Source organism: Pelodiscus sinensis, chromosome 8, assembly GCF_052426305.1.
Source record: "Pelodiscus sinensis isolate ZL-2025 chromosome 8, ASM5242630v1, whole genome shotgun sequence".
NCBI lineage: Eukaryota > Metazoa > Chordata > Testudines > Trionychidae > Pelodiscus > Pelodiscus sinensis.
The window spans coordinates 15,644,201-15,716,289 of record NC_143059.1 but is presented as its reverse complement, the minus strand read 5'-3'; the positions used below and the strand labels follow the sequence as shown (position 1 = coordinate 15,716,289).

Below are 72,089 nucleotides of genomic sequence, written 5' to 3'. Positions count from 1 at the left end.
GCCAGGAATATTATCCCAGGCTGGACTGGTTAAGAATTTAATCTCTTAGCGGTAGATATTGTCAATGGCTATTTTATTTTTAAATTTAATTCTAATTCATAGTATTTCCTGTAGCTTTGAAAAGATCCATAAAAATTATTTATATTCATAATTCCATTGTCCCTCTAGTTGGGCAATGATATTTTCTGCTTTGAAGTTTATTTGTAGGATTGACCCATCGGATAATATTTTCACAGATAAATTAATTTAATAATGGTTCCCAAGCTTGTGTATTTTTATCATAAGAATTGGGGGGAGGAGGTTGCCTCAGATATTAGCAGATGTTTATTGCTCTCTTCCATAAAACAAAATCCCTAAAACTTTGACCTCTTTATATTCTGACAATACTGGGATATAAAGATATGTTTGCAGTATTTGATCCTACTCATCACAATTAACACCAGTAAGTACATTTGCAATTGCATTAGTAAGGATTAAAACAAAATAAAACCTTTGGAAGAGATGTGGATCTTTATACTTCATATTTGGTGAAGAAAAGGTGTTGATAGATCTAAATGCAGATAGCACTACCAATGACTCAGAAGGAAGGCTGAAGTAGTCACTAGGGCTGGAATGTTTTCCTAATGCACATGGAACTCATGGTTAGAAAAAAATTCTTGAAAAAATAAGGAATATTGCTAAAATAATGAAAATGTTGCTCCATATCCTTCTAGAAGGTACTTATGCTATATGGGAACAATATCATGCTGAATAAATATATTTATTTTATAAATCCCTTGTGCTGTGGGAACATTACACTGAATTAATTAATAATTACCTAATTTCCAAAGCAATTTTTCTTGTTTTTCTAACTTTACAAGAGAATAAACAGCACACCCTGGTGCTGTAAAATAGTCAGTATTTAATCATAGCTGAACAAGGTAATATGTATTAGGATCTGATCTAAGTAATTTCAGATTAAAGGTCCGTAACCGTTTGCTCCCTGTTTTGTGTTTACATTGTTCATGGTTTGCTGCTTGTGAAACAAGGGCTGAAATTATAATCATGGAGGGTGTGTCTACACTTCAATAGAACACCAAAGGAGAGTCTGTGTCAGATGATGGGATCATAGGTCTTGGGTTGTGTGGCTCTAAAACCAGCCACAAGTGTTATATTGCAGTGCTGTCATACTTGGAGAGGGAATTTTCTCCTTAGCCACAGGACAGGGTCAGCACTTGCAATAGCAGGTCTTGCTTCCTCACAAGCCTGGGTAGCAAACAGATTTAGGAGAAAGAAAGTGAGTCATGTGCTCTGATTCATGTGACATTTTTGGCTTTCACCGAGGGTTGTGTTAGTGGCTGTTGTGACTGAGGCTATGTCTAGATTGCAGAGCTTTTCCAGGATACCTCACAGACATGTTCTTTTGGAATCCCTGCCGAAAAGCAGGACGTGTTCTTTCGGCACCCCTATATTCCTTTCAGTGAGAGGAATAAGGGATGTTCCAAAAGAGGAGTTTTTTTCTGAAATTTGGCCCTGTGTAGATGGGCCAAATTTCGGAAAAGCCTCTTTTGGAGAAAAAGCCGAAAATGATACGCAAATTGCGGTTTGCAATTGGGTATCTTTTTCTGACTTTTCTCGGCAGTGTAGACAAACAACACATTTCATACAGGACAAACAGCCTTCATCTGGCAATCACTTTGGGTCTCTGCTGACCTTATGTTTGGAGAGGTGACTTAAAGGTACTGGGTTCTCTCTTTTCTAGTCATAGACTGAACAGGTGTTTCCCTGTTCTGCATGAGTCTTTGAAGCAAACTGTCTGTGAGTTATTCCTTAATTAATCATTATGTTTGCTTATACAAGTGTATAAAGATAATACCACCCACCTGAGTATTTAATACTTCAACTATCCGTAGGTGTGTACCTGTGCCCAAATGTGTTTAAGAAATTAGAGCTAGCCTTAAAGTTTTCAGATATAAAAATGATGGTGATGGGCTAGTTCACAAGCCACGCTGTTGGATTCAAGCACAGTGTTGAACTGTGGCCAGACTTGTCCCCTGGGAGAGTCTGTGAAGCCTCATACAATAATGGGCCAGACCACACCGGTCATGAACACTTAATTGGTACAACCTTGTCGGTGCACTCGTGTAGTTGTTTGCATTTAATTACAGACTCTATTTGGTTTTCTGCTTACTATAGTAATATATGTAAATATAAATACTGACAATATCTTTTTTTTCCCCCCAGGGAACTCTTGATGCTGAATTTACGAGGGTCAATTAGTGGTACACATACACTTGAATGAAGACGATTTGATGAGAGCCATTGGTTATTTGGTGTCTCACTACACACATAAGGGACGGTGGTTTGCTGACAGACTCTCTTAAAATGCCTTCTTTGCAAACTTCTGCAGTCACCACATGTTTAGCTCAGCATCAATAAATAAAACGATAAGAGGTTTTGATTTTCCTGCTTATAAAGGTGGTGCTGGCCAATCTCTCCCATTGGTGAACATGGACCAGGATATAGAATTTGGGTCAGCTGCATGCTACACAGTGTCTTCAAGAGGCTGGCATATAATGTTTTATGGACTGTTCATAACAGACAAGGCACACTAAATTACAGTCAGCACAATAACTGGGGCTTCAAAAGAGGCATTCTAAAGAGGTGAAAGATGCCATGGCATTGACTTTCCTATGGCAGCCTCTGTTTACAAAAGAGCTAAGGCCTTGTCTACAATTTGGAATAACCCCACCTCAGCACTTAAGGATCAACAATCAAAGCTATTCACCCCTAAGGGCAGAGAACAAGGTTTGATTTGTACAATTGAGCTAAAGAGAATTTGCTTTCATTGGAAACAGGGATAATCCTTGATTGGTTCAAAGTAACTTGCCCAGATGAGCCAGCACTGGTGCAGCGAGGCTAATTAAGGAACACTGACCGCAGAATCTGGGATATTGAGGAGAGCAGGCAAGGTTTAAGATGGAGTGAAAAACAACTATATGGCTGCTTGATGTATGTGTGTGAAGCTGTTGCTGTCCCTGTACCCGGGAGAACTGAGGAAACTAGCATTACAGAAAAATGCTGAATCCCCCTCTTCTCAGATGCATGGGTAGCCCAAAGCAGCAGGAACACTGTAGTTCCTCTGTGCATGAGTTGGGTCATACGGGCAGAGATGCGCAAGGTACAGTTTTAATTGCCTGGTGATGTTAGAGCAGGAGAATGTCCAGTCAACCTCCAATGTCCAGAGGCACAGGCATGGGCATCCGGTATCTTAGACGGGGGAAGACACAGTCTTCCCAAACCGCCAGCCTAACCCCCCTACACTCCGTCCCCAGAACACCTATTCTAGGTGTTCTGGGGGCAGAGTGTTGTTGCCCTCAGCATCTGCCCTCCCCGTCCTCCGGGGCTGGGGAGGCTGGACTTGCGGTGCCCTCCTCCCTCCTCATGCTCCAGGCTGGGGAGGGTGGGGCTGCCTGCCCTCCCCATGTCCTGGCTGGGGAGAGTGGGATGTGCACCACCCACCTTCCCTGGTGTTCCGGGGCCAGGAAGGCTGGGGCTGCCCATCCTCCCCATGTTTCAGGGCTGGGGAAGCTGGGGACATGCATCCCCTGCCTTCCCTGTGCTCCAGGGTCAGGGAGGTTGAGGTTGAGTGCTCTCGTCCCTCCCTGGGATCTGTTGTCCACCCACCCGCCTCCCCTTGGCAGATGGTCAGGGAGGTGGCTTGGCTCCTGTGTGAGCGGTGCTTCAGCTGGAAGGCCTTACCTTCACCCACTGTCCATGGCCACAGGCCTTTGCCATGCTTTAAACAAATGCACAGGAGCCCTACGTGCTACTATTGCTCAAATAGATATCCAGAGTGGTCCAGCCAGGGGTGCCGACAGTCACACTGAGCTGCTGGGCAAGGTGTGTGTGTGCTGGGGGGAGGTTCCACACTTCCAGAAGGGGTGGGGCCTCAGGTGAAAAAGGTGGGGCCAAAGGCAGCCGGCCCCCAGTATCACCTGGACCACAGCACCCCACCTCCTGGAGCACAGTGCCCTTCCCCCAGTACTGCCTGGAGCATACTGTGCAGTACCCCCACCTATCCAAGCAGCCCTAAGAGCCAACCAGAACTCCACCATGCTCTGAATGCCACAGCCTGGAACACTGGACCCCTTTGAATCACTTGGCCCCAGGGCAATTTCTTCCTTTGGCTTCCTCACCCCCCATCAGTGGGCTTGGGCTCAGCAAGCTGGGTGTGTGTCTGCCCCCCACGCCCGGCTTGAAGGGATTTCTATTTTATATGTATATATGGAATTATACATACAGAGAGAACGTTTACAGTTTGGTTTAATGGCTTCCAGCATCCCCACTATAAAAATTGTAAGGACAATATGAAACATGGGTCACTTTTACACTAAAACCCGTCTTCAGCATCAGCAATGAGAATATGGTCAGGACTGGTGGCATTTGACTGGGTTGCTGGAACAAACATATGTCTCATGTTACAAAACAAAACTTTCACAATTGAAATCTTCCTTTGGGATTTCTATACACACACAGCAGGCTTAGCCTGGCCTGATCTGTTTCATGCAGTACTTTAGGTTGAAGAGAAAATGAACAGACTTGGGACTGGACTGTCGTTTTCTTCCTGGTTCCTGCCTTTTTGCCTTGAGACAGAAGCAACTCCAGCATGGTCCTCAGACATTTTCTATATCTGCACGGGTTTTTTTTGTCATTAACAAAGTAGCGATTATCCCACCATAGTCCCATATCCCCCTCTCCCTTCTTTAAAGTGCAGAGCAAAGATAAGCTGCATAGCCTTTTCCTGCTAGGATGTCTGCACAGTTCTCCCCCTCTCCTCTCCGTAGTTGGTGCTAGTGGACATGTTAGCTGGCAAATATACCTTGCAGAAAAGGAACATATTCTATGGCTCCCATTCTGGTGTAGTGGAAAATCCAACAATCAAGATTTTTGGTTTGTACTTCTTCATGATATCGGTTAATTTTGACTATGCTGCGTCTTGCAAATTCCAGACACAAAGAGGAATTACTTCCATGGCTACTGAAAAGCATCTGCTTCCAAGGAGCACTGAAGATGCTACTGACCAGCCCAGCAATTCAAGAACTGGGATTGGCAATCATAGGCCTGGAAGAGACCTCAAGAAGTCCTCTAGTCTAGTTCCCTTCACCGATAAGAGCACTAGTTTTTATCTAGACCATTGCTAACAAGTGTTTGTTTGACCTGTTCTTGTCTAACCTGTCAAGAGTTTCCAATGACAGAGATTCCACAGACTCCCTAGGCAATTTATTCCAGTGGTTAGTGAGCCAGACAGTTAGGACGATTTTCCTAATGGCCAGCCTAAACCTCTCTTGCTGCAATTTAAGACAATTGCTTCCTGTCCTATCCTCAGAGATTAATGACAACAATTATTCTCCCTCCTCCTTGTAACAACCTTTTATGTACTTGAAAGCTGTTATCATGTCCCCTCTCAGTCTTCTCTTCTTCAAACTAAACAAACCCAGTTCCAATTTGTGCACCTATTTCCTAAAACGTGGCACCCAGAACCAGACAATAATCTAGTTGAGACCTAATCATCACAGAGTAGAGTGGAAGAATTATTTTTCATGTCTTGCGTATAACACTCCTGTTAATATGTCTCAGAATGATGTTTGCTTGTTTGTTTCTTTTTTGCAATGATGTTACACTGATTACTTATATTTAATTTGTGGTCCACTATAACCCTCATATCCCTTTCTGCAGAACTCCTTCAAGCAGTCATTTCCCATCTTGTAGGTTTGCAACTGATTGTTCCTTCCCGAGTGGAGTGCTTTGTGTTTGTCCATATTGAATTTCTATATGACCATTTCTTCAAACCATTTGACCAGATCATTTTGAATTTTAATATTATGTCCAAAACACTTGCCACTCCTCTCAACTTGGAATCAGCTGCAAACTTAATGTGTGATGAAGATATTGAACAGCACAAGACCCAGAACTGATCCCTGCATGACCTCACCCAATAGGCCTTTCCAGCATGACTGTGAACCATTGGTAACTGGTTGGAAAATTGTTCTCAGTAAGTAGTAATGCACCCATCTTAGGTTTTCTTTCCCTAGTTTGTTTATGGGACAATCACGCAATACAGTATCAAAAGCCTTACTAAAGTCAAAATGTTCCACATCTACTGCTTCCCCTCTGTCTGTCAAAGAAAGTTATCAGGTTTGCTTGACATGAGTTGTTCTTGACAAATCCATGCTGACTATTGCTTATCACTTTATTATCATCTAGGTGCATCTACACTGCACCTGGAGCTCGAAATAAGCTATGCAATTTGAGTTACGCAAATTGCATATTTTATTACGAGTTAATTTCAATATAGCTTATTTTGAAATTTGGCGCTGTCACACAGAACTTATTTCCAAATAAATCTCTGTTCCAAAATGTCCCTTACTCCTTATGGAATGAGGTTTACAGGGACATCGAAATAGCGAGCCTGTTATATTTCAAAATAACGGGCATGCTGAAAAGACACGGAATATCTACTTCAGGATACCTCCTGTATAATTCTCTGGTTTGTCCTTATTTCCCTTTTTGAAGATGGACACTCTATTTGCTTTGTTCCAGTCTTCTGGAATCTCTCCCATCTCCCATGATTTTTCAAAGATAATTGCTACCACATCAGAATTGACATGGGGTTGGGGAAGTCATAAATGACAGAATGCAATTATCCAAATTGGAATTTTGCTAGGACAAAAGAACTAACACACTCTAGAAAGAACACCATTTACTATTAATGATGGGTGAAAATAATGTGTTTCAGAGAGTTAACTTTGTTGTCAATGAGATGGTTTTTTTTTTAAATGAGCTTGTTAATTGGACTGTATATATCTTTCCTGAGAGGATAAGATAGCACTGCAGCAATGTTTGAGAGGTTCTGATCACTCTTTAAAATGGATTTTAATGTTAAAATGTCATTATCTATGCAAATCTAGGCTATTTAATTTACTCTCTACAGTAATTGGTGTTTTGCTAAATCACAAATTACTGAATTAGCAAATAGGATTGCCTTAAATCAGATTGCCATGAGAGTTAAACTTGAAGAGCGGAAATTTCAGAATTCTGTTGATACGAACAATAGGCTGGTGTGGTGATTTTAGTCGTCTGGTTTGGACTGAACAATTGGGTTCACTACTTGAGATCAGAGCCACACGGGCAGTTCTCTGAGTCTATGCAGAGCCTTATAAGACTTCTCTGGGCTTACATAAGGTGTAAAATTGCACCTGAACAAATCTAATTGCAAAATCTGACCCTTATAATTCCTCCTGTTGTTATTAACAGGTAACATTTATACATAGAAGCCTTGATGTACGTTGTGCTACAAAAAGAGATTAGAGAGTTCCTGCCCCAAGGAAGTTAACAGCTAAATATCCCATATTATGCTTTCCTTATAACATGCTAGAGTGATGTTATTATATGTGATGTAACAGTTGCTCAACCTCCATCCCACTATAAGGGCTGCAAAATATCTACTGCCATAACCTGTTGTTTTCATATGCTCAGAACTTTCTGAAACTTAAATCTTGCCGCTAAAACTGACTATGGGTAGGCTCTGACCAAAGACTGATTTATTTGCTAGGAAGTATCTTTTTGGTCATCAGTTTATAAAGGTTATAGTCCTGCAGTGCTCTGTCAGGCAAAATTCCCAGTGAAATCAATAAGGATTCAGTGAACGACTCCAGGGGAGTTGGATCTTCCTATGTACTATGTGTTGTGTTTTTTCTCTTTACATAACATATGCAATATGAAAGAAACAGTAAACAGTTATTTGTGTCCTGTCTAACATATATGACACACATGGTTTGGATTCATAGGAGAAAATGGGTATGTGCTGGTTAGAACTCTAGCCCTGGATTTGAGAGACTGAGGATCATGTCCCTGCTCTGCTACAGATTTCCTGTTACCTTTGGCAAGTCACTTAATCTCTCTGTGCCTCAGTTACCCATCTGTAAAACAGGAAACAGAAGAACTTCCTACCTCATAAGGATGGAGTTGAATAAATACATTAGGGTATGTCTACACTAGCCTAGCCTAGTTCGGACTAGGGTGGCTAATGTAGTCATTCAAACTTGCAAATGAAGCCCAGGATTTAAATATCCCGGGCTTCATTTGCATGTTCCCGGGTGCCGCCATTTTTAAATGCCCGGTAGTTCGAACTACCTGCCCACGGCTACACGCAGCACGGGCCAGGCAGTTTGAACTAAAGCTCCTAATTTGAACTACCGTTACTCCTCATCGCAAGTTCGAATGACTACATTAGCCACCTTAGTCTGAACTAGGGTGGCTAGTGTAGACATACACTCAGAAATTATGAGGTGTTCCAATATTGTAATAATGGAGGCTAGATAAATACCATTAAAACCTATCAGTATATACACTCTGCTGCTCTGACCGGGCTCTTGTGACTTCAGAAAGAGGGCCACTAACAGTCTCACAAAACATGCTACTGTAGTATATTGGAGTCAGGTAATGGATATATAATTAACTGCATGACTGAACCTATGGTGACATGAAATGGAGTTCTTGTAGCTTGGCTCTATACAGATTTTGTTGGAAAAGTTTAGGACTCACGTGTAAACAGAAATAATTTTCCCATCTTCTGTACTCACATTATCTTATCTCTATGTCACTGAAATGCAATAATTCCACTATCAAAACTGTATTATACTGTCAGAGAGCTAAGAGACAAAAATAAACAGTCTCAGAAGAATATTCTTTCTACAAAAGCAATTTGTTCAGCATATTATTAATACATGGGGAGCTCTTTTTCCTCAGCAGTGTAAAAATCTGCCTTTCGGAGGCCACATGATGCTGTCTGTAAAATGCTAAGAGCAAATACTAAGAGTTACAATAAATAAAACACTTGTCATATTATCCCTAAGTGCAGAGGTCTTTCTGCTTCATTATACTCTGGTAATGGGCATAGTGATTTTATTTGCATAAAGCGCAGATCCCCTTTGATGTAGCTTTTTGTTAAGTTGTTCAAATTATATCAGTTTCTTGAACCATGTGCAGAGCTGGGGGGTTTGTTTTTCTTTACAAATGTTTGAATTTTTTAACCCAGATATAATCTATATTCATATTAGATATAGAGTAAGTTCCTCCCACACACATACACGGAGCAGAAGATTGAGAGAGTGTAAGAATATTTTTGAAAATAAAATATTAAAAGGATGGTTCAATTGACAACCAAAGTAAAGGTAAATAGAACTGGAGTGTCTGATGCCAGCTAGGAAAGTAAGGGTATATCTACACAGCGGCCTTATTTCAGCTATTTGTAACTTCCCCATCTCTCTTCTTTCCTAACATCCATCACAACACAAAAAGATCTTATTCATGAGGAGTGTCTGATGGTTAATGTGTTTTTGCATTTGTTATATTATTTTCTCTCTAAAAATATAAATATCAGTGTTTTTGGAGACTGGTAGGTCTACGTAGCAGCATTATTTTGGAATAATTGATGTTATTCCAAAATAACATAGTGCACATCTACACTACAAGCCTTTATTTGGAAATAATGTTGAGCTGGAGGACTTTTTACTCTGACTTGTTGTAACCCTCATTTCACAATGAGTAAGGGAAGTCGAAAGAAGAGTGTACTTACTTCAACTTCCTGCTGTGTAGACAGTGCCAAAAGGTGAGTTAAACTATTTCAACTTAAGCTATGCAATTGACTTAAGCTATGCAATATCTTAATTAAACTGCTGTGTAGACATATCCCAAGTGTTTCCATTGATAATGGGAAGTGCTGGTAAGACTGACAGTAGAAGTAATATTTCTCCAACTCTATGGGAAACCAAAATTAGTCACTTTCAGAATAGGGGGGGGGGGGGAGGATCACATTAAAAAGAAGCCAGTGTAAATAAGACAGCCATCTTAAAAAACCTCAACCCCATCTTCTTACTGATGACCATTTTAGGCTGGTGCTGGCCCTGTGAAGATTCACTGTAGGGAGAGGAGACAGTGCTCCTGTGTCTCCCCCTAGTCCTCCCATACAGGATATAGCTATATTTTGGCTACAAATGCTGGGGAGCAGAATTGGGGAGTAGTGGAGACTAAGTCTAGGTCTACACTGCAATGGTAAGTCGAAAAAAATATCTTTTTCCACTTTACTGTCAAAAGAGGCTTTTCCAAAATCTGGTGCATCTATATGGTGTTAAATTTTGGAAAAAAGTGTTCTTTTGACACATCCCTTATTCCTCATAAAACAATGCTTGCAGGGATGGCGAAACAGCACATCTACTTTTCTGAATTTTTTTTTGAAAAAGTGGATGCATTCCTTGGACGTGACATTGCTTTGAAAAGCAATGCCGTCTAGATGTAGCTTAAGGCTGCTGCAAGTACTGATTACTTGCTAGATAATTGCTGCCTACATAAGACCATGGGATGACCAGGGTCCCCTGTCTTCAGTACCATCAATCTCCAGCAGGACTGTGTTGGAGTAAGAATATTATATTTGTATTTTAGGTTTAATAATGTAGTAATGTATGACTTAATTTCATCCTGGACAGACCTTTAGTTAAATATACATTTCTTTTAAAGTTTAGTAAGGAAAGAGACAGGATTTTGATATTGTGTCTATGTTAATGAGATTAGAAATATTGAAGGCCCGGGCCTTCAGTGTGAACTGTTTTGATTACAAGATTCAGGGTATGTCTACACTACCCCCCTAGTTCGAACTAGGGGGGTAATGTATACATACCGAACTTGCTAATGAAGCCCAGGATTTGAATTTCCCGGGCTTCATTAGCATAAAGTCGGCGTCGCCATTTTTAAAAGCCGGCTAGTGCGAACCCCGTGCCGCACGGCTACACGCGGCACGGGCTAGATAGTTCGGACTAACAAGCCATTCCGAACTATCTGTACACCTCGTTCCACGAGGCGTACAGATAGTTGGGAATAGCTTGCTAGTCCGAACTATCTAGCCCGTGCCGCGTGTAGCCGTGTGGCACGGGGTTCGCACTAGCCGGCTTTTAAAAATGGCGACGCCGGCTTTATGCTAATGAAGCCCGGGAAATTCAAATCCCGGGCTTCATTAGCAAGTTCGGTATGCATACATTACCCCCTTAGTTTGAACTAGGAGGGTAGTGTAGACATACCCTTAGTAAGGCAATTTACAATGCTGTTTACTTTTGTTCAATATAAAACTCTGCTGTTCGTATCTCTGTGAAAGACTGTTTGTGTGAATGAGATAAGGTGTGAAGGTCGTCATCGTTAAAGCCAGATGGTCAAGAGAGAAAGGGGAGAATGCGGGGTGAAGGCAGACTGTGAAAGACAGAGTTATCATCATCAGAAAAATCATTAGCATGCATCATGATTAAGGAAGGGGCAAGATTGACGGCTCAAAAGGTGAAGGCATCCCTAAAAACAACTGATTAACAATCCAGGACAGGATGACCTCTTGGAGATGATTGGAATGTCAACATCAAAAGATAACAGTAACTGGTCACAGACTCACACAGCGAAATCCACAGACTTCAACAGAGGAAGGAGGATTATAAAAGCAGCGTGCCTTGCCACGGAACTTTGGGTTCATCTTGCCACCAACTCCAGGAGAGCACCAGATCGCTACCAACAAAGCTTGGCTCCCCCTCTGTGATCGATCTGTCTGGCCACTAGATTGATCCAGACTCTGGACTGGTAACTATAACATCATCTGGCGGGACTGTATGTATGGTGTATGTGTGTGTGAGTGACTGAAAAGCATATGCTACTGATGTATTCTCAATAAATGCAACATACTGCTTTTTCCCCTATAAAAGATCTTGCGTGCTTCGTTTAAGCATAACAACTGTGTTTAAGGAATGGAGGTTAATTTTTGTAAAGGTCTAAAAAATGCTTTTACTCACCACCATCCCTAAAAGCTCATGCAAATTAAGAAAGGCCAGAAACAGTCCAACTTGGTATACCTTGATATATGTCATTTAAGACACCCTCTTGAGTCAGACTTCATTAGAGTCATAGGGGCTAATGCAGAGGTGACATGCACCGTCAACCTCTTACACTCTCTCAGACAAGCTTACGCTGACATTAGAGTCTATGTCAGTGTATATATCTTTCAAACAGAGGCTGCAAAAAGGTTTGAGGCACAAAATAACATAGCCTTCACCCCACTTTAACTTGCACATTCTTAAATCTTTTCCAGCTCCTCCACAGGAATCCCTCACATAGCAATACATCACCATAGCAGCTCCTACACCAAACTCCATCTTGGTTTCCAGTGTACAGATTGTGGACAGAGCTTTCTTAATCACTGCTCTAGGCAAATGGCAGCTGCAGCACATTAGAGATGTGTGTGTGAGGGGGGAAGAGAGGTCAGCGCAGCACACTGATAAGGCCCATAAGGCGGAAATAAACCTTTAAAACCATCACTGTACCACCCTCTTCCACAGAGCCTCATCTGTAGCAGTGCTGAGTATTCCTGAGCTAATCTGAGATTCTGGCCAGGTATCTGAATTCAGATTAGTCCCACTCTCTACACCGTATAGTTGCTCCCCACTTCTTTTCCTGAGGCAAAATATGGGTCTCAGCATATTATATTTAATTTAGCAGCACACAGTAGCAAAATTGTGACACTGATATTCTGTGCCTTGGCTATCCCAGTATTCTACTTTATGGCCTTCTATGCATTTTTCTTACTGTTAGATCTGAAGAGCAATACAGCTCTTGGATAGCAAGCTAGATCCTATTCTGACTTTTGCATCATCAACAAGATTTTTAGCCACAAGAAGTGCCGATTGCAGAATCTTTGTTAATGCAGATGTAAAAGGCAGAGAGAACAGTTTACAAGTCTCAGAATGCTTTCTCCAGTATCAGCACTAAAGATATGGAAGTGATTAAGAGAATAAATTTGGAACTTAATTTTTATGGGCAGGGTGCAACTGTTCCTTCAAAATACTACAAGAAATCAATTATAGGCTGAATGAAGGCATCAGGATGTTAGGTCACTTGAGCTTGTTATGGCTGAGAATATTAAGGACCCAGGCCTTTAGTTCAAATTCAGTGTAGATTAGTAATAAATTTAATGGAACCATTTTAAACAGGTTTTTGGAGTCTGAACTGAGATTACTGGGATAATTTCACATAAATTCCCAATGAGCTGATACTCAACAGACACGCAAAGAAGTACATGACAATGGACACTACTCAAAATACTTGTTGGCAGACTCCTCCATGAGCCCAAGGTCAGAATAAGAATAGACACTGAATTACTTTTTCACCCCCACAAATGGTCAGTCTCTGGATTATGGCTCAGAGTACATTAGTGGGACATCATGGGAAAGCTTACATTGTCTCTGTGCTTTTGGTGTGGATGAATCAAGAGCGTCATCTTCGAAGACTATTGCTAAAATTGACAAACAGAAAATGAATCCAGCACCTCCCCTAATTTGGATTATTTTCCTTCCCTCCTGTTGTATTAAGTTAGATACAATGGAGGAGCCCAAAGAGTCAAAGACATGACAGCAATCTGTTACATGCCAATATTAAATACAGTTAAAGAAGGTTGAGGGTTTGGTAGAAAGACCTCAGCCTGCTTAGTACCAGGGCATAAAACACCTACTACAAATCTCTTTAAGAACTGTATCAGAATCTTTAAGATAAGAAGGGAATTCCCCCAACCCCGAAACAGTTAAGATATTTGAAATGTAAGGTCATACATAAAGCTTTCATATTAAAAATCCCTTGTTCCCTTTCCATTTAGTTGTGGAGGCATTCTAGAAGGAGACTCCCTGTCTGACAGTCTTTTAGGAGTTAGGAATTTTTTTGAGAAAAGAGGAATGGGTTGGAGCTGTTAGTGCTGAATCTTCTCTCTTTTCCAAGAAGGCAGAAGCTGGCAAACACACCTAGAAATGGAGAGAAAAGAAAACCCAGGTTTGAAAATACAGCTTCTGTTTCAGATGTTGAGTCTCACTTGCCATCTCACTGCCAGAGAAATACAGCCACAGCCGAAAGTCATATTAGACATCGAGACTCGTGTCAGCATTGGGCTAACAGGGCATTGCTCTGAGCTGCCTTTCTGGTCACAGTCTCCCAACAGTGTTGCAAATACACACTTTTGGCTGACTAAGCCAGACTAACTAACTGGGGGATAGCTCAGTGGTTTGATCATTGGCCTGCTAAACCCAGGATTGTGAACTCAATCCTTGAGGGGAGTCATTTAGGAAACTGGGGCAAATCTGTCAGGGATAGTACTTGGTTCTGCTGTGAGGGCAGGGGACTAGACTTGATGATGTCTCCAGGTCCATTCCAGCTCTGTGAGATCAATAGTTATATCTCCATATATTTTAACTCAAGAGAAGGCAAAGAAGAGGGATAGGAAAGAATACAAATATGGTAGGGAAGGAAAAGGACACAAGAGGTGCATGTGAAAGTCTCACATCAAATTTGGATTTGGGATTTAGCTAGATGATCAGGGCTGTAAATACAATTTTAAAAGTTAACCATTTAAACAATTAAAAATATCATTTAAATGGTTAACTCTGACTAAATAGCTGGGGCCACTCCAGCTGCCTGTAGTTAGCAGTTAAGGTAGTTAACCAGAAAGACTAATGTTGCCCATTAATCAGTTAATCTTTTACATACAGGCAGTCCCCGGGTTACGTACAAGATAGGGACTGTAGGTTTGTTCTTAAGTTGAATTTGTATGTAAGTCGGAACTGGTACATATTGTAGGGGAAACTCTAGCCAAACATTTCTCCAGAGCTCAGTTTTATTCTCCCACACCTCACTTCCCTCAGTCCTTTATTCTCAAGCTGAGGTGTCTGCTGAGAAAAGCCGCTCCGTGTCTCCCTGATCTGCTGGGGGGGAAGAGGGGGCCGCTAGCTTCGCGTCTTCCTGGTCTGCTGGGGAGAAGCAGCTAGTGCAAGGTTGCCTCACCCCGTTTGTAAGTAGGGATCCGATGTAAGTCGGATCCATGTAACCCAGGACTGCCTGTATTTGATAGACATGGTGGTTGTTATCTAGGTCTTCCCCACTGACGTGGCCTGGTCAGGACTCCTCTCAGGATTAGGATAAAGAAAGTCCAAATCTGATATAGTGGATCCTGGGGTCCCAGGAAATAGGGGTTGTGAGAGCCCTTGTGAGAAATCACACTCCTTCTTGTTCTGTCTTTCAGTCAACCAGTATTGCCTCTGTCAATCAGTTTTGCCTCCCCTTGTCTCTTGTTAAAAACACCACAAGGGAGCAGTGGGTGGAATAGTGTATCCCCTTTTCATTTAGGCCTAGTCATTACGCACCAATTTCTGGTCTACACATCTCTTGGTTTAGAGATGGATATGGGCACTCCTTGGATTGTATCAGTAGGCCTTGCAGTGAAGACTAATTCAGCCAGTGTTCTTTTTGTACCTTTTCCCATCAGTATTTATAGATTATTGTAGTACTTTATAAGATTTCCCACAGGCTCACAATTGAGGTAATTTTGCAGATTCAATTGTTACAACACCCCCTAAAATCCCTGCTTTACTTGTATCCTATTATATTTAAAACAGCTGTGCTGGTTGAATTGTTTGTGGCAGCCACAGAAGTTCTATTTCCAGATATCTTTCTATACATAAAACCTAGAGCCCCAGAGATGAAATAGTAAATGAACAAATGAATGATAAGCAATAGGTTTTTTCCCTTGTACAAGATACATAAGAAAACATAGTCCTTGCCCCAAGAATTTTGTAACCTAAGGCCCCAACCCTGCCATCGCTTCACCCATTGATATAAATTGGGCATAAATTTCTGTAAGCATGGACAAGTCTGCAGGATCATGGCCTAAATAAACAGCCAGCATTAGTCAGACACTGGCATTAAGAGAACCAAAGAAAGGTTCCATATTAGGATATTCTGTCAATATAAAAGTTTTAGGGATGCCATTTTCAAATGCAATGTAGGCCAAATTCCCAGTGAAAATCAAAGGCATTTGGAACCTCAAGCCACATATATCCCATTTTCAAAAGTGACTTAGGAGCCAATGTGCTATGGAAAATTTTAGCCGAAAACCTTATTTCAGCCATTTGTCATTACTAAGAACAGCTTCTCTCCCATGTCCCTTGCCAAGAACTATTAAAATGAAGACTCAATTCTCCGGTGTTTTCCTGGGCAGATTGATAGCAACACAGTACTTAATATGAGTATCTAACCACTGAAATGTTAAATTCTTGAGATTTTACTCTTCATTTTATTTTTCTTTTAAAGCTGAATAAAAAAGGAATTACATCATACATTTATAGGTCATGAAAGAATTCAATTTTTAATGCATTCCAATTATCCACATTTACTCTGTGATAACAGAGACGAGCATTACTGGTTTATCAGCCTCTTCCTCGTAATTTTACCTCGTGGGATTATTATATTGCTTAAGTACCCACAGGATAATTATTTTTCTGTTCAAATCTTTAATCCTAGTTATTTATTTTATTAAACTTCAAGAGCTCAGACATGAATCTATGTTATAAAATGCCTTATTTTTGTGGGTGCTCAATGCCAGACAAAGTGAAGGAACATTTAATGCATATAAATTCTATGTTCTGGTGTTGAACCAAGAGAAAGCAAGCAATTGTAAAAGCTCACATTTCCCCTAAAATACTGTCTCCCAATACAACTCCAAGTGTACAGGTTGATTTTTGCCACATCTGCCATGGAGCCCTGGATTACATGGTGTCGACCAGGGATATGTGTTTGTTTGTATAACTGTTATTGTTAATTATCTAACCCTGGTGACACTTGGGTATTTTTGTGCATGACTGGGTGGCTGGCTATGATGCTAAACAACTGTAAAGTTCAACTGAAAAGATGAGCATTGGAGACTAATGGGGCAGGTCTGCAAGTTGGCATAAATGATCACAGCACCATGGAAGCAGGTACTAAGCAGTAAAATTGCAGGAATAGAAAGATGCCCACCAGGGAATTTCCAGTTGTTGTAATTCCCTAAGTGTTGGTGAAAGTCTCCCGACGCTCAATGTTAAATTAAAGTGGGGAAGGGAGATAAAATTGCTTTGAATACCATTCAGAACCTGTGAATGTGGATTTTCAATTATATTTTCATGGCTTTAGTGGTCTTTGCCATGAATCCTTAAATCTGCCATATAGAAAAAAATCATCTAGGAGTGATGGATAAGGGAGCAGGACCCAAAATATTATAGAACACCTATGCTACACATGGGAAAATGCTGTAAAAGCATTTGTAAATAGTCACTTAAATTACTCAGTGAATTAATTTCAGCCAAGTTAGTGAGTCCCTTTTTCATAGAATCATAGGGTGGAGAGACCTCAGGAGGTCATCATGTCCAACACCCTGCCCAAAGCAGGACCAATCCCAATTAAATCACCCCAACCTGGGCTTTGTCATGACAGGCTGAAAACCTCTCGGGATGGAGATTCCACCCCCTCCCTAGGTAACCCATTCCATTGTCTCACCACCCTCCTAGTAAAATAGTTTTTCCTAATATCCAACCTACACCTCCCCCACTGCAACTTGAAACCATTGCTCCTTGTTCTGCCATCTGTCACTACTGAAAATAGCCTCTCTCCATCTTCTTTGGAACCTCCCTTCAGGAAGTTGAAGGCTGCTATCAAATCCCCCCTCACTCTTCTCTTCTCTAGACTAAATAAGCCCAAATCCTCAGCCTCTCTTTGTAAGCCAAGTGCTCCAGCCCTCTAATCATTTTGGTTATATTCCACTGGACTTTCTCCAATGCGTCCACTTCCTTTCCCTAATGGGAGCCTCAGAATTGGATGCAATACTCCAGATGTGCTGGCAGTGCTCATCCTAATGCAGTCTAATGTGCAGTCAGCATTCTTGGCTACAAAAGCACTTTGACTCATATCCAGCTTCTGATCCACTATTATCCCAAAGTCCTTTTGTGCCAAACTGCTGCTTAGCCAGTCCATCCCCAGCCTGTAGCAGTGCTTGGGATTCTTCCTTCCTAAGTGCAGGATCCTGCATTTGTCCTTCTTGAACTTCATCAAAGTTCTTTTGGCCCAACCCTCCAATCTGTCTAGGTGTATTTACCTCTCCCCCTAACTTAGTTTCATCTGCAAACTTGCTGAGGGTGGAACCTAAGGTTACCAGAGGCTTTCAAAAAAATACCGCAAAACACTTGATCTAAGATGGAGTGGAGCGGAGCGTACCGGCTGGGAGGGGAACTGGGCAGACCGGGAGGAGGTTGGGGGCAGCAGGGCTGGCCAGGGGAGATTGGGAGAAGGGAACTGGACGGCGGGGAGTGGGGCTGGCCAGGAGGAGGTTGGGGGGGAGTGGGGCTGGCTGGGGGAGATCGGTGGGGGAACTGGCTGGTGGGAATCAGGGCTGGCCGGGAGGTGGTTGGGAGGAGTGAGGATGGCCAGGGGGGAACCGGCTGGCAGGGAGTGGGGCTGGCCTGGGTGCACACAGATCCTAGGGTGCTGCCTGTCCCACGCACAGCCCTGGCGGGGGTTCACGGGCGAGTCTGGCCCATCCCCTCATCCAGGTCATTAATAAAGATGTTGAACAAAACAGGTCCCAGTACTGACTCACTGATGCCTGACATTGAGCCATTGATTCCTACCCATTGATCCCGACAATCTAGCCATCTTTCTATCCACCTTCTAGTCCATTTAGCTAATCCATACATTTAGCTAATCCGGGACCACAAGATGCAGACACCCGCCTGGTCTAGTGCGGACATCGTGGACCTCGTCCACGACCTCCGCACTAGGCACAGGAAAGCGGCCGTCTAGGGCAGGAGAGCTGCCAGCCTGGCCACCCAGGAGCAGGTGTGCATGAAAATCAAGGTGGTCCACTGAGACCCCCGACCCTGAGCCCTGAGCTTACAATGGCCGTACTGGGTCAGACCAAAGGTCAGACCAAAGGTCCATCTAGCCCAGTAGCCTGTCTGCCGACAGCGGCCAACCATAGGGACCCTGGAGGGGATGGACCGAAGACAGTGACCAAGCCATTTGTCTCATGCCATCCCTCTCCAGCATTCCATAAACTTTGGGCAGGACACCACTCCTACCCCCTGGCTAATACTACTCCATGGACCCAACCTCCATCACTTTATCTCACTTCTCTTTAAACTCTGTTCTAGTTGTAGCCTTCACAGCCTCCTGCAGCAAGGAGTTCCACAGGTTGACTCTTTGCTTTGTGAAGAAGAACTTTCTGTTATTAGTTTGAAGCCTGCTACCCATTCCTTTCCTTGGGTGTCCTCTAGTCCTTCTATTATGGGAAGTAATGAAGAACTTTTCTGTATGCACCCTCTCCACCCCACTCGTGCTTTTATAGACCTCTATCATATCCCCCCTCCGTCTCCTCTTTTCTAAGCTGAAAAGTCCCAGTCTCTTTAGCCTCTCTTCTTATGGGACTTGTTCCAAACCCCTCATCGTTGTAGTTGCCCTCCCCTCTCCCACCCTCTCTCTTCCCCTCTCCCACCTCCTTTTCCCAGTCTCCCCCAGTTTTGTTCAATAAAGAGAGATTCTATTTTTGAACACAATTGTTCTTTATTTTGTACATCAGGAAGGGGGGCTAGGGAGGGGTAAGTGAAAGGAGGTGAGGGAGGAATGGGGTATGAGCCCCCAATGGGGAGGACTGGGCTGGCTCTGCGGGCTTCTGGAGGTGGAACCTCTCCTGAAGAACCCCCAATTGTCCGCTCTCCCCAGATGGCAGCCTGCAGCAAGTGCAGCCGGTCTGATGGCCGAGTGCTGTGATGTGCCCAGTGTGGGTACTCCGGGCAATCCAAGCCAGGAATGCTTTGCAAGCGGGGCACCCCTGAGAACTGTCTGACTGGGGTGGGGGTTGGGTCCCTTTAAGCACAGCCCTCGGCTAGCCTGAGACAGCAGCTCCACGCTCTAAGTCCTCATCTGATGCCCTACCGGCACTGCTTCCAGCCATCCTTAACCTCAGTTCAGGGTCCACTTAATGTGGACATGCTAGTTTGAATTAGCAAAATGCTAATTCGAACTAGTTTTTTAGTCTGGATCCGTTAGTTCGAATTAGCTTAGTTCGAATTAGCGCTGTAGTGTAGACATACCCACAGAGACACAATCCTGAAAGTGCAGAGAACTATAGTGATGAACCATCCACAGGGTTAAAAAAAAAAAAGAAAAAAAGAGAAACCCCACCATTGATTTCTTTCAAATAATGAAGCAATTATTCTAGGATTTCATGATTTGCTAATAGTTATTCCATGTGTGGAGAAAAACAAAATTGAATGACTAAATTTTTCATTCCTAGGTGCAAAGTCAGCTATAGTGTACACTAACTGCATGTTGGAGATGTGTAACAGTTTTATCACCATGGGTTTGACTAGACCACAGAACTTTTCTGGGATACGGCGGTATCCAGGAAATGCTCTGCCATGTCCAAGGAACATGTCTGCTTTTCTGAAAAAAATGTCAGTACAGCAGATGCTTTTTTTTGGCATCCCTGTAAACCTCATATAATGAGGAAGAAGGGATAATAGAATCACAGAATCATAGAGCAGAGTGCTGCAGGTTTCAGTTGGCTATATCCTGAAGACAACTAAGTGTTTTCAACATTGGGGAGGCCTAGGAAATATAAAGTATCCCACTGGTAAAAAAAAATTAAATTTGTAGGCTCATCTTACTGACTCAAATTCATTCAGGAATAATAATGAAAAGGCAAAATGTATAGTTTTCAAATACTTTATTTTCCATGATACCAATGACAAAGGTTAAGGTATAATCCTTTTCCATCTGGGCTTTGTAATAGAAACCCTAGCCAATCACTCATTATAGCTGCTCTTTGGATGGGGACTCATTGAAGTATGACCATGCTTCCAGGCACCTCTACCGTAATGAGAAACAAGAATGGATTTTCTGTGAATGAGATTATAAGCATGAAAACTAGATGCTGTATCAAACTGCAAAGTATTGTTTGTCACAAAACTAATCACCTTTTGAAATGTGCAGTTTTGTACAATGTACATGTTTGCAAAAGTAGATGATAGCAACTGGATGCCTGTCAGAACTGGAAAACCAAGCTCCAATATCCATTTCTCATGGCACTTTCTGGAAAAATTTATTATAGTTCAACACTTTCCAGGCTGCAAGGAATTTCCTCTCCCCTTGACCCGTTTCTCCTCTAAGAAGTGCTATCTAACTCCATGTGGTCTCTTCTACTTTGCATGGTCTACTATGGCACTATCCAAGTAAGAAAGGAAGAGCTGGAAAGGAATACACATGGGGTTGTAAAGATTCTATCCTCACGGCAGTTTCAATGACATGGACCCTCAAATCCAATGTGAGTCCGAATCCAAATTTTACCAGAGTTTCTGTGTGTTCAGATTTGTTCTGCTTATCTAATAAAACAGAGCTTGATCCAGACGTTAAGTTAAGATCTGAATGTTGAGGTAAACTTCTTCCAGTATTTGAGTTCATTTCACATTCCAACATATTTACCACTATATAATGAAACAAAGAAATATATTTACATTGGAAAACACATTCAAGTTGGAAGATATTTCCCCTCTGCCAGGGATAAGAGCCATTAAATTTCCTCTCAACACAAGAAGACACTTTGAAAATATTTAAGTGTTTAAAGGGGGATTGAGTCTTAAATGCTAAGGTGCAAATCTCTCCTATAAATGTGCATCACCTGTGAGTTCGTTTTTATTGAAATCAATAGAACAATGTCAATTTTCACCAGCTGAGAATCTGATTCTCTGTTCTCTACTGCAAGGTTAATCATTCAGACAGACCATAGCTCGTAATGGTAAGAGAGGCCTTACAGCCCTTCAGAATGTATTGGCTGTTTCTGCTGAATTTTCTCATGATAAAATATAAAACTGGGATTAGAGGGATTCAGCTGCTTAGATTTTGATATTGTGGAGGAACAGTGGGAGATTTGTGAGAGCTTGGTACAACCCACTTGGAAAACCAACATCCTCTTCTTTTTAAAGTTCACAAAGCATCTATAAGGGGGGGGCATTATTAAGATTAAAACAATGAAATGCTATAGTGGTACATTCGCAAAAGTACATCTAAAGCCACATGGAAGTTTTCACTTGGAGGATGTCTTTGAAACTTAAAAAGCCAAGTTCTAGCTTCAGTTATTTCTCTTAAAAATCCTACAGATTTAAATGAATGTGACTTTTTAAAATATTAACATAAAGAACAAATGTTTATTTATACTCCTCGGCTGTGTCTAGACTGGCAAGTTTTTCCACAAAATCAGATGATTTTGCGGAAAAACTTGCCAGCTGTCTACACTGGCCACTTGAATTTCCGGAAGAGCACTGACGATCTCATGTAAGATCGTCAGTGCTTTTCCGGAAATACTATGCTGCTCCCGTTTGGGCAAAAGTCTTTTTCCGAAAGACGTTTGCCCAAAAGGGCCAGTGTAAACAGCACAGTAGTGTTTTCCGCAAAAAAGCCCCGATCGCGAAAATGGCGGAAAACTTTTTTGCGGAAAACCACGTCTAGATTGGCCATGGACGCTTTTCCGCAAAAAGTGCTTTTGCAGAAAAGCATCCTGCCAATCTAGACGTGCTTTTCCGAAAATGCTTTTATCGGAAATTCATGCCAGTGTAGACGTAGCCCTCCAGTCAGTTTTTACAGATTGAACTGATTTTAAGTTATTAAAGCAATGTAGATTGTAACAATCCTACTCAACAGAACTTAATTATCTCATATTTTAGATGAAGAAAGTAGCTACTGAGCATTGATGGACAATGTCTTCCAAGAGAAATGTATTACACAATTTCTATGCACAGCAGGCAGCCCAAAATACATATTGGAAAAAACTTTATAAAAACCTTATAAAGTATTAAAATATTACTTTATAAAGTATTAAAAAGAGATTTAACTGCAGGAAACTGGACAGACATTTTTAAAAAGCTGCCTGCTCACATTTATGACATATCAATGGCTCAAAATGAGCCTTTAAGATAAATAATGGAGATTTTAACAATAATTTATATAAAACCATGATGTAATCTATCTATCTATCTATCTAGAGTGTGTCTGTCTGTGAGTCTGTTCAAGAACTCTTTCTAAACGTTAAAAGCTAGGGCCACTAAATTTGGTATGTAGTTTCCTTTTCTAACTTAAAGCAAGGTCAGGGTTTGGATGTGCCTGGTTTGGACAATTGGAAGCCCCATAGAAAAGGACTGTTTTCCATAACATGCAAGGGGAGGGGCTGCTGTTTGGAGGGACCTGATCTGAGAGTGACCACTGAGGGCAGCGAGCACACACGGGAAAGATATCCTGCATGGTGTCCACTGGGGAAGCCATACCACCAAGAGAGTGGCCAGCAGGACTAGGGCTCCACTATCTTGCCTGCCAGCACACTAAGTACTCCCTCCTGCCTCTTAGCCACTGCACTGGGGGGGAGGGGAGGGAAGAGTAGGAGAAAAAATGGTCTGTGGTGGCTGGAGGAGGGGCAAGGGGAGAAAAAAGTCCCTGGCAACATGGAGATGCTGGAGGGGAGACAGAAGGCCCCTGATGTCTGATGGGGTTAGGGGGAGAGAGAGAGGATGTCTTGGGGTAGAGGAAAGATCCATGTCCCCATCCTGAGCCGCCCCTCCCCTCCAACCCTCATCCTTGCACACACACCCCGTACACTCCGCTTCCGGCACTCCCTCCCCTACATCCCCAAAGCCCTGCCCTAAAGCCTGCACATGCCTCACCACCAGCCACCTGCCCTGAAGGATCCAGGCAACACTGGGTAAGTCAGCTCGTAGAGAATATTTTATAACAAATTCTTGGGGTAAATAATGTTTTCTTACCTTCCCTTTTAAAATTAAATTAAAAACACTCTGAAAAAATTAAACAAACACACTTAAAACACATGGGCAGGAGCATTAGGATCAATCTTGAGAAGAGCACATTCAAACAAAGAGAAAACATAGGAAGCATTGGTTATTCTTTCACAGCCTGTTTTTGAAAGGTACTGTTTCTCCTTCATAGCCCATCCTTTCCTGTTCATGGATCCTACCAGAAAGTCAGAATTCTGTTGTCATGGATCTATTACGGGTAGCATAAATAACAAAACTCTGGCCATGCCCCATGGGTCTCATGCTACTGGTGTGTAATGTTAGTCTCAGAGGCTTGCTCTGGCCCTTCGCACGGCCTCTTTCTTTTTTATAAAGAGTTTCTTTTTTACTGAGCCATACTCATCATAGGCTAGTTCATGGTTTTGGGGTGAAAAGTCCATTATAGTCCTGGTCTTCCATTTCAGGCAGTCTCTATGTTGGCATAGGGGAAGTTTGGGGGGAACCTGGGCCCACCCACTCCTCTGGGTTCCAGCTCAGGGACCCGAAGGCAGCAACAACAGACAGGATAGTTTTTACTTCTGATCAGACGGCTTTTTCCCTGGGCCACTTCCTTCAAGCAACCTCTCCAAGGCTACGTCTAGACTGGCATGATTTTCCGGAAATGCTTTTAACGGAAAAGTTTTCCGTTAAAAGCATTTTCGGAAAAGAGCGTCTAGATTGGCAGGACGCTTTTCCGCAAAAGCACTTTTTGCAGAAAAGCATCCGTGGCCAATCTAGACGCGCTTTTGCGCAAAAAAGGCCTGATCACCATTTTCGCGATCGGGGCTTTTTTGCGGAAAAGAAATCTCTGCTGTCTACACTGGCCCTTTTGTGCAAAAGGCTTTTGGAAAAAGACTTTTGCCCGAACGGGAGCAGCATAGTATTTCTGGAAAAAGCACTGATTTCAGACAGTAGGAAGTCAGTGCTTTTGCGGAAATTCAAGCGGCCAGTGCAGACAGCTGGCAAGTTTTTCCGGAAAAGCGGCTGATTTTCTGGAAAAACTGGCCAGTCTAGACACAGACCAAGTGCTTCCCCCGGGACCTTCTAGCCAGTTTCTAGCTAGTGTGTGTACACACACACACACACACACACACACACACACACACACACTTCTTGTTGTACCACCTGTCCTCCTTCTGGTCCATCTCTTACCTGGGGGAAACCTTTTAAAGCAGTCTCATTGGCTTTAATTGGCTGCAGGCGTTTAATGATTTGCCTGAGGGAGCAAGCTTATTAACTAGCCCCAGGTGTGTGTCTGCCTTCATTTTGTGGCAGCAGTCTCTAGGAGTTTACTCTGGGAAGAGAAAGCCAGGGTGCTGGTTTGGGTCTGTCACAATATGTATTGCATGCGCAAACTTGAGCATATCATACTAACATTACAGGTGTGATTACTTATGGGATGCACATTTGGGATCACAAACATTGCCCACTCCAAAGGTTAGCCCCATGTGCTAGTGTTGATTTACATAGGAAAATTTCATGTTTGCATTTCATTATTACCTAGATAGTTTTACATGGAGAAAGGAGCATTTTAGCCAGATATCTTGCCTTAAGGCTCACAAGTAACATGGGAAAGGAATGCATCACCATTTGCCCTATAAGTGTTTTGTTCTCTTCTAAATGGCTTTTGCATCTTTACGATTACTTTATTTGGATACATTCAGTGTAGAACAACAAGCCTTAATGGTTGCTTTGGATAATTGAACCCACCAGAGGGCACCCTTCCCATTCCCCCTCCCTGCCCAAAACCTCCCTAAATACAATTACAACACAGACAGGGAAATCCAATTTTGGAAGAGTATCTGTATTCCTCGCTGGGCAGTATTTTACCTAACAGTGCACTATTCATCTGATAGATTAGTTCAGACTAGCAATCTAAACCACAACAGAAGAGTTTAATCTTCATTAAGGGCTTCCTTTGCCCAGGGGACAGTCTAAGGTCTACTAGCACCCTCCCCCCCATCACTATTATGATCCTATCTCTCTCTGGCCTGCTGACATTATCAATGGTCTGTGTCACTTCCTAGGAATGAGTGGAAGAAAAAAAAATACTGAAAACTTAATGGATGAAGGAACATAAGCTAACATAGCACTCCCAACTTCATATGGAGGCAGTAGGGAGGTGATCTATAGCCTGCATGGAATGGAAACCGGAGCATAGAGTCAAAAACTGAAAGCAGCAGTTTAGATGAACCAACTCTGGCTAATAGAGAGTTTAAAGGTAAGAGGGATGTAAAAATATCACAAAACATAGTGGGGAACAGTTCATGGGAGATAGAGAAATTTGTATCTTTAGCATTCATGACTGTAGTTTTGTAATGAATTTCCATCTAAGTATCTGACGACCCTGACTTCTGAACACATTTGGGGAGAATTTAAAGTTAGATCTAGCCAAGTAATTCTTAGTGAATTATACTTTGATTTATATTTTTCTATTCACAAGTTGTCCTTGAGCAGATTGGCTATAAGCACAACTCTTCAGTTCAGACTTCCTGTCTGAACACTCACCTTGATGAATTCATACTGAGATTTTTGACAAACATTCTCTAACGTTGCATAAAATTCACTGTTTGGGCAGACGTTCCTCATTCTGTATAATATTCATAGAAAACAAACAAAATGGCACAAAACTCAGAGGAAGCCAACTCTTTTTATTAATCCAGGCATTACCTATTAAATGCTTTCTGGAGGTCCAGTCAGTTTTACTCCCAGCCAACTAAGACTGATGCCTGTTTATAGCCAGAAGCTTCTGTGATTATAAAGGATATTGTCAGTGTGTCAGTGATGTACTGTGTTCTGTGCCACATCACGCAGGTCCTTTCATCACCAGATACTATATTATACTATGGAAGATGCTCATGGTTACTATAGTTCATTCATACCAGTATCTGGGACTTTGGCGACAGGATCACAGATACTAGTAACATACATTTTACTATACAGGCTGTCCCCGGGTTACATACAAGATAGGGACTGTAGGTTTGTTCTTAAGTTGAATCTGTATGTAAGTCGGAACTGGCGTCCAGATTCAGCCGCTGCTGAAACTGACCGCCAGTTCTGACTTACATACAGATTCAACTTAAGAACCCCAAGTCCCCAAGTCAGCTGCTGCTGAAACTGATCAGTGGCTGATTCCAGGAAGCCCGGGGCAGAGCAACTCTGCCTCGGGCTTCCTGTAGTCAGCGCTGGTCAGTTTCAGCAGCGGCTGACTTGGGGACGCCTGGGGCAGAGCAGCTGGGGTGCTGCTGGGGTGCTGCTGGGGTGCTGCTGCCAGAGCAAAGCCTCAGAAGCGCGGGAACCCGTCGTGGCTGCGGCTTTGCTCCCGGTGCCCCTGGTCTGCTGGAGACGGTCCCCAGCAGACCAGGGGCACCGGGAGCAGCTTTTCTCACCCAGGAGGTCGAGGTGGCGGACCGCTGCCTGCGAGCTCCGGGGCGAGAAAGCCCCGTTCGTAAGTGCGGATCCGACATAAGTCAGATCCGCGTAAGTCGGGGACTGCCTGTATATAGGAGAAGGTATCCGAGACAATGTTACAACCTGAGTGATATTCAGGTCCAAATATAGGGTCTCGTAGGTTGTTCCATTTTGAAGGAGAAATGGGTGAGTCCGTATTCCCTTATAAAGATTAGATTCTGTTTCCCTGTAACATAAGAATAAAGAAGTGCAGGAATTAATTGCTTTGCTTGGTGTTCTAAGCCAGACTTTCCACCCCACACTGTATGCCAGAAACCACTTAGGGCCATGTGCTGCAATTTTCAAGCTGTGTCTGCAGCTTCTTGCTGTTTCTGTGGTGCTTCTTTTGTCCTCTCTCTTTGGGTTCTTTCTTCACCCTGCATTCCCCTACACCATTACACAAACAATGATCTGCTGAGCCCCTGCCCATGTGTCCCAAGTCGTTGAGCTTTGGTCAGAGAGCTGGACTTGTCTTTTGAATGCTTCACCTTCATCTGGAAAGAACATCAGTGGTTATACCCAACTTATAACAGTAACATTTCTAGAGCCAGGATGTGAGCAGTCTGGTTTTCATCTGTTCCCCCAAGCAGGTGGTATGCAATGTTTTTTGCATCACTTGTAAGAATCAGATATTTTGACTACTAGCTAGGTACAGGTGCCTTCCAACACGGTCACTTGGCAAACACGTATTTAGTCAAACACAGCATAAGAGATGCAGCGGTATCCTGCGAGGTACATTAGTAAATTGTTTCAGATAATCATAGGCTGGAAGAGACCTCAGGAGGTCGTTGAGTCCAACACCCTGCCCAAAGCAGGACCAACCCCAACAAAATCATCCCAGCCAGGACTTTGTCAAACCGGGATTTAAAAACTCCTAGGAATAGAGATTCCACCACCTCCTTAGGTAACCCATTCCAGTACTTCACCAGTCTCCCAGTGAAATAGTTTTTCCTAATATCCAACCTAGACCTCCTCCACTGTAACTTGAGACCATTGCTCCTTGTTCTGTCATCTGTCACCACTAAGAACAGCCTCTCTCCAACCTTTTTGGAATCTCCCTTCAGGAAGTTGAAGGCTGCTATCAAATCCCCTCTCACTCTTCTCTTCTGCAAACTGAATAAGCCCAAAGCCCTCAGCCTCTCCTCATAAGTCATATGCTCCAGCCCCCTAATCATATTCATTGCCCTTCACTGGACCATCTCCAATGAGTCCACATCCTTTCTATAATGGAGGGCCCAAACCTGGACATGGTACTCTAGATGTGGCCTCATCAGTGCCGAATAAAGGGGATCACTTCTCTGGATCTGACTAATAAGTGCCAGGCTTTTGTTGCAGATACAATGTCATTATTTTAAAACAACTAGTTTGATTCATCTTGTCTAATTTAGTTATTTCCATACAATTTGGGTCCTTGACATAGTGATTCATTCTTGGATGTGGACAAAGAGGTGAACCCTGAATATTTGTTACCCCAGAAGTTAACGATGAAAATCCCACGATTCCTGTGATAGTCTCTCCAATGCAGAGGTGGTTGGGAAATGGGGATAATTTTCACAAAAGAGTTTTGCAAAGAGGTTTACTTTTGACAGTAGTTAATTTGAAGTTTTTTACCAACTGTACTCCCAGTACACTCACTCCCAGTGTACTACATAGCAACCAACAGCAGAGTATAGAACCATTCCTACAATAGGGCTGCATCATCTACTTTCCATTTAGTTCCCTGTTGCTTGTGGGACCCACTCTCTCAGGCCATGATTGCTGACCAGTATTCATCCAGAGAGCATGCTGTCATAAATTTATCAAAGAGCCCTGGTCTTCTGGTCATAGAAGAATTGTAAACTGGACTGCATGATGGAGAAAGTTGTGATATTACTTCCTTGATTTTAAAAGGTTTAAAAAGACGGAATGGGCTTGATTCTGCATTCACCTACAGCCCTATTAAAGTTAGTGGGGATACAGTGTGAAAGCAAAAGCAAGGCCTGTTCTTCACATGCTGCTCCTGCTCACATGAGCATTGAAGCAAATACATCTGCGAGCCTCAAGCTGCTGCTTTTTGCTATCTTTTGCTACTGTTGTGTTGTCCTAATGCTTTAACGAGCTCACTCATGTTTGCCAGGGATGGTACTTGGTCCTGCTGTGAGGGCAGGGGACTGGACTCGATGACCTCTCAAGGACCCTTCCAGTTCTATGAGATTGGATATATCCATATATTATATTACACCACTTCCCACTCTCCTCCATCTTTGTGTTCTCCAGTAGTCCTCCCAGTTCTGGGGATTAGCACAGAGTGTGAGATGCACGAGTACATCCATGCATCTTCCTGGCTATGAGAGCTACAGCATTCCAGTTGCATCCTGCTTGGACATCTCACAATTATGCCAATGGGGTGAGCATCTTGCTGACCCATCAGGGACTGGACTGGGTCCCACAGTGCTAAAAGGATGGGCCTGTCCCTGTGCCCAATCCACAGAGGCTCTGCAGCTACGGGCTTGTAACAGACCCAGATGCTGATTGTTGAGCTCACACTCTACAAAGACATTAGAGGTTGACCAGTGGGCTGCACCAAAACTCCAATGTCTTTAAATTGAGCCATTGTGCCCTGTCCCAATCTACACGCTGTTACCAGGCCAAGGAATTTCTTATGTCAACACTTTCCGGTATGTCGTGTGCAGCTCATAAAGACAGGCTCTAGGGATGGACATGAACATTATGTCTGCCTTCCAACAAAGTAATGATTACTTCATGCGCCTGACCTCACTTCTAAGATGCACTTTTTCATATATCATGTATAATATAGCATCTGGGAGAATGTCCTCCTGTTATTTACCCTCTAAAGAATCTTCCTACACCCAATCTCCTTATTGGTGTATCACTATTTTTTCCCCAAACTAGATTTCCCTATAGTTACTGTAAACAATGCATGCACAAATTTTTACTCTTGTCTACAGTTTTGACATGTTATGTTTCCATGCAACTTGTGCCTATGATTTTGTCATCCTGCCTACCCAAACATATAGACTTTCTGTAGATGTTATATTTCTTTTTGTGTCTGCGCACAGGGAAAAAATGGCCCCACAATGCTTACTTGGAGAAAGAGAGCATTCTAATCTTCTCTTCTCATTTTAGTCTTGCTGCAATCTATTCCCCATGTGTTCAGCTTAGATAGCCAGCACCTTGATACCTCTATAGGAGGCACCTCAGAAAAATCTAAAGCAGACAACTAAACTAGGAAGAAGTTTAATCAGAAATTTAAAAAATAAAATAACTTTGAAAATATCTATGGACAAGAGGATGTGTACAGCTGTGCTCATAACCACCATAAGGTACTTAGGTAGAGAGCTTAGCAAGCTCCTTAATACTTATATTAACCTTTCACCATTATGAAAACCCAGCAGCCCATGAACAAAATTTACTTGTATTTTTTTGTTCCTTGATAACTAAAACCCGTGATATTTACTTCCCTATTACAGTTATTATTCAGTAATAGTGCACGAAAGATTTAACACTGTACAAATCCATTTTGCCAAATGTAATTTGCTCATTCAACACAGAGAAGCATTTCCATACCTTAGGTAGTGAAAACACTCCTTTTTACAGTCATATGCTATTCTCTGACCTCATCACTAACTGCTTAGTTTTGCCTATTCTAAGCTTTCATGCTTCATTGTACTGCCAATTTTAGAAGTTTTTACTTTGCCCTAGGTAGTTTATCACACCCTTTTAAAATATCATTTTAAACATTCACACTTCCGCATTATTGTGCATTTTCAGCCCCATCTCATGTCCCCTTTCCTGTTATAATCATTCTGGATTAACTATTGCACATTGTATTGTCTTCAGTAAAAAAAGGTGTATTTTGAAACATTTCATGCAAGAAATCATGTAAAATTCTGTTTCACATGAAGCAAAGTGTTCAAATTAGCGTGTTCTTTATTACCAAAACCTCATACTCCAACACATCCAAATGTTAGATGTATTCAGAATCTGAAAGAGTTCCAGCTCTGGATTTTGTAAATGCCCCTTGTTTTTATAAAGGACTGAACCAAAATTCCTGGGATTTGAAAATCCCCAATTGCTCAGAAACCTGATACAAATGTTGTGGCTAAAGCTATGTTAAACAAATCCTTATCTGCAACAACACAGGGGCTAACCCTCTTGTGCTGAAAGTTCTTGTCTACACAAAGGTAAACTATGTTCAAAAGTATTGAAATAAACTCCCTCTAATATAAGCCAGTCAGCACATTGCATTGAATTCATTAGAATGATTTGATTTTTAAATAGAGGAATGAGTAAAATACCAACGTATTGAAATATTTCCTATTTTACATTTGTTCAACATTTGTTTGATCTTTGTTATGAATTTTTAATAGGTGGTGAACAGAATGTGCACATGCAAAGTGTTGGGATATGTAAAAATGAATAGGGGTCTGGAATAGTGGTAAGGGGTTTAGCCATAGTAGGCATTGCTTGTTAAGCATATCATTGATTTTACTAATAACAAATGTAAACCTATGCACTGCCCTAGCCATGCCCCAAAAACCATACTTATAAATATATAACACACTCCATATATAATCTGCCTTTTTTACTTCTCCATAGCATAACTAATAAAACAAAATACCAAGCAATTAAAGTCAAAGCCTCTAGCCCAAATACCCCACCAACTGCGAGAGAGAGAGAGAGAATGCCTAAGCCCTTCTTAATATATATATATATATATATATATATATATATATATATATACACCCACTTCCTCAGATGAGCTTGAGTGAGATAAAAAGGATTATCAGGAAAAGTTACCAATTATAACAGGAAAAGCTCCTCTGAGAACATGAGTCATATCAGTATTTAGCACAGGTCAGCATCCCAGATAGCTATCTAGACACCGGTTAGGCCAGTCCCCACTGGGAAATCATTGAGAATACTATTTAAATAGCAGCTGATTAACCAAGGGAAAAAATCTAGATAAACACTGAAAATAGCTAGGTCTACTCCTTACACTGGAGGTGCTGAGTATTTTCTTTCCTTGCAACACAGCCCACCCGCATGCACAGAATCCTTTCCTTCTTAAAGAGATCCCTGACCCTTCCTGTCTTTCTAATGCTGCAGTCATTTCCATGGCAACAACTTCTGATGTCACAAATAGAATGTTATACAAGTTCAAGCAGGGGATCAGAGGCAGGCAGTGAGGAACAGGTAAGTAATAATCATCAGTCCATGGACCTGCAGAGAGAGAGGAAACAAAACAATCAGTGTTGCCAGTTAAAACGAGAAATATTTTGTATTTGAAATTAAAGTTTGCTGTATTTGTCCATTAAAATTTGCTATTTTTAAAGTGAATTCAGTTTCCAGTAAGAAATGCCAGATTGGCAGTACTTAAGAATGAAGTATTTTGTGCCTAAATATGTGTGGTCATGGCAATTTTCAGTTGATATCTTAATACTGTGCCTAAATCTTTATCAGGTGACCATGTATCTATTCAGTATCTATTCAGTCCTTGGCCTGTTAAGATTGCCTTATGGAGTGGCTTTTATCATCTATTGCAGGGCATTAGGATATTGTCTACTGCCCTGTGACTCAAAGCACACCTCACATACACCATTGCCATTACTTCTGTATTAAATGTACCTTGTGATGGGGTTGTCTGAAAACCAATAAACTCACTGATCAATTGTGTCTGTGAAATGTGTGTCACAATAAGTTATGCATTCTACCTGTATGAACTTAATTGTTCAAACTAGGCAGCCTTGTTAAACAGGCCTATATTTGAAAAAATCATGGTTATATAAATGTGCATATAAATGGTAAACCACCATCAAGACAGCATGGAGAGAAGGCTGCAGAAGCCCTAATAGTTTGCATTTTAGCAAATACAAGTAGGGGATCAGAAGCCTCTTTCACCAGCAGATTTCAGGACACTTTCCTCACGTCTTGCATAAACTTTACTTTGAGAAGTAGCCCTCAGAAAAATTATGGTAAAGATTCGCTGAACTAAAAAGGAGAGGGGTAGAAGACCCCATTGATCTCTTTCACTCAAGACAATGGAATCCGCACCTTTGGACCTCTAAAAGTGATTCTAACTGAAATGGAGGGACAATCACCACAGTGCTGGATGAGTGAATTAAAAAAAAAAAAAACACTTGAGCAAACTCGTGAACCAAACACCGAGGGTATATCTACACTGCAACGCTATTTCAGGATACCGAAGGATCCTGCATCTTCACAGCAAGCCCGTTATTTCAAGCTCACTATTCCGACATCCCTGTAAACCTCATTCTACAAGGAGTAAGGGACATTTTGGAATAGCAATTTATTTCAAAATCTGGTGCTGTTTAGACAGCGCTAACTGACAAAATAAGCTACCTCAAAATAACATCGAAAGAAGATATGCAATTTGCATACCTGAAATTGCATGGCTTATTTCAAGTTACAGTGCAGTGTAGATGCACTCTGAGAGATTAAGTTTAGATGCATGCTTTCACTTTTATTTGCCTGTAACCATTCCAAACTTTATCACTCAGAATTCTGAGTACAAGTTTATCTTTTTAATAAACTGGTTTTACGATTCATCTAAATCAACAGTGCTTTGTTCACACTAAAGTAAAAATCAGATACAATTAATGTGGCAAGCTGGCATGTTGTGACTCCATGGGTATGTCTAGACTATGTGCCTCTGCTGACAAAGGCATGTAAAATAGGCTACCCGACATAGTCAATGAAGTGGGGATTTAAATATCCCCGGCGTCCTTAAAATAAAAATGGCCACTGTGCTGTGCTGGCTCAGCTGATCATTGGCACAGCGTGCGAGTCAAGATGCAGATCAGTCGACAGGGGAAGCCTTTGTCAACCGCTTCTGTAAACCTAGTTCCACGAGGCATAAGGGAGCGGTCAACAAAGGCTTTCCCTTTCGACCGATCTGCATCTGGACTCACACACCGTGCCGACGATCAGTTGAGCCGGCACAGTATGGTGGCCATGTTTATTTTAATGAAGCCGGAGATATTTAAATCCCTGCTTCATTGACTATGTCAGGTAGCCTATTTTACATGCCTCTGTCGACAGAGGCATGTAGTCTAGACATACCCATAAGTGGCAATGGATCTTCTTACTCTTTACGTTGCTGGAACGGGCAAGATATGTCAGAATAAATGGGTCTGGGGAAGGTCTAGACTGCATGCTTGTTGGGATCACCTGCTAACATTAATCAATGCCTGGTACAGATGAAAAGCATCTCAAAACTGCTGGCAGACTGTTGGATTCAAAGTAGTGAAACTAGAGCTGTACTGCCCACAGAATATGAAGTGCACGTTGGATGCTGGGTGTGTGTGGGGTCCAGGCAGAGAGCCACAAGTAGCGGAAGCATTCTGAGGCACTTAAGGTTAAAATACAAGCAGTGTCACACTCATACTGATCTGAATTGCATGTTAAGCATCAAGGAATAACAATTTTTAATCAGTGAAGATATGAGCTGTTTTCCTGGAATACAGACCATCCACGCCACATCAGACCATTGGTTTCTGGAAAGCTTATTTTAAAAAATTAAATGAATCCCACTGTTTCATAACTGCTTAGAGTCGTGGTATTGTATGGCCCCTATACCTCTCCCCACATCATATTTCCTTGTTTGAATGAACTCCACCCTTCAAGAACTAGCATTGCTGCAGGAAACACACTGCATGAATTACCTTAATTACGTGGCATCCCAGTAAGTGCAACTCCTGGTATCGACAGAGGGCAAGACCCAGTGCATGCAGCTGACACTGGAGTGTCCCCTGAGTATGCTGTCTGCAATAGTCAATCAGGCCTATGCAGTCTGATCTCCATTGTAGGAATGATGGCCTTGGGAATGGCAGAGTGAAAGCTCAACCTTTCGCTTCTCTCCACCTTTCAGCTACCTGACCCATTTTGACATTTCCCTATTTTTAGAGACTAGCAGTGACATTTCTATGCAGGATCTGAAGCTGCTCAAAGTCCATTTCACTGTGCATCGAAAGTCTGCTTTTCTACCAGAGAGAAAATGGCATTGGAGCCCCAGAGCAGCTGCATACATTTCAATTGTGAATGCAGGTCCTGGGGAAATTCATCAAATTCAAATCAATGTGGCCTGCATTTGATAGAGGCAACTGAATTCAGGCATAGGAAACAAATCAATGGCAAGACAACCTTGAAAAAAATCTGTAGCTGGAACAAACTAGAACATTGCAGGTCGAGTGAAGATTGCTAGTGTAGTAAACTGGAAAATACATTGAATAGGAGAACACAGAATCGTGAATTAAAGATTTTACTGCAGACCCAAGATATGGGTCAAGAATTTTATTGGACCATAGAAAGATTTGTTTCCATCTTTCCTCTGTGCAGTCACCAGTCTCAAAGACTTTTCCTAGTGGGATAACATCTTTACATTCCATCTGTCCTCTCTGTAAGTCACTTATACTGTATTAAGCTGACATGATTAATTATCCATGGAAGGATTTTCTGGCAAATAGTCTAATTAAACACTTTTGGGCCTCTTATCAAAGGTTATTTTAAATCACTGAATCAGCTGAAAGTAAGCTTTGTAAGATAAAAGATTATGACTGGCTGGAATAAGCAGCGTGAAAGAAAGCTAAATCCTGAATTTGTCACATAAACTTAATTCCGAAGATGTAATAAATTTGGAAAGTATCGAGTACAGGGTTCATTTGCAACAGTCTAAGATATTTAATCTTACAGACTATGCGGGCTAAATAACTGGCAAAAAAGGTGAGGTTGGAAAACATGACCTGTTCTATTAGCAGGTTTTCTTCTCCTTCCCCCTCTCCCTCCACTCTTGAAAAGCAGAAGAAAATCTGCTTCTGGAAACAGCATGCTTTTTTGTTAAGGCTGCTCATTTGTTCAATTTGATAACTTCAGACAGTTTGCTAGGAAAGTGAAAGTAGAAAGGGGAAGGTAACTCTAGGGAAAAAGCAATGAGGGGATGATCAAGGCTATCCAATAACTTCCATTTTGGATAGGATTACCGAGGTCAGTTTATTCATCAGTTTGGAAATGCATGGAAACAGAACGAGCTTCTTTGGAGCACATTGAAAACAGAGCTACTCTTATAAATTTCTAAGCAATTGAATCTTATCAATCATGTCACCAAGGTGATAATTAGGCAGGGATAATGTCAGAAACTGGCACAACAGCTCATCCCAGGATCCAGTGTTTAATGACTTGAGAAGTCTAAGGTGACAGTTCTCTGGTGAGAGCTATGATTCAATAGCTTGAATCCTGAAAGTATATTGCACTCCTCTAGCTTCAAGACAGAAACATTTCAGACTGTATCAAAAACCTTCATTCCACTGCAATTTTCTAGCATAATCATGTCACATAAGGAAACCTGTTGTAAAAAAAAAAGGTGCCGGTATTCCAGGGGAAAAGTTGTTGAGCTCTGACTGGAGGTGCTGGTACTGCGTCTGGAGGTGCTGATACTGCGTACAGGGCAGTACCATCACAAAAAAAGCACTGCTTTGAACTCACCCATTCAACATGTTTAACTGGTTTCTTCCGTACCCACAGATAAATGCTATGAAAGTTTGAGGAGAGGTCAAATCAGATTCAATCTGGGAAGGATTTGGCAACTCTAATTAGAAAACAGCCTAAAGGAAGATATTGACTTTTCATTTTGACTCAGACAAAGAGGTATAATTTCCATTGTACAATGATTGAAATTTTATTTTTAGTAGCACAAATGCAAAAATCAATGTAAACTTGTAAAATATTAAATCTGCTTAAGGCATAAACTTCAGCTAACCTATTCAATAAAGGAGCTGGCACCTGTGGAAAGCACAGGCAGCTGACTCCTTCATATATAGCCCTGATTACTGTCTGGGAAAAAAAAAAGCAAGATCACAGTACTAGTTTGGATTAGAAATTTGATGTTAAGCCTTTTGCCTTTAAGTCACTGGCAATCACTATCTGGATGCCAATTTAAATGGCCTTGTGAAATGGGGTATGTCTACACGACCCCCTCATTCGAACTAGGGGGGTAATGTAGTCATTTGGAGTTGCAAATGAAGCCCGGGATTTGAATTTCCCGGGCTTCATTTGCATAAAGCCGGCCGGCGCCATTTTTAAATGCCAGCTAGTTTGGACTCCGTGCCGAGCGGCTACACGCGGCATGGACTAGCTAGTTTGGATTAGGCTTCCTAATCCGAACTGGCTGTACACCTCATTCCAACTCCGAATGACTACATTACCCCCCTAGTTCGAACTAGGGGGGTAGTGTAGACATACCCTTGAAGATTCTAGTAGGCTAGGGTATGTCTACACAGCAACATCATTTCAAAATAACAAGCACTATTTTGAAATAACTTAGCAGGTAGTCTACATCAGGCCTGCACAACATGCGGCCCACAGGGGCTCACTGTGTGGCCTGTGCCAACTACGGGAGGTGCAGCCCCATCCGATCCACCGGCCGGCCGGAGGAGCAGAGTACCGCCGGGGATGGGGAAGTGTGGTGATTCTTGTTGCCAGGCTGCCTGCGTGCAGCTCCAGTGCAAGGAGGAGGGGCGTGAGCAAGAAAGCGGGATGTCGGCAGATGCCAGGACGCTGACATGACGTGGCATCGTGACGTCACGGGCCAGCAACTGCCGGATTCAAAAAGGCTCTGGCAGCCCCACAACCTGGAAGGCAGACACCAGGTAGGGGAGGGGAAGTGGCTTGTGCTGAGGGGAGGGGGGCAGATCAGGAGAAAGGAGAAAGGAGAAAGCACTAAGGGGTAGGGTACAGGAGAGACAAATGCCAAGGGGCCAAGTGGAGACACACGTGGAGTTTTTTTTGCTTGGCAAAAATTTTTAGCCCGCGTTTTCGGTATTTTTTGGGAAAGCATCCCTCCTTGCGGCCCGCGGCTGTTTTCTTTGGAGTAATATGGCTCTCGCCGCTTTCCGAGTTGTGCAGGCCTGGTCTACATAGCAGGTAGTTTTTTCAAAATAACGTCAAAATACTGTCAAGCTGGAAAACTTCTTACTCTGACTCCTGTAATCCTCATTATACAAGGAGTAAGCCAAGTTGGAGAAAAATAAGTGCTGTGTACATGCTCCCAATTTTGAAATAAGCTATTTCGAAATAAGCTACTCAATCAACGTAGCTCAATTTGCATAGCTTATTTCGAGTTAAGCCCTGCTGTGTAGACACACGCCCAATGGCCAGATCACAAAAATTCTCCCAGACCATCAAAAGTAGTTTCTTCTCGTCCCCCAGATTCAGAACAGACACAAACTGGCAATACATTTTAATGCGCATAGGAATTGCCATTCAAGAACTGACTTTGATCTTCAGATGTATTGATCCAGCATCTTTCATAATTAACAATTCTTTTATTCTTTAAATAAATGGCAGTCTGGTAGAATACAGAAAAGGGAATTTAAAAAAACAAAAACAGGCTGTTCCAATAATGAAGTGTTTGTCTTTGCAGAGTTTACAGCAATGTAAATACCCAGATTGTATATACTGACTTAGTTGTATTGAGATCAATGAAGCTACCTGTACTTACACCAGTGTAAGAGTTATCCTCCAAGACCTCATTGTAAATGTTACCTGAAAATGATAGGGAGCATCAGATTCCAAAGTAATTGTTTGCCTTTCAGCTATCAGCCATTGGAGAAGATTATTTGTGGTTTGCATCTGGCTGCAAAGAATATGCTATAGATCAAGAAGTGGGTGCTTGGCATTGTGCCACTGCAGTAAAACATTATGGAACAGACAACTCACAGCTGGAGAACTGACTTTTCTGATTGTCCTGTCACTGTAGAAATTCTTATCTGTATGCCACTGAAGGAAATAAAGATATGATAACTAAGAAAATATCTACGGGATAAAAAATACCATTTTTCCAATTCAATATTGAGTTATATTTTTATAAGATCAAGAGAATGATACTTATTAACACGGATTTCTGCATTCTCTCTAGGAAGCAGATCATGCCCCCCATTTACATCATCCGAAGGGTGTCCTTAAGCCCCATGTTTTGTTACTATAACCAGGAAACACCCCAGCATTCAAACAAATTACATGCTTGAGAGTGCATTGAAAGCTGGCTCTGAAACTTTATTCCTCATCAGGCTTCTCATCCCAGTGTGTGAAACTCCCCTCATGTAGAAGAGCAATTCAGTGGTCTGCACAAAGTGTGGGCTGTAGTAGAACACACATACCTACCCTGCTATCCCTTCATTTCCACAGGGCTTGGTCAAAAGGAAACACAGGCTCATTTTTATGCACATGGCCAGTATTAAGACGTCCTGCATCCAACAGGGTGCTAGTTGGCCAGAGAACATATTGTGGTTAACCTCTGGTGTGAGATGAGCAAGATGTTCAGCTTCAAAGGCACAAGAAATGATCCTGTCAACAAAAGTGTATCTGACCAACTGGTTGTGCTAGGACAGGGGTCTCCAACTTTTTTAAGCACGAGATCACTTTTTGAGTTTAAATGCAATCCAAGATCTACCTCAAACCCAAATACCCTTGCCCCGCCTCCTTTGTGCTCCTGTGAGGCCCCACCCCTGCTCACTCCATCCTCCCTCTCTCCCTCCCTCCCTTACCCTTCCTCACGTTCACCAGTCTGGGGCACAGGGTTGGGGTGCAGGCTCTGGTCTTGGATTAAGGAATATGGAGCATGAGGGGCTCTGTGCTGAGCCTGGGGCAGGCAGTTGGGATGTCCGAGGGGGTTCTAGGTGCAGGCTGTGGGGGGGTGTTTGGATGCAGGGGTGCTCAGAGCTGGGCAGGGACTTGGGGTGCAGGATGGAGTTCATGACTGGAGTAGGGTTTTGGGATGTGAGCACCAGCTGGGCACTGCTTACCTCAGGTTACCTCTTGGGTGGTGGCACAGTGGGGCAGGCTTACTCCTGTCCTGGCCCTGCACTACTCCCAAAAGCAGCCAGAAAACTCCATCCCAAGTCCTGTTGTGCCCCCTCTCTGCTCTGTGGAGATAGGATACAGGGTGGGAGTCGGGTACCTTGACATCAGTGCCCCCTCTTCTTCCTCCCCTGCCCTGCTCAGAAAGCAGAGTCTCCTGAGGGGACAGCTCCAAGGCAAGGGGCAGGAGAGGTGCAACAATTTGGGGAGGGGAAGGGCAGATGAAGTGCTCGGATTGATAACCTCTTGGCCAAACCTGTCAAGATCACCCATCTGAGACTCCAAGATCTATCAGTAGATCCCGATCTACTGGTTGGTGACCACTGTGCTAGGAAGTAATCTGACTACAGAGCAATGCAGGGAGTGAATCAAGTGGCTCATGGCACCACTACGAACTCCCTATCTTGCTTCTTATGAAGGATTCAACTGAGAACCAGCACTGAACTCTCAATGGTGCATGACATGCCTAGAAGCCGGAATGACACCTTATAAACTTTCTAATCCCAGTTGTCTTTAATCACAGGTTTGCTGCTCCTGACCATATAGACATTGATAACTTTGGTTACAACATTTCTGGCGCAGCCTATGGTAAGAGCTGTGGGAATTAATTTCAACACAAATATTTGTCTGTACATGTATGTGCTTGAAATAATCTTTAAGCTGTCAATTGAGGTGACAAAGCAGAAATAAAATTAAGAGGAAATTCATAGAAAACATGGGACCTTTCTCCTCAAGGCAGGCAATGAGTCAGATTCAGACTGATGCTTCCAGACTGAACAAATACATGAAATTATGGAGACTGAGCAAAGCAGAGGTCAGACAGAATGAAGGGCCGTGTCCAGACTCAGGGGTTTTTTCGGGAAAAGTAGCCTTTTCCCGAAAAAACTTCCCCTGCGTCCAGACTCAAGCCGCGTTCTTTCGAAATTATTTCGAAAGAACGCGGCTTTTCTTTCGATGGCGGTAAACCTCGTTTCACGAGGAAGAACGCCTTCTTTCAAAAGTTCCTCTTTCGAAAGAAGGCGTTCTTCAATGTAAATAGGGCTTCTTCAAAAGAGAGCATCCAGACTCGCTGGGTGCTCTCTTTCGAAAAAGTGGATTGCTCTTTCGAAAGATCCGCCTGCAGTCTAGACGCGATCTTTCGAAAGAGGCTCTTTCGAAAGAAGCCTGCAGTCTAGACATAGCCAAGGAGAAAATGTAGGTGGGGAACAGGAAAAAAACACGGTGAGCAGAACTGCTCACCAAAGTCAGTGACTTACATTGGAAAACTGCTTTAGGAAGCAAATTGTGACGTGCCAGAATACAGGCCTGACATTAGGAATAATTAATGTCATGCGTAAGGATGTGTGTATCCCCAGCACATCTGTTCTGAGGTCTTCAGTGGTGAATTGCAGCCCACAGAATGTACATCTCTTCTAATTTATAACCCTATGTATAAAAGAAGGGTAGATGGACCCTGAACTATTATTGCTATCTAACCCTTAGGTTCCCAGCCTAAGTGATGTTATGTACCATCATCTCTAAGGGTATGTCTATGCTACAGGACAAGGTTCAATTAAGATACATAATTTTAGCTACGTTAATCGTGTGGCTGAAAGTTGAAGTACCTTCACTCGACTTTTGGCACTGTCCACACTGCAGCAAGTCACAGTGAGAACTCTTGCCCTTTGACTTCCCTTACTCCTCGTGGAAGCAGGACCACCAGCATTGATTTGAAGGCCCCTCTCACTTCAAATTACCCGTTTTAACTAGACCCGCTAATTCGAACCCTGGAAGATTGACAGCGGCAGCTTCGATCGTTCTCTGTAGTGTAGATGTACCTTCTATGAAATGAACTAAAGGTGCTTAGCAAAGATAGGATTGTATCTCTCTAAAGGAAGTTTAATGCCTATATTATTAAATGTTGCAGTGGCAGGTGTCACCAGCTAGTAATGCTGCACATTGGAACAAGCTTTTTTTTCCAGGGGTGGGGCAGGAGCTTATGAGTTATGAGCACAGTTCAGTCTCAGAAGAAATGCTGTGTGTTTGGTACCACTATTTCTTTGAGGAAGGTGTTCTAAATAGGAGAGTTTCCTCTTTATTTTTCTAGTACATCTATTATTGGGGCAGAGTTGCACCCAGGAAACCTGCCATTGGTATTAAGGTGGACATTTCTCAGAGAGAGCATTGTCTTCATATTGGACCACGTCAGTTCAAGGACTGGTTAAAAACAAGGGAAGTTCCCAGATTGTACATCACTGATTTCTCCTCCAGCTGGAAGCAGACCTGCAAGACCCTGAAATCTACAACTACTTGGCAGACCCATGACTCAGATTTGAAGTTCCAGAGAGAACATTGCAATCATCTAGTTTAACCTCCTGCACACTACAGACCATGAAAGTTATTCCATCCCCTTGTGCAATAGATCCATAACTTCTTGCTGAATTATGGAAGTCCTCAGATCATGATTTAAAAATATAGTTGGGGTTGGTCTTGCTTTGGGCAGGGGACTGGACTCGTTGACCTCCTGAGGTCTCTTCCAGTCCTAGGATTCTATGATTCTATGTACAAGTTACAGAGTATTCACCAGTTACTCTAGGTCAACTAGCAAGTGATCCAGGCCCCACACGGCAGAGAAAGAAAAGCCCTAGCATCTATTGCTATGTGTCCTGGGGAAAATTTCTCATTTTCCCCCTATACTTTCTGACTTCCAAGTGGTTGCTTTCTTTGCTGGCATTGAGATTAGGATAGAGAGTTTCCAAGGAGAGAAATTAGGAGCTGGAATCTTCATAAACGGAGATGGAACAAAGAGCAGGAGATGCTTGCAGAAATTAAATCTTCCGAAGAAGCACTAAAACTGTTGATCTGCAACAAGATGTGAAGAACCTAAATGAAGTGGCTTCTCAGAAGGAAAAAGAAAAACAGGATTTGGAAGCCTCTCAGAAAACAGTCAGAAAAAGGAGTTGCATTGATAGTTAGGGTGTCAGTACCAATTTTGGTGGGATTCTCTTCCCCTTGGTTTCATCACTCATGTTCTTTTATTTGTCACAACACACATGCCGTATATAGAGGAAGAAGTTTGAATATGCAATCTACACACTAGATCGAATTACACTTTTTGTGATTGGTTTGGGTACTTTGCATGAACCAGTGTAGTACAGTCTGCTATACGCACAGTTCATGTTCAACTTATTCTTTACCTCATCTTCCCATTCCTGAATGAACTAGTCCATTGCCAGTGGCTCCCTGGGCGTGCCCCCTCACTTGAGCTAGTAAAGACATTTTGTCTTCAGACTGATGGTCCATTTATCTGCTTCATTCTGTCTTCCTTCCAAAATAAGGTCTCACCCATGTCCAATTACGTATAGCTATAGACCTACCTTGACATAATACTGATTTGCCCTCCAATGGAAAATGGACCTAAAAGGCACCACAATCTGTTGCCACTTAGTAACTTTGGATTAATCTCCTAGCGTAGCCATAGCCTAAGTTCAACTTCTGGGCACCCGATTATACAAATTCTAAGTTCTATATCCTCTCTATGGGGAAGAATCAAATTAGTCTGAGGCAGGCTCCCTTAATGTGGATAACCTACCTCAGATTCAGAGCTCAAGGAAGCACTCTGAGGAGCTGCGTGAGACCTCCTGGAGGCCAATAAGTTCAAATTAGCTGTGCCGGAGCACCCACACTAATGTTATTTTTTAGTTACAAGTTCTGGAATAGTGTTATTCCTCATGAAAACAGGAGTGCAGAATTTTAATTTTGGGGCCCCTTATATAAATAGTAGCTCAATGTCTGTGACTCTGTAATGCTGAAATGCTGGCTGTTGCCTCTAGGTGGCGCTGTTGCCTGTGTGACATCCTTCGCCTCCCGCCATGGTGCTCAGCTGACTTCTGCACCGCTCAGCCAGGCCGCCACGGGGGAGCAAGCAGCGTAAGTGGCCATTTGGGCGCTGTGGTCCCCATGCAGTACAGGAGTGCTGCATGGGGAGCGTGGTGCCCAAACGGCCGCTTACGCTGCTTGCTCCCCTGTGGCAGCATGGTTGAGTGGTGCAGAAGTCAGCCAAGTGCCACAGCGGAAGGGGAAGGGGGCTGGGGCGGTGACGTACACGGTGAGGGGGCGGATCCCCTTCGCCACCCCGCCCCCTTCACACCCCTCTTCGCCTCCCACCATGACGCTTGGCTGACTTCTGCGCCGCTCAGCCGGGCCGCTTCAGGGGAGCCCAAATGGCCGCTTGCTCCACTTGTTCCCCCACAGTGGCCTGGCTGGTGGGTGCAGAAGTCAGCTGAGCGCCACGGTGGGAGGCAAAGGGGGGCAGGGCGGTGATGTGCGGCGTGACAGCGGCTCGAGGCCCCACCCCCTGGCTGTGAACGTAATTGCCCCATGCCCCTTCGCCTCCCACAGTGGCACTTGGCTGACTTCTGCGCCGCTCAGCCGGGCTACCACGCTGGAGCAAGTGGCTCAAGTGACACTTTGGGCTCCATGGTCCCCCGAGTGAGAGGCAGGAGGGGGAGGAGAAGAGAAAGAGAGAGATGGAGAGAGAAGCAGGAGGTGGAGGAGAGCTGAGAGGGAGGGGTGGGGAGGCAGTAGAAGGAGGAGACAGAGAGAGACGTGGAGGAGAGACCCGAAAATCCCACCTTATGATGGGCTATTGACTAGTTCCAGAATAATGAGCTTGGTAGTGTGGACACTTCACTTGCAAATTTGACCTGGAGAGGGGGGGGGGGGTTATTTTGAACTAAGGTGCTAGTGCAGACCAAGCAATAATATGGCAGATAGACAGAAGTTTATTTTTTCCATTTCATGTGTGTTTAAGTATATTAAAAGATACAGAATAAGAAGTGAGACAGTGCCTATATGTAAAACACAGGCAGCGTAAAATAGTCATGAACATTTTTTGGAAAAACAGATGCTTGACTGTACTTCACTCCATTAACCTGGATAGGGAAATGCTCTCAAGGCAGTGCAGAAAATGTGTAGAAAGAAAAATATTAATGTTTTCTTCTGTTCCCATGCATTTATATATAGACACTTCAGCGGTCTGACAGTCCAGAAGCACACTAATAATGTGTTAGTCCTTTGTGACTGAAAAGCACTCATGATACTGTATTCCCAAATCAGAACTAATCAGGGTGCTTGATGCATCATTTTAAAAAAATAACACTGCTTTTGTTCTTTTATCTAGAGACAGTTCAGAATTCATGTAAATATAGTCAAAAGACTAGATGATGGAACTAATCTCAGAATTGCATGGGGATTTTTCCAACTATCATCAACTGTTATCCTCTGTGCTGTTATCCTCTGGACAGTTATTGTTCCATTACAGAAGAGTCCTGAGGAATTTTACAGAAAATAGTAACTTTTTTCCCAATAAATTTATAGTGATCCATAGAAACTGAACACATCAATGTTGTTCACTGTTCAATTCCATAGCCTCCTAAGTGCAATTTCCATGGAGCTCTGGTTGCATCATCCTGAACACATTCTATCAAGTTTTTCTGTGAGAGTTTCTGAATATTACCTTCACTGGCGATACACATCCTAATGAAGCAATTTGTGCAAAAATTACATTTAAGTGTAGCACTTTGTGATGAGATTATATTTGTTTTCTGACTGTATGTTTGTCTTGAGGTGCCCGGTATTTGACCTGCAGCAGATAGTTCTGCTTTGTCATTAGGTCATTACATGTAAATTCATCTGGACAAGCAAGATTGCACTTTATCTGAACATAGACAAAGGGGCTGAGATGTCTCTCTGTCTAACCGTACTTGGTATGCAGGAGTGGTAGCTGGACTTCTAAACCTTGTTACAGAAAGAGGCAAGCTCAGATAAGAACTTGGATGTGAATTATGGATCTGTCCCTCAGCTTATTAAAGTGATGTCTTTTCTTGTTTGGCAAGTGTTGCTATTGTGTTGCTATCTGACAGAAGAGTTGGTGGTTGTTTTTTTCCTGAGCGGAGAATGAGCAGCCATATAGATCACGGTTCATCGTTTTGTATGGACATTATGACTAGTGACCGCAGTCAACCAACATATCCCCAAAAAAACCCACCCTCTTACTGAATTAAATAAAATGATTGATACAGTGTTTGCAAACAGAAACACAGGCATTTTTAGGCACTGCCCCAGACTTTAACTAGACTGCTGCAATACTATTTTTTATATCAAAACAATTTTTAATTTAAAAGTATTTTCCATGTGTTCCAATTAGGCAAACATTTCCATTTAATATTGGAACTTGCATTGCTGAAGTTCTACAAGAGTTAAATGCTAGGCCACATAAGCAGAGGCTTACAATGCTGAATTTCCTGGGAATACTTGCGAACCTCCTACCTAGTTGCCTCAGTACCAACATAGATCTTTCAGGTAAATCTGTCAGTTTTGTCTGTCCTTTTAAGAATGCACCTCTTATCACATTTCCTAGAGTAGCAGCCAGGCAGGTCTTTCCACCTACCATTAACAGACCTAATCCTTACCAGACCTGAAGCTCCTAGTGTATTAATACTGAATAGTAAAAACTGCTTAGTTTCCTGAACTAGAAGTAAGAGAAAAACAATTTTAAATGTAATTTAATGGGATAGAAATTCTTTGTTTTAACAGTACCTTGTTTGCAATAGCTTTGGGTCAGATGATATCACACCAGGACGTGCAAAGTGAACCAAAAGGCAAGGAAAACTTGGGCTATGTCAAGACTACAGGCTTCTTGTGCAAGAAGCTTTTTGCGGAATATATCTTCTGCAAAAATGTCCTGTGTAAGAGAGCGTCCACATTGCAAAAGCGCATTGAAAAAGTGATGCACTTTGGCGCAAGAGAGTGTCCAGACTTTTGAAAGAAAGCGCTGATAGCTATTCACAGAATGGCCACCAGGGCACCTGTGCTTTTTTCGATAGGGTTTTTTTTGCACAAAAAGAGGCAGTTCCCCATCCACACACACCTTTTTGCACAAGAGCTCTTGCACAAAAATGAGTTATTCTTTGTAGAAAGTGGAATAACTCTTGCGCAACCCCCCCCCCATTCTGTCGATTTACTTGCACAAAAACATGCTTGGGGTGTGAACGCTCCACTGGTTTTTGTGCAAAACCTCTGCATTCTAGACGCAGCCTTGGTGAGTTTCCTCTTAGTGTATGTGTGTGTGTCTGTGAAAAGAGGGAAGGAAGTGAAGATACTCCTTACTAGGGATTTAATGGTGTAGTTGATTAACTGATTAACCAAAAAGCAAAAGTGTATTGGTTAATGCTATATACTTAATGCATTTTCTTCCCCCGCCGCCACCAGTAATTTTTTAACAGTCTGTCCAGCATCTTGGCTCAGTGCTGGCTTGTGACTGGGCCAGGACCTTCTCCCGCTTTGGCTCTGCATTTAAAGTGTATGAGGAACTAGGCAGACAGGCAGCCCGGCTCAGTTCTGGCTCGCACTGGGTCGGTCCAGGAGCTCAGCCCTCTCCTGACAGGGGCTGCTGCCACCTTGTGCTGCTGCCTCTGTATCAGAAGCAGCAGCGTGGGATGACAGACAGCCATTCTGCAAGGGGAGCTGTTTTTTAAACTGGCTCCCCTCATGGACCAACTCCCACCTGGCACCGCAAAGTGGCAGAGGGCTCCTTAAGAGTGGGACCTGAGCTCACTGGCTGTCGGCCTCAGCCGGGGACTATAGAATAGTTGAGGAACCAATAAAAATTCATAAGGTGATTGACCATTCAGTTCACCAATATTTAACATCCTACTCCTTACCCTGTGAGATCCTCCTCGTCCTTGTGGTAAAAGCAGAAGTATACCAATGAAGCCTTGTAGTTTTTCAAGAATCTACTGGAGGTTAGCATCTTCAGAAGGCAGTCTGATGGCACAACATCAACTGTAGGGTCCAATGTAGCCCCACCATTGCATAGGGATGCTAAAAACATTCCTTAACTTGTAGATGCACTTCAAGCCCAGTAAAGAAGCTCATAATTCAGCAAGGAAGATATATCAGTGACACAACAGGAAGAACTAGAGGCAGAAGGAATACATGATATCAAATATCAACACTCTGGACCCTTTTCTGCTCTTGCTTTTATATCTAAAGGCATTTCTTTTTATTAGAGAGCATATAGTACAGCCCATTAAAAGCTCCCATGATTTGCAAATAAGGTCACAGTGCCTGCTGTTTCACAAGGTCAGTATGAATTGGGGTATAGTAGACATTTCCCCAGATATAACTAATAGCATGTTAGTTGAGCTATTAGTCCCATTCCGCCAACCACAGACACCCTGCTAAGCTGTTGTTAAAGTTGTGATGTTGCCAACTTCAGTTTTTCTGGTGAATTTGGGGGTAACTGGTATTTTCCTCAAGGCCAGTGGTGTTAGACAGGCCCATCTCTCATTCTCAGAACATGAAGATCACTGGAAACTCTCTATGATGCTGCTTTATGGACAATTTGTAGGAGCTTATTACTACAGATCATGGGACTTCCTTTGGGGTTGGCCGGCCTGGCAATGTCCTCTGCATAACATCACCTCATATTGTTTCCCTACACAGAATTTCTACCACTATAAGTTTCAGAAATGAAATTTTCAGTTGATTCATTTTTTGTCCATTTATCTTCTGTACTGTAACCTACTTCTCTCTCCTCCTTACCTCTCCTTTCTGTCTGTTACAGCTCATTCGGAACACTGCAGCTAATGGCTTTTTCTGTCTATAGTGTGGTGTAGCTATACCAGAGCAAAAATACATGTCCACCTAACCCTCTGTGAACTCATCGTGTTCATTCTCTGTAATGATGTCACCCAGTTTTGAAATCAAGTTTAGTTGCAATGGCATAAGTAACTTTTTGCGCCATTGTAGCTTCAAGGGCTTATTGCTGCTCTGTAACTTCAAGGCCTTGAAAATTGGCCTCTGCTTACCTCTAGTACGCTTCCTCTTATACACAGTGCTCTAACATCTTTTTTGATTCCTTGGAACCCTTTTGCTCTACCTTTCAATCACGTTTTCCCCCTTTTCCTCATGACATTCCATATAAGAACATAAGAACATGTGAACAGCCATACTGGGTCAGACCAAAGGTTCATCTAGCCCAATAACACAACAGGTAATCATCGCATGATCCCTGTCCCGTCATCCATTTCCGGACAAACAGAGGCTAAGGGCACCATTCTACATATCCTGGCTAATAGCCATTGATGGACCTAACCTCCATGAATCTATCTAGCTCTTTTTTGAACCCTATTAAAGTACTGGCCTTCACCACATACTCTAGCAAGGAGTTCCACAAGTTGACTGTGTACTAAGTGAAGAAAAACTTCCTTTTGTTTGTTTTAAACCTGCTTCCTATTAATTTCATTTGATGACTCCTAGTTTTTATATTGTGGGAATAAGTAAATAACTTTTCCTTATTCACTTTTTCCACACCAGTCATGATTTTATACACCTCTACCATATCCTCCCTTAGTCTCTTCTTTTCTAAGATGAAAAGTCCATCTTAATCTCTCTACATGTGGGACACGTTCCAAACCCCTAATAATTTTTGTTGCCCTTTTTGAAACTTATACCTGGAAAAGTCCCCACACCTTCCCTGCAAGTCTTTAGAAGAGCAATTATTTTTCTCAGTTGTTTTTGTTGTTGTTGTTGAATACTCAGCACATTGATCTACTATTCATTAGTTGGGTTTGTGGGTGCTACTATAGATACATTAGTAGAGTTTGGTATATTTTTCCACCACTAGTTGTCAAAACTTTTGTTTCAGGCTTATGACAATAGGTTTAAATGGAATACATTTGTTAGACCAAATTTGCCTTTGGCACAAGCTCTGTGTATTCCATGCTACTAGAAGTCATTGCAACAATATGACAATCTTTTCGATCAAAATGATAACTCTGAGTGTGATCTCACAACAGGTATGAAATTGCCTAGTGCACCGGCATAGTATACATGTCTGAATCAATACCACTTTTTGATCCAATGGACTATTATAATCATATATGAAATATTGGCAGCTTCCCAAGATTAAAATAACCATATAAATCAAATTTCATTTTCAGCACAGGTTAGTGTTTTGTCATTTAGTTATACTATTTCCCACTATTTTTCTTGTGTAAAGAAATACAGAGCCTCAGAAGGCCTGCTAAGTGGCCTCCAAGGTAGAATTACTGAGCAAAAGCACCAAAAAAACAAAAAAACCCCTAAACAGTAAGCTCCATGGACTGCTTCCTCCTTTTTCTAAGTTCACAAGGGTCTACACTTAATTGGAGTAAACAAAACAACAACAAAATCCCAGGCAGACAAAAAACACCAATAGACCAAAAAAACAAAAACAAATGGTCTGGTAGCACTTTATAGACTAACAAAACACGTAGACGGTATCATGAGCTTTCATGGGCACAGCCCACTTCTTCAGATGACCAGAGTTATGAGTAGGGGATATGAAAACTGGAAATAAATAGGAGAGGGGAAGAGAAAGGAAAGAGGAAGGGGGGTAAGGGGTGAACAGGGCATCATTAAGTATCTGGAGAAAAGGTACTTAAACCTAAGCAGATAGGGTACGTCTACACTACCACCCTAGTTCGAACTAGGGTGGTTAATGTAGGCAACCAAAGTTGCAAATGAAGCCCGGGATTTGAATTTCCCGGGCTTCATTTGCATCTTGCCGGGCGCCGCCATTTTTAAAGCCCCGCTAGTTCAGACTCCGTGCCCGCGACAACACGCGGCACGGAGTAGGTAGTTCGGATTAGGCTTCCTATTCCGAACTACCGGTACACCTCGTTCCGAACTACCTACTCCGTGCCGCGTGTAGCCGCAGGCATGGAGTCCGAACTAGCGGGGCTTTAAAAATGGCGGCGCCCGGCAAGATGCAAATGAAGCCTGGGAAATTTAAGTCCCGGGCTTCATTTGCAACTTTGGTTGCCTACATTAACCACCCTAGTTCGAACTAGGGTGGTAGTGTAGACATACCCATAAAGATCAAGAGCATCTTCAGTGGTAGAGTCCCCACCAGCCTATATCTTGATTGAGTCCATTAGCATGTGAATTGAATTTGTGTATGTACTTGTGTCAAGACCGTCAAGACCGTCACCTGCAGGTCTATCAGAGTGTGGTTAGGCAAGCAGAAATGTTCTCCAATTGTTTTTTGTGTGTTCTTTTTACGTATATCCAATTTGTGTCCATTGATTCTTTCCCACAGAGACCGTCCAGTTAGTCCAATATATATAGCAGAGGGGCACTGTTGGCATTTGATGGTCTATGATCTATGCCATCAAATGCCAACAGTGCTGAAGATGCTAACAGTTTTCTGAGCTGTATCCTTCCTGTGGGCTGTGCCCATGAAAGCTCGTGATACCATCTATATGTTTTGTTAGTCAATAAAATGCTACCAGACCATTTGTTGTTTTTTTCTGTAACAGACTAACTTGGCTACCCCCTGAAGCACCAATGGACCAATTATTTATCTTTTTTAGCTTACAAGGATCAATGACACATGTGCTCCATTCCAAAATAGAAAATTAGAACATAAGTTCATAGTCAAAAGAGTAAGCACAAATAAAGAAGAAATGGTGTAACAGAGGAAGAAGGGGAAAGGACAACAAATAGCACAAAAGTAAGTGAGCAAGTGCAGCTGTATTTCAATTTTAGTCCATTGGACTTCTCATATTTCCAACAGTTAGCGATCCAGACAGAATTATATTTCTCAGAGACTTTTTTTCATCAGCTTCTACATCAATGGAAAATCACAATGTTGAGAGAATCCTAGGATTCTCTTATCCATAATATTCATTGAATGCATCAAGGCATACAAGAAAAAATCTTTCTAACATGGCCAGAGAATGTTACATTCACTGTGGATGGTAAATATATTTCCTATTGTTTGATTAACATAAATGGCATTTATGTTAATGCCACTCCTGAGAATTTCTGAACTCACTTTGCTGATCTCTCCAGTCTGAAAGTAATATTTTTAATATTAATCATTACAAAACTAATCTTATTTTATAAAATATTGAAGAGGTGAAGCACATTTTTTTATAGCCTTAAAGTTTGGAGGTACTACCATATATCTCCAGTGCATTCCTTTCACCCAAATCTCCTCCCATCTTAAGTCCATCTAAAATAGTAATGTAACCCTTTTGCCAGGCCGAGTTAATAGCAGCAAGGGCCAGGTTCAGCATCTAGGGGTCTCCTCCCAACAATGTAATACAACACTGGCTCGAGCCCCCCACCCAGTGACCTGGGAAATCTTACATACACCTCTGGGTGTCGCAAGCACAGAGCCTCAGTATAGCAGCAAACCTTTAATAACATGAGGTAACCGACATCAGCATTAACTTGGGAAAACACCACAACTCGGATTCATAGACCAAACATGAGCAAAGACCCTCCCCCCAGCCACGAATCCCCCAAAGTCCCAAAAGTCCAACACTCCAAGAGTATCTTAAGTCCAGCAACCCAAAAAATCACCCAAAGTCCCAAAGTCCAATACCCCCAAAGTCTCTGCCCCGGGTCAGTGCTGCCCCAGGGTTCAAAAGTTCACCCGGCAGGGTTTTACCATCCCAACCTGGAGGGGTGGGGATTGATACACCTTACGTGGTCTGCCAAAGGCTCCGCCTCTCCGTGGGGTTCTGCCTCCGCCATCAACGCAAGTCACTCCGCCACACTCCACGGCTGTGTCTAGACTGGCAAGTTTTTTCGCAAAAGCATCTGCTTTTGTGGAAAAACTTGACAGCTGTCTTCACTGGCCGCTTGAATTTCTGAAGAACACTGACTTCCTACTGTCTGACATCAGTGCATCTTGTGGAAATACTATGCTGCTCCTGTTCGGGCAAAAGTCCTTTTGCGCAAAGCTTTTGCTTTTCCACAGTGGAGAGAGGAGAGGGTGCAATCAGTGTTGTTTAGGCCCTCAGACAGAGCCCCTCCCCCAGGTACAAGGACCTGTCCCCATCCTCTTTCAATTTGACTGGGTTTGAAACCCATGCCCCTTGTGTAGCGAGTGCTACTTAGTTTATGGCGAATCCCTCTGTCATAAACAGTTCCACCATTCCATTGTCCTTGATTCGCATAATCAGGGTAACAACACTTTTATCCCCCCTGCCTCAATAACAAAGAGACTGGGGATCCCACAGTGGCCAAAGTGACCATCTGGGCTGCTGTGAGCACATACTAGATGGGGTGGGTATGTCTATAAAAATTGGGATCAGCTCCTGAAGTCTCTTTGCACCACTCGCCACAGTTCACCACCAGATGTCAGGGTAGAGCTTACCCTGACCCCGCTTACAGTAACACAATACACATCTGAAATTAAAATTTTCAAATGTCTCCTACTTTTGGGATGAAAACAAAGACTATTTAATGGCTTCCTTCAGTGTAGTTCATCTACAAGTTACTGGATTTGAGACATTCATACACATAATTCCCTCTACTGCAAGAATAATTGTAGGACATTTGTTGGCCTGTGTAATTCAGGAGGTGGGATAAAATAATCAAAAAAGTCTGTTTTGGCCTTAATATCCATGAAATAAAGTTGGAAAAATTACCTGCTCAGTGGATGGAGTAAGTGTGTCTTTCAGAAGTCTATGTAATACTAATAAATGGTGGAGTAAACTTATTTTATTATTGTTTAATATTACATGCCTGGACACACCATTAATAATCCTAACTGTCAGGTTGGTTAAACACTGGAATAAGTTGCCTAGGGAGGTTGTGGAATCTCCATCTCTGGAGATATTTAAGAGCAGGTTAGACAGACACCCATCAGGGATAGTCTAGATGGTGCTTAGTTCTGCCATGAGGGCAGGGGACTGGACTTGATGACCTCTCGAGGTCCCTTCCAGTTTTAGTGTTCTATGATTCTATGACTATCAAGGCCACACTGTGTTATACAGTGTGCAAAATGCACAGCAAGAAGCAACTTGTCTTCAAGAGATTACAGTGTAAACCAGTAGTGAGCAACCTGCGGCCTATGGGCTGTGCACAGCTCATAAGAATGAGCCAGGAAGGTAGTTTACCTTGCAACCACAGATACAGCTATGCACATTTCCCATTGACCACAGTTTGTCATTCCAGGCCAGTGGAAACTGTGGGAAGAAGTGGCCAGTAAGTCCCTGTGGCCTGCACCATTCCCTGCAGCTTCCATTGGCCAGGAATGGTGAAGCATGGCCAATGGCAACTGTGGGCAGTTGTACCTGTGGAGGCAAGGTAAACAACCTGTCTGGTAGTCCATCAGCAGCTTACCCTGATGAGTGGCACACAGCCATCGGCTGCAGGTTGCTCACCATTGCCTATAAGCTCTTGAGGACAGAGGCTGCCCACCACTGGTCTAAATATACAAGAAAAACACAGAAAGTGAGAAGAGGAACAGAGATGTTTGATTCCTTAATTATTTGGTCCATTATATTTCCTGGCACAGAAGTTAAACTGACTGGTCTGTTGTTTCCTGGGTTGCCCTTATTTCCCTTTTTTATAGATGGGCACTATATTTGCCTATTACCAGTCTTCTGGAATCTTCCCCATCTTCCATAACTTTTCAATGGGCCTACTATGTCTTTGGTCTTCCTCTTACTTTTAATATATTTAGAGTATTTTTCTTGTTATTCATTAAGTCTCTAGCTAAACTGAGCTCATTTTCTGCTTTGCCTTTCTAATTTTGCCCCATACATACGTGTGTTATTTATTTATATTCATCCTTTGTACTTTGACCTAGTTTCCACTTCTGATAGGACTCCTTTTTGATTTTTAAATGATTCAAGATCTCCCGGGTAAGCCAGGGTGATCTCATGACAAACTTCCTACCTTTTCTATGCAGTGGAATAGCGTGATCTTGCATCCTTAATATTGTCCCGCTGAAAAAAATGTCAACTTTCTTCATTTGATTTTCATCATAGTCTTGCTTCCCTTAAATACCAGCTCCCTGATTTTCCTAAAGTTTGCCTTCATGAAATCCATTGTCTTTATTTATCTCTCTTCTACCAAAGTTGTTGACTCAAGTCCCACTACTTGAACTCGAGTCTGACTTAAGTCGCCTAGGTGACTCGACTTGAGATTTGACTCAGGTTCATTGTTTGCGACTTGAGACTCGACTTGAGCTTTGCTAATTTTGTTAAATTGACTCGGTGAAAAAATTGTCTGAAAATACCAATATTGATGGCTTTTACAAAAGTGACTTGACATTTTTAAAATTAAGACTTGAGACTCGACTTGGACTTGACAATGACAACTTGAAGATAACACTGCTTTCTACCATTCCTTAGAATCATGAACTCTATCATTTAATGATCACTTTCACCCAAGCTGCCTTCCACTTTCAAATTCTCAACCACTTCTTCCCTGTTTGTTAAAATCAAATCTAGAACAACTTCCACTCTAGCAGCTTTCTCCACCTTCTGAAATAAAAAAAAAATGTTTCCAATACATTCCAAGAATTGTTGGATAATCTGAGCCCTGTTGTGTTATTTTCCCAATGGATGCCTAGTTAGTTGAAGTCCCCTCTCACCACCAAGTCTTATGCTTTGGACGATTTTGTCCGTTGTTTAAAAAAACCTCATCCACCTTTTCTGCCTGTTTTGGTGGTCTGTAATTATGTTGTATGCCTCTTCATTTCTCTATTATAACTAAAGTAATCTGTCTTGGGGTAACCGTGTTAGTCTGTAACTTAAAAAAAAAAAAAGCTTGAAAAAGCATGGTCCTGTAGCACTTTAGAGACTATCACAAAGATATAGATAGTATCACAAGCTTTTGTGGGCACATCTGAAGAAGTGGGCTGTACCCACGAAAGCTCATGATACTATCTATATCTTTTTGACAGTCTCTAAAGTGCTACAGGACCATGCTTTTTCAAGCTTTTTTTTTTTGAGTTATCTGTTCGTCTGTAGCATATTATTCCGTCACTAGATGTCCCTTTGTGTCTATAGGGTTCTAGATTGGGCGTGGCCCCGGTGTACAAAGGACAAAAATATGGATCTCATGGTTTGTGAAAGCGTGTTTTTGTTTGCACCGGTTTTCATTTGGATCCATTTTCATAAGCATTCTGTATAATAAATATCATTGGTTTAGGATGGTTTGTGATTCCATATATGATGATGGCTAGAAATGGAAGCACAAATACTCATAGAAAGGTTGTGTCATGATGTTTCCTGCCTGGGGGGAGGAAATACAAAAACGTTGCAAGAAATCCTGGTCTTGTGCAATTTCAAGCTCAAATTTTACCAATCACAGATAAGTGGTTAGTATAAGTATCTATATTTTCTACAACCAAACCCTACCTCCAAATTTTCAGAAGTTTGAACAGTAGTCTGAGAAATCCAGTTGTGAATATAGTTGCCATCTGAACATTATTGAACATTATTGAATACTTATTAATCATCCTAACTTGAAGTTACACCTATAAGGGAAAGAGTAGGGGGAAATAGTTGTCTATTTGTGAGAATACCATGGATAGTTATTTTCACTATTACCCCATACTGTCAGTTTCTTATTTTATTTGAGGAAAAATATATTTTTTTAAAAATAAGAGAAGGTGCTGCTAAAACTACAAAAATTGGCAAGGGCCCATGAAGCAGATGAAAGTATTTTTAGCTCATTTTTTAAATAGACTGGATTTTGAGTTTGCAGTGTGGCTTTAGGAGAACATTGAAAAGTCCACAGTTAATATTAGAATGATCTAACTCCATATGGTGGGCTATTTATCTTCTCCCATATGAAAGCTTGCTGTGTTGCCTGTTCTTTGGCCCACTCTGGTTTCTCGCTCTCTGAGGCTATGTCTACACTACCCTCCTAGTTCGAACTAGGAGGGTAATGTAGGCATACCGCACTTGCAAATGAAGCCCGGGATTTGAATTTCCCGGGCTTCATTTGCATAAGCGGGGAGCCGCAATTTTTAAATCCCCGCTGGTTCGAACCCTGTGTAGCGCGGCTACACGGGGCTCGAACTAGGTAGTTCACGAGGTGTACCGGTAGTTCGGAATAGGAACCTAGTCCAAACTACCTAGTTCAAGCCCCGTGTAGCCGTGCTACACGGGGTTCGAACCAGCAAGGATTTAAAAATGGCGGCTCCCCGCTTATGCAAATGAAGCCCGGGAAATTCAAATCCTGGGCTTCATTTGCAAGTGCGGTATGCCTACATTACCCCGCTAGTTCGAACTAGCGGGGTAGTGTAGACATACCCTGACTGTTTGATTGTTACAATGCACTTTTTTAAGCTTTGAGAGATATTATCAATATCCATATATATTACATACACTGTGTGAGTTAAGAACACGTGGTTAATCAAAAACTGGGCATCTTGAATTTGTGCTCTGGTCCCGGCTGGCCATGCAATGGTGTAAGACATTCCTTACACTGAAACAGAAAATTCCTGGGTTGTATTCTGGGTATGGAGCTTAGAATAACGGAGGTGCAAATGTAATAAAAGTGGGGGGGAAGGGCTGTTCTGGGACAGGAATCCTCCCTCATGTGCTGTTTGGAAGAATGTTGCTGGGCATATGAAAACAATTTTATGAAGCCTGGTATAGTTTTTGTTTATTTTCCTCTTGCACAAGAAGGACACTGGATTGGAATTAGGAGTCTGATTTTCCTCTTGAACTCTCCGGCACAGCAGTTTCCTTACTTAAGACTGAGCCTCTAGGCACCATTGCAATCTTGAAAACCCTTTAAATGAACAGATGCTGATATTTAAATATCTAGCTCAACCAGAAAGGCCCCATTTGCCAAATCAAGTCTAAAGGGTGGAATATGTCTCTAAATTAAAATATAATAAACCCATCTCTATTAACTTCACAGGCATCTCCCAGAAAGATAAAATGAGTTGAAAAACATTTTGTTTGAAGGAATAATCAGCAACTGTTCTAACTGCTGCTTTTTGTGGATCAATGTCCTTTTTGCTATAGCACAATCCATTAAACTGGCAGGAGAGAAGAATCTGGTTCAGCTAAAAAGGTGACAATACAGACCGAGAGCTTTGTCCAAATCACCTCGCTCTTGAATTGATCAACCTAAAATATTGTAACCAGGGTCAATTATCCATCATTATAAGAGGGGACAATGAGCAAAGGGAAGTTCTAAGTTTTTAATCATAAACCATCTTCCACAAGTAACCGTGGATTTTTCAGTGTTTTGTACACCGGTCTAGGAAGAATCTCTCCATGGGTTCAATTGTCATCCAATTTCAGTTGATCTGATTGGAAATGGTTTGTGAAGTTTACAAAAAAATGATTTCCTCCAATGGATCTCTCTCTCTATTCAATAAATTGTGCTCCAGAGAACTACCACATTTTTGAGGGTTTTCTAAAACTTGTTCAAAGGAAGTTTGCTTTCTCAAGCCCAGTCTCTGTTTCAGGACTCTGTATTCTCTTTGTGAGAACTGTCATGTCTTGTGGGAAGTAAATCCAGGTGCACAATAGGTCAAAATAACTTCCTATGTATTTTTGAGAACATTAGTCATAGAATCATAGAGCTGGAAGAGACCTCGGGAGGTCATCAAGTCCAGCCTCCTGCCCAAAGCCAGTCCCAACTAAACAATCCCAGACAGCGCTTTGTCAAGCCGAGACTTAAAAACTTGTAGGGATGGAGATTCCACCACCTACCTAGGTAACACATTCTGGTACTTCACCACCCTCCTAGTAAAATATTGTTTCCTAATCTCCAACCTAGATCTCCCCCGCTGTAACTTGAGACCATTGCTCCTTGTTCTGCCATCCGTCACTACTGAGAATAGCCTCTCTCCATCCTCTTTGGAACCTTCCTTCAGGAAGTTGAAGGCTGCTATCAAATCCCCCCTCACTCTTCTCTTCTGCAGACTAAACAAGCCCAAATCCCTCAGCCTCTCCACATAGGTCATGTGCTCCTGCCCCCTCATCATTTTGGTTGCCCTCCACTGGACCCTCTCCAATGTGTCCACATCCTTTCTATAGTGGGGGGGCCCAGAACTGGACATAGTACTCTATATGTGGCCTCACCAGAGCCGAATAAAGAAGAATAATCACTTCCCTAGATCTGCTGACAATGCTTCTAATGCATCCCAATATTCCATTAGCCTTCTTGGCTAGACAGGCACCCTGTTTACTCATATCCAGCTTCTCAAACACTGTAATCCCCAGGTCTTTTTCTGCTGAGCTGCTACTTAGACAGTCAGTCCCCAGCCTGTAACAATGCTTGGGATTCTTCCATCCCAAGTGCAGGACTCTGCACTTACCCTTCTTGAACCTCATCAGATTTCTTTTGGCCCAATCCTCCACTTTTTCTAGGTCACTCTGAACCCTATCCCTACCCTCCAAGGAATTTACCTCTCCCCCTAGCTTAGTGTTATCTGCAAACTTGCTAAGGGTACAATCTATTCCCTCATCCAGGTCATTAATAAAGATGTTGAACAAAACTGGCTCTAGAACCGATCCTAAGGGCATTCCACTTGAAACCAGCCCCTAATCAGACGTCAGGCTGTTGATCACTACCCATTAGGCCTGACAGTCTAGCCAGCTTTCTATCGACCTTACACTCCATTTATCCAAACCATACTTCCTTAACTTCCTGGCAAGAATATTGTGGGAGACCGGATCAAAAGCTTTGCTAAAGTCAAGATATATCACATCCATTGACTTCCCCACATTGACAGAGCCAGTTACCTCATCATAGAAGCTTGGTGAATCCATGTTGACTATTCCTGATCACTTTCCCCTCTTCCAAGTGCTTCAAAATGGATTCTTTGAGGATCCCCTCCATGAGTTTTCCGGGGACTGTGGTAAGGCTGACTGGTCTGTAGTTCCATGGATTGTCTTTCCCTTTTTTAAAGATGGGCACTGCATTTGCCTTTTTCTAGTCATCCAGGATCTCTCCCAATCTCCACAAGTTTTCAAAGATAATAGCCAAAGACTCTACAATGACATTCGCCAACTCCCTCAATACCCTCAGATGCATTAAATCCGGACCTATGGATTTGTGTATGTCTCGCTTTTCTAAATAGTTCTTAACCTGTCCTTTCTCCACTGAGGGCTGCCTACCTCTTTCCCATACTGAGTTGCCTACTACAGTAGTTTGGGAGCTGACCTTGTCTGTGACGATAGAGGCAAAAAAAGCATTGAGTACTTCAGCTTTTTCCACATCACCTGTCATTAGGTTACCTTCCTCATCCAGGAAGGGCCCCACACCCTCTCTGATCACCCTCTTATTGCTAACATGCCTTTAGAAACCTTTCTTGTTACCCTTCACATCCCTTGCTAGCGGAAATTCCAATTGTGCTTTTGCCTTCCTGATCACTCCCCTACATTCTCGTGCAATATACTTATACTCCTCCCTAGACATCTGTCCAAGTTTCCACTTCTTATAAGCTTCCTTTTAGTATTTAAGCTTGCCAAGGATTTCCCTTGTCAACTGGAACACACAAGAGAGGCAATTTAGTCTTAAATAGTGCACAGGGTATATTTGTTATTAAACACATCTGCACATGATCATGGGTAAGCACTCTAAGGTCCGAAAACAAGAGTGAAGAAGATTATGCAAGTCACGTAGTGCCTTTTGGGTTTATGCACTATAATCCAGTTTTAGTTAGAAAATTAAATTCTGGTGCAGGTACTGTCTTTTTGTTATGTGTGTACAACCAGCTCCTGGACTGCTATCTTTAGGAACTAGCACAAATAAAAGCAGAAATAAATGAGGTCTTTAGTTTTCAGACCCTGCAATGTCCCAGTTTGCCTTTCTATAAACTTAGACAAACATACAAAGTTACATGTAATATTTTCTGTCGAATTGCAGAGGTTATAATGGACAGTACCTTTATTAAGTTTCAGAAGAACAAGGTGCCGGCATTTTCCACTGAAGTCAATGGGGGCTGCAGATGAGCTCAGCTTCCTTGAATTCCTGATCGCACACCATGTCATGGCTATGTCAACAGTACAAAGTGATCCTAAAGATCCATGGAACATCTTCCTTTGCGTAAATAGATTGTAGTGACTCCTAACTTCTCACAGAACTAGTTACAGCAGCTTTTAGGCTTCAACTTCCATTTCTGTGGCATATATTGATGGCCAAGCTAGAATGTAAATTAAAATGCTTACTTGGAATGGCTTCTAGAATGACTACATTAATAATGCCCATCCAAAAAGAATACCAAGCCCCTAAGCCTTCCTTCCCCAGATTATGGTTAGCATAAAAGCTTAAACATTTACAATCGTTTTCTTAGGCAGTCCTTCAGTAAGACAGATGCTTCTGTTTATGTTAGTCTATTATCAAGTCCTTTGGTGTTTGAATAATTCCTAGGCCTACCCTGGAACATCATTAACATAAATTTCATTGATGTTATTCTGCATTCCATGTCATATAGAACAGTGTGTGTGCGTTTGGTAGGTTAGCTTGTACCTCTTGGCCTCAAACACTCCCAGTATCTCAGGCAACTTGTATACCTTCTTGCTGCCAACAGTCTGGAAATTAGGAATAATTTGACCAAGCATTCATCTGAAAAAAAAAAAAGAAAAGAAAAGAAAAGAAAAGAAAAATAAGGAAGAACTAATTTCAGCATCTTGAGACTCTTATAGGAAATCCATTCCGTAAATGACTTTTGTATAACAAATGCCAAAAGTTCCTCAGGGCTTTCTGCAGACATCAGATAAATTGAATGTAAACTAGATTATCGTCCCTCAAAACATTTTGAGCTAGAATATATTTGTCGGTAAATGGAGGTGCTTGCCAGCAATATAATCTTCTCCTTACTTCTTATCCATTCAGATGTTCTTATTAAACCATTGCAAGCAGATGCCCCAGAAAGACGTGAAGGAGCCTAACTAAACCCAAGTGATCCATATTAAAAAGAGTTTTAATGGAACAAATAGGAGAGATATAGAAAAGCACGATTTGTCAACTCTCAGCCAGCCATTTCTTAAAAGTTTAGCTCTGACTTTTGAATTAATGAATCTGCTGTCAGGTCTCACTGTGATTTACCAATTCTGTTCTTGGCCTTTTCCTTAAAGGCATTGCTGGTGTTCAGTCCCATACAGCTCCTATGAGAGTTATTACTCCTCATTACATACACAATGATGACTGTGTAAATATAGTTAGTTAATTAATTACACAGTCTGATCTGCAAATTTGGGCCATACTATCTATTTGAACAGGGCTCTCGGCCAGAGCTGCATTGTGATAGGTATTGTACAGGCAATGAAAATGATTCCTCCAGTTTGAAGTCAGCCTTATTAGGATTTCAACTTACAGGGAATCTGTTTTGTTTCATTACCTTTGAAAACCTCAACCTATATTTAATAGGAAGCTAATTTTTGCGCTTCCCTCAGAGGCAGTTACCAAAGAAAAGAGACACAAATGACACTAGAGCTAAAATCTTTTTTTCTCTGTATAGATTGTTTTTAGCAAAAAAGGCTAAATAAATAATCATGAGTGGAACAGCAAGTTCTGAGATCTCACAGTACACTCAGCAGCTGTAGAGCCAGGCTTACTGCTTTGATGCACACAAACAGCATTTTGCACAGCATAAAGCAGTAAGCAGATTCCTTCATAAAATAATTCTGTATGTGCTACAGAAAAGCTCTATTTTATTCTATAAGGATACTTCTACCTATTTGGAATGGGTTCTTAAACAAACAGCATACATGTGACTTTTTAAAGAAGCCCAGTGAATATCCACCTGCGATGGGGGTGTGCATACCCTGCACTGAAATAGAAGGGGTTAAAACCCTGTGGGCAGAGGAAGTGCCGGTGCTCCAGTCAGACTGGGCATGCTCTAAATGCTGAATCAGTATAAAAAAGAGCAGCTCTGCTCAGCTCAGTCTTGGCTGGACACTGAAAGAGAAGGTCCTCCTGCAGGAGCTTCGGAGACACTCCAGCCAGAGACCTGGATGTTGGTATCCAGAAACCCAGGAGACTGCCCTGACTTGTCAGCATTGGAGAAGCACCAGGGAGAGGCTGTTGCTGGGGAACTGGAGGACCCAGAGACTACATGGCGTGCTCCTGCATCGACTGTGGTAGGAGGTGACCCAGGGAGGGTGTGGGAGTGATATCTCCCATGTGAGTGAGCTTGGCGTATTGCGGTAGGATTACCCGCTGAGCGAGTGGTGGGGCACTCTGACACTCACATCCCTGAGTTGGATCCCGGTGGAGTAGAGTGGTTCTGTGGGGTTGTCGCCCCAAACCCTCATAGACTCTAGTCACTGGGCTGTGCTCCCCTGAACTAAGAGTTACCCTCACAGACCCTAGCCATTATGCTGTGCTGCCTTGAACCAAGGGCTACCCTCATTGACTCTACCCATTAGGCTGCACTGTCCATTGGTTCAGACTGATAAAGACTGCTGATGATCCGACATCTGACCAGGCAGAGTCCAGACCCCTGAGTGCCTGCATCACAAAGGACTGGCTGTGAATACTCCATGACATCTCCCCTCCCCCAGCAAACAAATGATCAAATCCTGAAACATGGACTGCAACTCGTTAATTGAGCAACTGGCAATACTAAGCTCAGGTGGTCTCTGAAAAGCCTGCAAGACAGACTTCCCAGAGTGGCTTGCTCTGCTATTAATGGAGAGAACAGAAAGGATTGCTAATCACCCACTGTCTTAATGAAGGCTGTATGTTATAGTCAAGAAACACAAACAAGGTGTGTTTCGGGTGTGCAGCTCAGATGGGGGTGTGATTCTGGCAGATTCTGCTCCCCATCCAGCAGTGAGCTCCATGCACAAAGATTACTGCCTTGCTCCATAGTCCCCTCCCTTGAGAGTGAGACTCTCTGAGCACATAGCAGAACATGGGGCTTGGAAATATTTTAAATAAGCCTAAAGTCTAATCAAGGTATTGTCTATGCCAGTTCATTCCTTTGCAAGAGCCTAAAACATTCCAACTCAAATCACAGCACTGTCTATGTACATTACAATACATCTTCATATTTCAGCAGCATTCAAAGTGCTTTGGGATCCTGGGGATTTAAAGGCACTATAAAAAATAAAGATGTTATTTATTGTTAAGTGGCTCACTATCTGAAATGACAAGAAAATGCCATCAGTGTTTATCATGGTATTTCATAGGGATTGCCTAGAGCATTTCACATAGTTTAGAATGCAGATCTGGTGCGTAGCCAGAAGATTTGGCAAGGAAAAGCTACAACTCACACTATAGTAAACAGATTAAAAAACCCTCACAATGAGGCAGTATTTAATTAGCTTCACCTGTGGTGATGAAGAAAAAAGTATCTTATCCATTCTTGAGCATTTTTTAAATTACTTGGGATTAGAGGAATAAGTCCAACACATTCAGCTTTGAGACAATGACCAGGAGCCTGATAGAAGCAAATTAACCTGCAATTATCAAACCAGTTGAAACCGTTGCTGAGCATTTATAGAAGGGTTGTTAACTTGACTCAAATGACAGGTTCAAGGGTCCATTTTTCAGGTATGGATCCTTGGAAAGTAAGACCAGATGGCCAATATCTCATATCCAAGGATTAAATAATGGAAGTGGGGCGACCACAAGTCTCACTGCCTCTCCTCTCTTGAGTAAGCTGCACTTCCCTGCAGATCTCCTCTTCTTTGAACTAGGAGTAGCTAGCCCAGTCCATCTGCTGGACTACTGCTTTCCCCCTTTTACATATTGTCATTATCTGGCTGAATCCGCATTGTAATGTTGCATGTAATCTCTGAAGAGCAGAGGCAATTCGTGGTGCTTAGTTCAACAAGCCTACAACTTGGTTGAGGCCAGAAGGTGCTACTGCAATGTAAATGCTAAAAAACATTGCCATTGTTCCTCTGGCACAAGAATATGGGTACATCTAGACTGCAAGGCTATCGGGATACCTCTGCTACCCCATGTCCAAGGACCGCATCTGCTATTTTGAAATAATTTTCAAAATAATGGACGTGTTATTTTGGCTTCCCTGTAAACCTCGTTTCATGAGAAATAAGGGATGTCTTGAAATAGTGATTTATTTCGAAATTTGGCACCGTGTAGATATTCAAAATTTGGCACCCTGTAAATAGCCTATTTCAAAATAAAATGAAAATAAGATATGGGTAGGGTATGTCCACACAGCAACATTATTTCAAAATAACTTAGTCAACGTCTACGCAGCAGGCAGTTATTTCAAAATAGTGTTGAAATACTGTCAAGCTGGAGGGCTTCTTCCTCCAACTCCTGTAACCATCATTGTACGAGGAGTAAGGGAAGTTGGAGGAAGAGTGCTCTATTTCAAAATAAATGTTGTGTAGACGCTTCCGATTTTGAAATAAGTTATTTCGAAATAAGCTACACCATTGATGTAGAACGATTTGCATAGCTTATTTCGAGTTAAGCCCTGATGAGTAGATGCACGCTTAAAGAAAGAGGCTGCACTCTTTAGTAGCAAAAAGGCTGCAGTCAATTCCAACATCCAAGTGACTAGGGAGAGAGAAGTCTTATGAAACAACATAGGAAAAGGTAAAATGAAAAGGGACTATAAATCCCTCTATTTATTTTAAATTCATGTCAACGGAACAGAAACAAAAGTTGCTGGGTTCTTCTCTTGCCATCCCTGTCTTTATTAACATGTGTGAGAAAGGGACTGGCAATGGGGAACTCTGGAAGGAAACCAATTCCTATATGATGGGTTTTTGTATTAGCATAGCTTCAGTCTTTAACTACCTGAAGGGAGGTGCCAAAGAGGACAGAAAAAGGCTATTCTCAGTAGTGACAGATGGCAGAATGAGGAGCAATAGTCTCAAGTTGCAGTGGAGGTCTGTGTTGGACATTAGGAAAAACTATTTTACTGGGAGGGTAGTGAAGCTCTGGAATGGGATACCTAGGGAGGTGGTGGAATCACCATCCCTAGAGGTTTTTAAGTCCTGGCTTGACAAAGCCCTGGTTGGGATAATACAGTTGGGGTGGTCCTGCTTTTAGCAGAGGATTGGATTTGATGACCTCCTGAGGTCTCCTTCAGGCCTATGATTTTCTGATTCTATAATACGGGCAGTACAGTTAGGAAGGAATTTGAAAATGTTTAATGTGTAGGAGTTACATGTTTGCTCGCATTCAGATGTCATAGAAAAATGGAACTTTGTGATGATGGGCCTGGTTCATTTAAGGCAGTGGTCACCAACCAGTAGATCGGTATCTACCGGTAGATCTTGGAGCCTCTGACAGGTGATCCTGACTGGTTTGGCTAGGAAGCTATCAAGTGCTGGCACTTCAGTTGCCCCTCCACCTACTGTCATGCTGCTCCTGCTTTTGCCTCGAAGCTGCCCCCTTGAGAGCCTCCTCTCTGCTGTACAGGGTATGGGAGGAAGAAAGGGGGATGCTGATGTCAGGGTGTCCTTCCTCCCCTCACTTCTGTACCCTATCTCCACGCAGAAGGGGATGGAGGGAGCTTGGCAATACAAATCTGTCACTCACACACATTGGGTGTGTGTCTGTCATTCTCACAAACACACACTGTCCTTCACTCTCATCTCCTGATCCAAAACATTGGTGGTGGGTTGTTGTTACTACTTTTGTTGCTCACAAAGTATGTTGTTTTTGGTTTTTGACTGTCACCACCCTGAACCTCCTCCTACACCCAACCTCCTGTCCCCGACGTGAGTCCCCCTGCACCCAGACTTCCCAGAGCTTGCACCCTGAAACCCCTCCTAGACCCCAATCCTCCACCCTGGGCTAAGGCCAGAGCCCCTCCCACATGCCAAACTCCTTGGCTCAAGACCAGACCCTACACCCCAAGCCCCTACTCCAGCCTGGTGAAACTGAATGATGATGGGGGAGTAAGAAGGATGGAGTGAGCAGGGTGAGAAGGGGTGGAGCAGGGGCGGGGCCTCAAAGAAGTGGGGGGAAGGAAGTGGGGCCAGGGTATTTGGGTTTGAGGTAGATCTTACATTGCACTTAAATTGAAAAATTGATCTTTTGTTTAAAAAGGTTGGAGACAACTGATTTAAGGACTCCAAAGCTCTTACGCAAGTTCAGGAGGTAAAATACAATTCTCTGAGGTACTCTGACTAGTAGCACCACCATGTTCTGCCACAAGGAGAGTACAAGCACAAGTCCAAAGCTGATTAAAATTCACTCCATTGCTACCTGAGCACAAAGCACTAGGTTGACAGAAAATCATACAATTCATTCTCTAGACATCCTGCCTGAATGAAGAGGCGGTATCCAATCCTGATGAGAGAAAGTTGCTGTGACACTAGGGCCATAAGGACGGGGGAAATTAAAAGCAGAAATGTGAGGAATTAGAAGACACTTTGATCCAAAATCACCTTGGGTAGAGTATATATACTGGTCCAGGGAGCTGGTTGCTAAGCACGTTGTCAGGGATGACTGGGACATACCTGGAAAATATGGGGCTCCAGTTTGTATTGCCCAGCATTATTTTTATGAAATATACTCAGCTCAGGTGCTCCTAATGCATCAGAACACCCATCCATTCATACCTAATTTGAGTTTCTACCCTACACCATGGGTGTGTCTAGACTACAGGGTTTTGTCGACAAAAGTGGACTTTTGTCAACAAAACTATACCTGCATCTACACTACCGCCGAGTTCTGTTGACATAATGTCGACAGAACTCGGCAGTTTTGTCAATGGTGGTAAACCTCATTCTACGAGGAATAACGTCTTTTGTCGACAGAGTTCTGTCAACAAAAGGTGTTATTGCATCTACACTGTCCTTTGCATCTACACTCTCATGTCAACAAAGCGACTTGCTTTGTTGACAGCACTGGATGTAGTCTAGACACTCTTTGTTGACAGAAGCTTTGTCGACATTATCTGTCAACAAAGCCTCTATCAACAAAACCCTGTAATCTAGACGTACCCCATCAATGTTCATCTTGTTCTTCAGTGAAACAGGATAACTGTAGAGGGATCTGGATCTGAAATTTGCCACTCCTCACACTAGCACGTCTTGTTTTTGCAATAGAGTTCAAGCTGCTTCTTGCTGGGGTCAGTTGTAAACTTTCTGCCAACAGCTAAAGTGCTTTCTCTTTCTAAATGTAAAGGGGAAAGGGTGAAAACTACAAATTCGTCCAACCTTGTAAATATAAAGGGTGGGCCACAATAAACTGGCACATACTTGTAGCAGAACAAGCAAGGTGAAAACAGCTGCTCCTGCTATACTTTGATGGACAGCTTCAATCTGCCAGTTAGTTTTCCATCTGGAAACTGTAATCCAGAATGCTGTCAACTGCTTCTCTAAAAGGTTTTTCTTTTTCATCATTCACTACATCAACATTGCCAAGACATCACCTCATCCAGCAGAAGTCCCCTGTGAACCAACATGCTGAAAGTAGATAAGGTGATGGGAATTGAATTTCTTGACTGATTTTCTCCTGTGATCCTTTCTCAAGCTATGAGGGAACTAGGACAAAAGTTAGACCCCTTCTCACAAAAGAATTTAGGGTATGTCTACACTACAGTGCTATTTCGAATTAACTTAATTCAAATTAAGCTAATTCGAAATAACGCATCTATACACAAAAGCTATTTTGAAATAGCATTTTGCTATTTTAAAATAGCACGTCCACACTGAGTGGACCAAAGTTAAGGCTGGCTGGAATCAGTGCCAGCAGGGCATCAGATTAGGACTTAGTGTGTGGGGCTGCTGCCTGAGGCTAACTGAGCTCCATGCTTAAAGGGACCCTATCCCCCACCCCGGACAAAAAGTTCTTAGGGTTCCCTGCTTGCTTGTCTACCTCAGTGAGGGACAGCAAAGCAGTCCTGTCTTGGAGTGCCCTGAGTGCCCGAACTCGGGACACCACAGCACTCGCCACGTGGAGCCAGAGCTGCCCCTGGGCATGCCGGTGCATTTTGTGGGGTCGTTGCCATCAGCCCGGCTGCACTTGCTGCAGGCTGCCATCCAGGGGGTCTATCAGGGGGCTGTCAGGATCCAGGAGGCCCTGAGGGAGAGCATCCACCCCAAGGAGCCCTCAGAGCCTCTCCGGTCCTCCCTACTGGGGGCTCGTGTCCCATTCCTCCCTCACGTCCATCCACTTAACCCTCCCAGGCCCCTCTTCTTGATGTAAAATAAAAGACACGAATGTTCAAAAATAGAAACTGGGTTTATTGAACAAAACTGGGGGGGAGTGAACCTCTGGGGAGACTGGGAAAAGGAGGTGGGAGAGGGAAGAGAAAGGGTGGGAGAGGGGAGGGGGAAGCCTGGGAGGAGGGAGCTGGAAGGGGGAAGCCAGGGGAAGAAGGGGGAGGGTCTCGCCAGACCAACTTGACTTTCATGCTAACCTGCTCCTGGGTTCGCATGTGGCCTTTGGTGGCCAGGCTGGCAGCTTCCTGCCATAGACGGATGCATTCCTCTGTCTAGTGAGGAGATCATGGATGTTGGGGGCATCCCCCCAAACCTTAATAAGGTCCATGATCTCAACCCTGGACCAGGAAGGTGCCCGCCTTTTCCAGCCCCTGTCAGGCTCCTTGGAGCTGGCAGACTGCTCCTGGGGAGCGGTGGAGGGCTGGCTGCCAGGGGCTTGCTGGCTCATGTTTTGGGGCCACTGGGTCAGGGGCCCTGGTGGCCACTGCTGGATCTGGGCTGGCAGGCTTGGAGCTGGCACAGGCAGTGTGGCCAGGGTCTACCCCTTTAATGGCCCTGGGGCTGGGGAAGAGGAGAGTAAGTTTTCCTGGTTGTGCCCAGAGTGGACACCAGGGCTCCCTGGGAAGGGCTGGAGTCCCCCTATTTCGAATTATGTGTCTATACAGCACTTAATTCGAAATAGCTATTTTGAATTTGGTATTTCTCCTCATAGAATGAGGTTTAACATATTCAAAATAAGGGCACCACTATTTCAAATTTATTTTGAAATAGCGGTTTGCCTGTGTAGACGCTATTAAAGTTCATTCGAAATATCTGCTGTTATTTCAAATTAACTTTGTAGAGTAGACATACCCTTAGGAAATTTGCTATTTCTGGAGCTTAAATTCAGATCATGGGCAAAGTTCTGGCCCATCTTGCATAAGAGAATCATGGAGTGAGGCAGTAGGGACCCCATCCTATTATGATCACTGATTTTATAAGATCATGATACATTTTGTGCCAAGTATGCCCTGTAAGGTATCATTTGAGAAGTCACAACCTGCTGAACATCATTCTCCCATTGAAATAGGTATAGAAACACTGCGAAGCTACTCAGCACCCTAAACTCGAAATAAACCACGTAATTTGCACTACACAAATTGCGTAGCTTACTTTAAGTCTATTTCAAAATAGGCAATTTCGAGCCATCCCTTAACCCTCATACAATGAGGTTTACAAGGATGGAAAAATAGGGCACCCTTTATTTTGAAAAATATTTCAAAATAGCGGAGCATTTCTACGATGCGGGGTAGCTATTTTGGGATAACTCCCAAAATATCTCTGCTGTGTAGACATGCCCAATGAATGCTATTGAAATATGTTATAATTCTGGGTAAAATGCATAGGCCAGTTTTTCAGAGACAGGCACACTGGCACTAGTCAAATGAGGGGACGCAACTGTTCAATATGAGTGTGTTTAGACTACAGAGATTTTTTGAAAAAAGTGGCCTTTTTTCGAAAAATCTTTACCTGCATCTAGACTGCTGCCGTGTTCTTTCAAAAGTAAAAGTAAAGCTTGTTTCCAAGCTTCATCATATTCCACAGTGAAGTAGTGACGCTTCCTCCCTGCTCTATTCTTTTGATGACAGTTTCATCACCATCAGCTTGTGGTTTGTTCCTCCTGCTTGTTTGAGTCTGCCCTGAGTGTTTCATGTGTTTCTTTGCACTTTCTCTCTCACATCAGAAAACTATATCTACCCTAGGTGATTCACGTGTGCTTTCTTTATTCCCTGAGGGTATGACTACACTAGCCCCTAATTCGAACTAGGGAGGCTAATGTAGGCATTTGAACTTGCAAATGAAGCCTGGGATTTAAATATCCCTGGCTTTATTTGCATGTTCCCATCTGGTCGCCATTTTTAAATCCCCTTAGTCCGAACTAACTGCCCGCAGGTACACGCGGCAGTTAAATGGTAATTCAAACTAAGTCCTTAGTTCGAATTACCTGCCACACCTCATTCCAGGAGGAGTAACAGGTAAGTGGAACTAAGGACTTAGTTCGAATTAACGTTTAACTGCCACGTGTAGCTGTGGGCAGTTAGTCTGGACTAGTGGCATTTCAAAATGGCAACCGGATGGGAACATGCAAGTAAATCCCGGGATATTTAAATCTTGGGCTTCATTTGCAAGTTCGAATGCCTACATTAGCCTCCCTAGTTCGAACTAGGGGGCTAGTGTAGACATACCCTAATTGAGTTGCAACTAATCATCTTGAAGATTCTTTTCCCTGAGGACACTTTTAAAAACAGAAATGGATCAGAACTGCAGGTCTGCAGCCATGGCTCCTAGCAGCCCCCGATACTTGGCATCAGAGAGCCAGATCAGAACGATTCTGTACAGGTTTTTTTTCCTCCTGCGTGCTTCTACTTTAACCAGATTCTCTTTGAGCCACAGAACTAACAAGTACTGAATTCCATACAACAGTGTGGTGCTTATAATTTGTTCATACAAGAAATCTATGGGTGAAGATTTTTCATGGCTATGGTAAAAGTCACTAGGGCCGGGGGGGAGGGAGGGGAGGAGCAAATCTTCCAAAGAGGAGATTTGTCCTTCCTTTCCCCCAGCCTACAGAAAATACAGTGGTGCCAAGCCCCAGACTCAGCACATACTCAGACATTAAAGAGTTCCTGTGTCTCTGTACTGACTCTGGCCCCAAGCACACGTCTACCCCCAGCTCCATGGTAACATGGCTTCACTGGAGCCAGGACAATAAGAATTCCTTGTGCCCTGATGATTCCTTGGCAACCCAAGGGGGTATGTAGAAAAAAGCAATAAAGACTGAGGGTGCTATGCATGAACCTGGGCTATCACTCCTTCCCTTGTGGGCTCCAGCTTCTCTCCACAACCTAGACACGAATAAGGAAAACAGGAAACTGGAGCTTTGGTGGAACACAGAGCACAACAGCTACTGGGTAAGCTTGGGAGAACTAGAAGTGGTTACAGGGCCCAAGCAATTGGACTGTGGCATCCCTGTCACCAAGACAGGTGTCAGGCATAGGTTCTGTGCCTGCAGAGTGCCCCTAGCAGCCAAGGGGACAGCATGCAAACTCCACCAAACCCCAGA

General features: G+C 42.7%; 1 long non-coding RNA gene across 1 annotated transcript; it reads left to right on the top strand.

Moving 5' to 3' along the window:
- Positions 1–32,358: 32,358 nt before the first annotated feature.
- On the top strand, positions 32,359–39,021 carry LOC112547481 (uncharacterized). The gene is made up of 3 exons (XR_003091215.3): positions 32,359–32,396; positions 36,741–36,863; positions 38,810–39,021. It is a non-coding gene; the product is annotated as an uncharacterized LOC112547481 (long non-coding RNA).
- Positions 39,022–72,089: the final 33,068 nt, after the last annotated feature.